Source organism: Rana temporaria, chromosome 4 (assembly GCF_905171775.1).
Source record: "Rana temporaria chromosome 4, aRanTem1.1, whole genome shotgun sequence".
Classification (NCBI taxonomy): domain Eukaryota; kingdom Metazoa; phylum Chordata; class Amphibia; order Anura; family Ranidae; genus Rana; species Rana temporaria.
Window position 1 is genome coordinate 28,413,663 of NC_053492.1, and position 64,578 is coordinate 28,478,240.

Consider the following 64,578-nt stretch of genomic DNA (forward strand, 5'->3'; position numbering starts at 1 on the left):
AGACGCACCTGACCATAAGACGCACCTAGGTTTTAGAGGAGGAAAACAAGAAAAAAATTAAATTCTTAACCAAATGGTGTACCAAAATATTTACCAGTGCCCATGAAATGCAGCCAGACCATTGCCAAAGAAATGCAGCCAGACCATTGCCAAAGAAATGCAGCCAGACCATTGCCAATATTGCAGCCTTACCTGTGCCATCGCTCGGGCTGCTCTACCCTTTCAGCAAGTGTCAGGACATGTCGGGCTGGCTCCTGTGTGTGGCTGGCTGGTTTGCTGGTGTGAATGGGTCACCCTGGGTGGCTGGCTGGCACCCTGGCCCTGCTGTGGGTATGTCGCTGTAGGTGGCTCATAGAAAAGGGGGGCTGATAAAGAGGGGGCACTAACAGACAGAGGGGGAGGTGGGCTGAAAGAGAAGGGGTCTGACTGACAGAGTGGGAGAGCGGCAGACAGAGGTGGGCTGACTGATATACCGTAATGGGAGAGGGGCTAACAGTGACAGAGGGAGCCCTCAGGAGACACAGCACGCCAGGCAGAGAAGCGGTACTCACACGTGCAGGTTGATCACTCACAGACCAACCCCGCCTCCACATTCGCCGCCGGAACCAATCACAGACGCCCATGTCGGCCGCCCGGCCAATCACAGGGCGCTCGTCGCTGGGCTTGTGTCAGTCCACCCCTGCAAGTGCCGCTATATCGAGCCGGCCGACGGGGGCTGCATTTGTGCGGGTGGGGGGCTTTTTCCATAGCCCATAACACAACACTGAGCTGGGGGGAGTTGCTGGCAGTGGTGGGGGCACTGACAGTGGCGGCAGGGGGCAGTGCCTGATGCACATTCGACCTATAAGACGCAGACACATTTTCCACCATATTTTTTGGGGGAAAAAGTGCGTCTTAGGCCCCGCACAGACGAGCGGACTGTCCGCTGAAAACGGTCCGCCGGACCGTTTTCAGCGGACATGTCCGCTCGAGATTTCTGTCTGATGGTTGTACACACCATCAGACAGAAATCAGCGCGGACACGATACGCGGTGACGTGGCCGCGCCGTCGCCGCGACGATGACGCGGCGACATGCGTGGCCCTGGAAGGTCAATGCTTCAGCGGACCAGTTTCAGCGGACACGTTCGGTCGTGTGTACAGGGCCTTATATGGCGAAAAATACGAAACAGTACGGCCGGCGCGGGAGAGCGCCTAATTTAAATGGGACTCGCCACATTTGATTAGGAACGCCTTGCGCCGGCCGGATTTAAGTTACACAGCCGAAAATTTCTAGGTAAGTGCTTTGTGGATCGGGCACTTAGGTAGAAATTTTCCGGCCGTGTAACTTAAATTGAAAAAGTTACGTTGCGCCGGGTTTTTGTGGATCTGGCCCAATGTATCTGGATTACCTTTATTCGAATGGTTACATCAAAACCTTTCCATCTATCCAATCCGAATATGACCTCCCTCACACCAACAATTTCCAATATACACAATTAGTACATTGTCTATATAAACTTGCCCATATTCCCAAACAAGTTAACGCTTCGGCTTGGACCTATTTTTCTTCGCCAACACAACAAAAAAAGGGCATTTCTTTATTCTATCAATTAATGCAACAAAAGCTAATTTTTACTAAAACCACCACCCATCTTCTTTGGGAAAAAGATTTACAATGTTCTTTTACGAATGACCAGTGGCACATGGCCTGTAAGGCCCCGTACACACCATAGAATCCATCCGCAGATAAATCCCAGCAAATGGGTTTCTGCGGATAGATCCTATGGTGTGTACACGCCAGCGGATCTTTTTCCGCGGATAAATCTCCCCTGGGATGGATTCCAGCAGATCGGATATTTGCTGACATGCACAACAAATCCATCTGCTGGAATCCATCCCAACGGATGGATCCGCTGGTCTGTACAGACTCACCGAATCCATCCGTCCGAAGGGATCCCCCGCATGCGTCGTAATGAATTGACGCATGCGTGGAATTCCTTATATGACAGCGTCGCGCACGTCGCCGCGTCATAATCGCGGCGACGGCGCGACACGTCATCGCCAGAGGATTTCGGCGCGGATTTCAATGCGATGGTGTGTACACGCCATCGCATAGAAATCTGCTGAAATCCTCGAGAGGATTTATCCGCGGAAACGGTCCGCTGGACCGTATTCGCGGATAAATTCTCCCGTGTGTATGGGGCCTAAGGCCAATCAATCTGCTACTCATTGCACCTCACTGTGGAAATTATCAACCAAAATCACTTTACGTTGGTATCTTACTCCGGTGATAGTATCCAAATTTGACTCCCGAACCCCTGACACTTGTTGGAGACTTTGCCCAACTCCAGCTTAAAGGGGACATATTCCATGTATTATGGAGTTGTCCTATGCTCACCACCTACTGGGAAGGAATCTTCAATATAATATCTGACTTAACACATACACGAGTGGCACCTGATTCAGCCTTGGCTCTTTTATCATTGGGAATAGAACGGTTTCCATTCAATCTTCGTAGAACGATAACTCATCTACTCTTAGTACTGTAGCTAGATTATCGATTACAAGAAAATGGAAAGATTCCAACCCACCATCTCCCGATGATGCTATCGACCTCTAAAATTTACATAATTCCAATGAAAGAATTTTAGCATCATCTTTGGGTTCTCTTCATAAATACACGATCCATTGAGATCCTTGGAACGTCTGGTGCAAAAACATGACATAATTCTGTTTACTTTATTTTCTCCAATACCTTGTTTACTCCTTGGTTGGGAGTTATAATGGGAGTTAGCTCCCAAACACTATGAATCCCACATTGGATGTACGGGATGGTTATATTCTATATTTTATTCATTTATTTATTTTTATTCAATTTATTTTTCCATTTGATGTTGGAATTTCGACCCTTATCTGCTAATTGATACTGGGAAAATATTCTACCATTTTTATACAGTGACTGCTGTTTTTATTGTACTTAACTAACTTTTATTTGTGTATTAGATGATAAGTATTATATCATCTCTTGCATACTGTACTACAATGTGTAATATCTACTATTGTAATGCCTTTTTTCTTTCTTTGTTTAAAGCGGGAGTTCACCCATTTATTTATTTTTTTACCTTTTCCCCTTAGATTCCTGCTCGTTTTGTCTAGGGGAATCGGCTAGTTGTTTTAAAATATGAGCAGTACTTACCCGTTTTCGAGATGCATCTTCTCCGTCGCTTCCGGGTATGGGTCTTCGGGAGCGGGCGTTCCTTCTTGATTGACAGTCTTCCGAGTGGCTTCCGACGGTCGCATCCATCGCGTCACTCGAAGCCGAACGTCGGTGCGGCTCTATACTGCGCCTGCGCACCGACGTTCGGCTTCTTTCGGAAAATAGTGACGCGATGGATGCGACCGTCGGAAGCCTCTCGGAAGACTGTCAATCAAGAAGGAACGCCCAGTCCCGCAGCCCATACCCGGAAGCGGCGGAGAAGATGCATCTCGTAAACGGTAAGTACAGGTCATATTTTAAAACAACTAGCCGATTCCCCTAGACAAAACGAGCATTCATCTAAGTGGATTATGTTTTCTCTATGGGTGAACCTCCGCTTTAAATTAAAAATGACAATAAAAATATATTGAAAAAAAAAAGGTTTCCCTGTCAGAGCCCGTCCTTACATTTGGCATCCCCATCAGAGTCCCTCCCCCCCCACACACACACATCCACCCTTACATGAGTTGCCCCCCCCCCCTATACTTGCAGATCAAACTGACTACTTCACTACTCACAGCACACATTGCTGTAATTCCCAAGCCAGATAAGGATCATACTGAGTGCGCCAATTTTAGGCCTACCTCTCTACTGAATGTAGACATTGAACTCCTAGCAAAAATCCTCGCAAACAGGCTGAAGCCACTCCTTTCACAAGTGATAGGCCCTGAACAGGTGGGATTCATGCCTGGTCGGGAAGCGGGAGACAACATCTCCAAAGCCTTGAGCTTGATCCATTTTGCCAAACAAACGGGAACCAAGGGCCTTCTCCTGTCCATCAATGCGGAGAAGGCCTTTGATAGAGTCTCATGGGACTATATGATGGCCACTTGCTCACACATAGGACTAGGGGGAAACATGCTCAATTGGATAAGCGCTTTATACACCAACCCAAAAGCTCTGGTTAAAGTAAACAACACTTTCTCCGAACCCATCGAGATCACTAACGGCACCCGCCAAGGATGCCCCTTATCCCCGCTCCTGTTCATCTTGTCCCTGGAACCTTTAATTAGAACAATCAATATCTCACAAGATGTTAGAGGCTTCAAGGTCCACAATAGAGAATTTAAGTTTGCTGCTTACGCAGATGATCTGCTGTTCTTCATCTCCAAACCACACATATCAATGCCCAACATCCTAAACATTTTCAATTCCTTTGGATATATTTCCAATTTCAAAATAAATCATAGCAAGTCCAAAGCAATCAATCTGACCCTCGATGCCAAGGAATATGATTTGCTAAAAAGCAACCATAATTTTAAATGGGAACAAAAAAGCCTCAAATACTTAGGAATAAAACTGACCCCAACAATAGATGGTATCTTCTCTGCAAATTTCTCCCCCTCTTACAATCTATTCTTAAAGACTTACAAAGATGGTCCCCCAAGCTCTTTAGTTGGTTTGGTAGGGCCTCTATACTGAAAATGACGATACTCCCTAGACTGTTATACTACTTTATTGCCCTACCCATTAAGCTACACTCCTCCTTTTTTAATGACAAACAAAACAAAGACAGCGACAAAGTTTCTAAGTTCAAAAATGACATATACAACTGAAAGCATGTACAACCAGAAGGTATGAATGTATAATGTATAAGGAAATTCACGTTGATTGGCAGCTGAAAGGATGTGCACATCAGGAGTGATGTGAAAAAGAGAAACAAATCTGAAAATCCTTCAAAGTAGCGCTACAACAAAGGAGATTATAGGAGTCCCACAATCATATAAAATTAAAGATTTATTAAAAACTTGTGTATGTCTCAAGAGCAACAGTCTCCGGATTGCCAGCTCTATAATGCAAAAGATACAAAGTTCAGTGTGAGCTTTCCGCTTGTTTGTAATCCTCCAAACCAATAAGCACAGAGCAAAGATCACTGAAGCGTTCCTGCACAGCGCAGACCTCTCCCACAGGTAAAGAGTCTCACATGTGATGAACTTACAACAACAGCCGTGGGTACTGTACCGCTCTCTTACCATAACCCGCAGGGATGTATGGGGCATGCAGGTAAACAGATGATCCGTCAGCCGTGGAAGGGAGAACGCTGTCAGACCCCGTGCTCTGTAAGCAGTCGCAGCGCGCGCTCCTCTCAGACGAAACAGGACGTCTCACTGACGCTGAGTAGGGGGGGGGGGCGGTGCTAGCCTCGCAGGATACTGGTGCGGGATAGGGTGGAGGATCGGAGGTATGGCTGATAACAAGCCAAGTGGGCGGGAAGCCAGATGGATATGCAGGCGTTCTGGATCGAAGAATCTGAAGAAATCTGTATAGTGGGCCATACGGGAATGCTACACTGGCTGTAATCTGGAGATGGTTGCTGCCACCAAACTAAGACGACATGTATCGGGACTAAGCCCTTCGTCGACCTTGTACGATGTATTTTGCAACTTTATCATTAATAAACTTTGATTGTGAAAAAAAACCTGAAAAGCAGCTCCCCCTTCATCTCTATCCGGTCATGATAAGTCACATGACAAGGGGAGAGAGGAAGGACAGACTGTCTTCACTCCCCTGAAGTGCCACACTGAGACTGAGGCAAGTTATGCAACCCCTTCCCTGAAATTAACCATTATGCCCAGGGCAGCTGCCCCTCCTCCTGCCCATCCCTTGTCCCTGCCAGGGACTGACAACTCATGGGGCCCCTAGGCAATAAATGATGGGGTCACACAGTATACACACACACACACACACACAAAAAGGTACTGGAGGAGGCGGTGCAGCTATAATCTTGGGATAAAAAAAAAACATTTTACATACTGTCCCTGGTTTTACCAAGGCTGGCAACCCTGATAGGTCCCCCTAGTGGCATGGTGCCCTCGGGCATTGCCCAAATGGTCAGTCTGCCCATGGTCCCAGCCCTGTACCTCACCCACCTAATCCCACAACACCATCCAAAAAAGGTTTTAGACGCACTTCGTAAAAAAACATTAGCCCATGATAAACTGACCCTTTCATGAATCTGGTTATCTGTTAGCTACAACACTTGATTTTGGATAGACAGGAATGCAATAAGTTCACTTGAACCATTCAGCAATACTTGGTATTGTCCTATAAGGAGGAGCCTCTTTCAATGCTCTACATATTTTGCAGTATACTGATTGAAAACCAGTTTTGGAGAGCGTTGGCCGATATCTGAACCTCCAACTAAAATACTTTTGGTATCTCTTCTCATCTTTATCCAAACCCAGAAGATATTCAGCCAGTTCTTGGGGAGATGAAAAGTCGTCAACATGAATAAAAGCATCGGGTGGAATAAAACGCTCATAATTTTTACGTGGAGGACCTATGACGATGGGCACAATTCCTGCCATCAGTGAATTTTTCCAGAACTTTTCCGTGATGTAATCCTCATGTATGGAATTCTCAAAGGCGAGGTAGAACTTATATGTGGCCAGAGTTTGCAAACTCTCGTTCCGCGGAAGAGGCAAGCCGTTTTTTCCATAGATGTCGATTGGAATGTATTTCTTTAACTAATATTGGGTTCTCCTGTACTTTGTATTCCAGTTGCTCACCACCCAGGCCACCAACTTTGACTTTTGGGGGATTGTAAAATTTATTTTTCCATCAACTTTTTCTAGCGCTCCATTCGGAACAGATATATCTGAATCAAGTCGGTAGGACATGGTGAGGTTTATTTTGTTGTCCATGAGCTTTAAATTTGGGCAGTTGGTTGGAGACTCCACACTAAACCAGATCCAGTATTGATTGGATGGTCTTGGCTCTGGAGGTAAAAGCTTTTCTGACTTGTATACATCCCTATGACTAATAACAACAGCGTCTGCTATGGAGTACGCATTTCGGTTCAAGGTGTAGAAACAACCAGAGTTTTCATTTCTTGGACACCTATTTAGAGGAAACTGATAACCTAATGGCCACGTCCAAATGAGGATGGTCAGCAGAGACCTATTGAAGGTCTCCAATATCTCAGTTGGCGTTGGTGGCTTTGTCACAGTCAGTTGATTTGATGTCACCGAGAACTCAGTCACAGAGTCTGTCGTCACCTTTGGCCTGTGTTTTATTTCAACATCTGTGACCGACTGTCTTTCTATATGAAAAGAAGCAAACAAAACGTAGGAAATGGCTCCCAGTAATAACATGCTGAAGTAGACCAAAGTCCATTTTGAGGATAGTTTTAGGAAATCCATATGGAAGTGAAGCGGTTCTTGTATACGAGTTTAACATGCAAGTTCACCTTAATATTTAGCTCTGTTCCTGGGGGACAAAAAAATAAATACATGTAAGTGGCATGTAGAAACATTTATGGCAACATTAAAAGAAATACATCCGAATCTCGGAATAACCAAAAATTCATCTGAATTTACATTTGGACTGAAACAAACTGTGTCTAGCTGGCAGTAAGGAGGAGTAGGAGGATATGGGCCATGCGTCTAGGGAAACGCATCAATCCATCCCAAACCTTGTGCAGCGCCTGTGTACTTTATTGTACCGGTGCTAGTTAAATTTAGATGGAGATCAGAGTGTAGTTAAACTCTGATCCAGATTGTTAGTTGTAAAATAGGGTCTCGGCCTCAGCTTGGCTGTGCTGCAGGCTTATTCTGTTATACTGGGGTGTTCTTCCAGCCCCGGTGCTGCAGGTGGCAGCAGTGGAGTCAAGGCTTGGGTGCTCATTCCCAGCAGCCAATCAGGAGGGCTGCTGTATGACTTCGCTGTGCATTATGGGGAGGGGTATTTATGGGGAAAACGCCATTGGTTCTGGGACTTCGAGTGTGGCACCCACCTTTAGGGTGACCACATCACGGCGCCCCGGTGTTATGGGCTACCTGGCCGGGGCATGCGTGGTTTCCCAGGACCATGTTTGCCCGGAGCATCTGAACAGCGACAGGGACCCAGCGAGCGACTGGGTTCCCACCTTTGAGGATCCCAAGCTGTATTTGCTGTTCGGTGGGGAGTCCGTCTGAGGAGCGCCATTGAGAGGCTGGCGGTCCAAAAGGGCCTCCACAAACCACCGGGAATCGAGGTAGCCAGACACTGAGGGATTGATCACCTGTCAGTCGGTACCTGGGCGACAAGTTGGAAGGAGATCTTGGCGTAACTCATTTAAGGAGGATCATCTCCGTAACCACAAACCAGAGAGGGCCTGTGGCAGAGGTACCTTTTTGATGTTCACCAAGGAGGGTCTGTGGCAGGGACTTTATCCTACAAATGTTCGAGTGACACTCCGGCTGCCAGGTCAGTGAGAGAGGCCTGTTCGGGTACGCTAAACCCACTCACAAAGGAGTGGCTCAGAGAAGTGTTACGTTTGGGAGCAGGACTGTTTCCCTATCATCACGCCTGAATCTGCTGCCCTTTTCTCTTTTTCAACTTTACTTTCCTCACGACAAGTTTACTGTTTTTGCCCGGCTGGGTAATAAAGAGCACAGCAAAGAACACCTGTTGCGGACATTCCTTTACTTCTACTAAATGCAATATGCATCATCCACCCCTATGAATTTGGGAGAGCCATGAGGTAAATGTGCCACCCAAAAAAAACAGCAGCTCCTCCGGGAGTAATGCTACACTTGGGTATTGTACATTGATGGGGTGAAATTGCTGACACTGGATTAGGACTCCTCTTCTGAGGGCAATTTGTTGCAAATGGGCTTTCATACCGAAATGCCTGTGCAAGGACAGGATTTATAAAATAAAGAGGGACCATTTTTGGGTGCCAAAACTTGGTGATTCTGCACCACTTGGTTCTTCAACCATAGGGAGGGTCTGTGGCAGAGACTTAGCCCCAAGTTCCGAGTTACATTCTGGCTGCCAGGCTTGTGAGAGAGGCCTGTCCAGGTGCGCTATACCCATTCCAGCTGGAGTGGCGAAGTAAAGTGTTGTTGGAAGCAGGACTGTTTCCCATCTACATACATCTGAATCTGTTCATCATTTCCGCCATCTATTCACTCTACTGTTTAAGCGTTTTTACCCGGCTGGGTAATAAAAGCACAGAAAAGACACCTGTTCTGAGTGGACATTCCATTTACTACAACTTCCATCACTTCACCCCCCCGCAGCTGTCCATCACATCCCCCCATAGCTCTGTCATTCCATCACATCCCGCCCCCCTTGCAGCTGTGTCCCTCCCTCACATCACAGCTCTGTCATTCCATTACATCCCCCCCACAGGTGTGTCCCTCCCTCACATCACAGCCCCCCACATCACCACCTCCCGTAGCTTTGTCATTCCATCACTTCACCCCCCCCCCCACAGTTGTGTTCCTCCTTCACATCACAGCCCCCCATAGCTCTGTCATTTCATCACATCCCCCCAACAGCTGTGTCCCTCCCTCACATCCCTCCTGTGGGGCAGCACAGTGGTGCAGTGAGTAGCACTTTCGCCTAGCAGCAAAAGGGTCGCTGGTTCAAATCCCGACCACGACACCATCTGCCTGGAGTTTGCATGTTCTCCCTGTGCATGCGTGGGTTTCCTCCGGGTACTCCGGTTTCCTCCCACACTCCAAAGACATGTTGGTAGGTAAATTGGATCTTGTCCAAATTGGCCCAGTATATATATGTATGACTGTGTGTCCCAAGCGTGTCACGATCCTACGGGGTAAAATGACCGCACCAGCCAAGCAGACTCTGGCTGGAAAAAGCGATTCAGTTTGCATGAGTTGCGCTATACAAGTCATTCATTCATTCACATAACCCCCCACATAGCTCTGTCATTCCATCACATTCCCCCCACAGCTGTGTCCCTCCCTCACATCACCACCTCCCATAGCTCTGTCATTCCATCACTTCCCCCCCCCCCCCCCAGCAGCTGTGTCCCTCCTTCACATCACAGCACCCCATAGCTCTGTCATTCCATTACATCTAGGGTTGCCACCTTTTCTGCAAGCCAAACCCGAACACTTTTGCGACACACGGCAATTTTTTTGTAGTACACGCTATAGGATTGTAAAATACCTGGGACACCTTGTGGGTTACTCAAAGAGAGTAGTAATCAGAATAGACGGTGTCAGAAGATCAGTGGATGGTGTCAGTAGGGCAGTTTAACTCAATCCAAAAACCTGAATCAGTTCTACTGAACCCAACACCATACAAACTGTTCACAAAGTGGCACTGTGCATTCTAAAACCCCGCTCAAGCTCCTTTTACAAAAAAAGCCCCAAAAAATTCAAAGCAATCCACAGGCACCCCACAAATAGAGAAGAACATGACAGATAAAATATCAGACAGTACCTGTGCCCCCCCCAATAGAAACCTCCATTACAGCGAGACAAAAAAAACCTTACCTTCCAGGAGCCACTTCAAAGATGTGTGTGAACCTGTTAGGGGGCGTAGTCTGTAATATCATGCTTTCTCCTGCAAAAGCGTCCCAGTCCAGTGGCCCTCCATTCACTGTCTCTGGTGGCGCTGGCGGCTGGGTGGGAGAGAGAGAGCACAGACAGTGCTGTATGACCTAGCTGCAGGACATTAGCCCCACTGGAGCGGGGGAAGAAGGGGGGTGAGCGTTGCTTGGGGGTAGCTGACAGAGGGGGAGTGGGGGTGACAGAGGAGGAGGGGGGTGACAGAGGAAGAGGGGGTGAAAGAGAGGTGTGGGGGTGACAGAGAGGAGGAGGGGGTGGAAGAGAGGTGTGTGGGGTGACAGAGAGGAGGAGGGAGTTGACAGAGAGGAGGAGGGGGGTGACAGAGAGGAGGAGGTGTGTGAAAGAGAGGTGTGTGGGGTGACAGAGAGGAGGAGGGGGTGACAGAGAGGAGGAGGAGGGGGGTGACAGAGAGGAGGAGGAGGAGGGTGACAGAGAGGAGGAGGAGGGGGTGACAGAGAGGAGGTGTGGGTGACAAGAGAGGAGGAGGGGGGTGACAAGAGAGGCGGAGGGGGGTGACAAGAGAGGCGGAGGGGGGTGACCAGAGAGGCGGAGGGGGGTGACCAGAGAGGAGGAGGGGGTGACAGAGAGGAGGAGGGGGGTGACATAGAGGAGGAGGGGGTGACAGAGAGGAGGAGGGGGTAACAGAGGTGTGGGGGTGACAGAGAGGAGGAAGGGGTGACAGAGAGGTGTGTGTGACAGAGAGGAGGAGGGGGGTGACAGAGAGGGTGGATGACAGAGGAGGAGGGGGTGACAGGAGGAGGGGATTACAGGAGGAGGGGGTGGGTTACAGAGAGGAGGGTGACAGAGAGGAGGAGGGTGGTGTGACAGAGAGGAGGAGGGGGGTCGCAGAGAGGGGGTGATAGAGAGAAGGAGGGGGTGACAGAGAGGAGGAGGGGGTGAAAGAGAGGTGTAGGTGACAGAGATGTGGGGGTGATAGAGAGGAGGAGGGGGTGAAAGAGATGAGGAGGGGGTGAAAGAGGGGAGGAGGGGGTGAAAGAGAGGAGAAGGGGGGTGACAGAGAGGAGAAGGGGGTAACAGAGAGGAGAAGGGGGGTGACAGAGAGGAGAATGGGGGTGACAGAGAGAAGAATGGGGGGGTTACAGAGAGGGGGGTGACAGAGAGGAGGAGGGGGGTTACAGAGAGGAGGAGGGGGTGACAGGAGGAGGGGGTGGGTTACAGAGAGGAGGGTGACAGAGAGGAGGAGGGTGGTGTGACAGAGAGGAGGAGGGGGGCCGCAGAGAGGGGGTGATAGAGAGAAGGAGGGGGGTGACAGAGAGGAGGAGGGGGTGAAAGAGAGGTGTGTGTGACAGAGATGTGGGGGTGATAGAGAGGAGGAGGGGGTGAAAGAGAGGAGGAGGGGGTGAAAGAGGGGAGGAGGGGGTGAAAGAGAGGATAAGGGGGGTGACAGAGAGGAGAAGGGGGTGACAGAGAGGAGAAGGGGGGTGACAGAGAGGAGAATGGGGGTGACAGAGAGAAGAATGGGGGGGTTACAGAGAGGGGGTGACAGAGAGGAGGAGGGGGGTTACAGAGAGGAGGAGGGGGGTTACAGAGGGGGGTGACAGAGAGGAGGAGGGGGATTTCATAGAGGCTGAGGGGTGATTGACAGGAAGGGGGCTGACAGAGCAGATGAGAGCGCCCTTAGGACAGTGTTTCCCAACTCCAGTCCTCAAGGCACACCAACAGGTCATGTTTTCAGGCTTTCCATTATTTTGCACAGGTGATTTGATCAGTTTCACTGCCTTAGTAATTACCACAGCCGTTTCATCTGAGGGAAATCCTGAAAACATGACCTGTTGGTGTGCCTTGAGGACTGGAGTTGGGAAACACTGCCTTAGGAGACTCACAGCGTGCGGCAGGACTCGGGAACAAGCAGGCACGATTATCCACAGTCCAGCCCCACCTCCACATGTGACCAGCAGCCTTCACCCGGGCCAATCACAGACCCCCATGTCATGACCCGTTCTGTCAACCAGGGCAACCGCTGGGCTCAGAGAGCGCGGAGCGCGCCGATGTACACACAGTACACCAAATGAGACCGACACTGTGTGACGGTGATAGCAGGCACAGGATGCGCGGCGCCTCTCTCCATATGTTGCGGGCCTGACGGTGGAATGTGTGCCCGGGTTTTCGGCGGGTGGAAACCCGGGCACATGTCTCGAAACCCGGAGTGTCCGGGTCAAAACCGGACAGGTGGCAACCCTAATTACATCCCCCCCAGTTGTGTCCCACCTTCACATCACAGCCCCCCAATAGCTCTGTCATTCCATCACATCCCCCCCCCTGCAGCTGTGTCCCTCCTTCACATCACAGCCCCCCCATAGCTCTGTTATTCCATTAAATCCCCCCCCCAGCTGTGTCCCACCTTCACATCACAGCCCCCCCATAGCTCTGTCATTCCATCACATCCCCCCTGCAGCTGTGTCCCTCCTTCACATCACAGCCCCCTCATAGCTCTGTCATTCCATTACACCCCCCCCCCCCACAGCTGTTTCCCTGCTTTACATCACATCCCCCCCATATCTCTGTCATTCCATCACTTCAACCCTCCCCCCACAGCTGCGTCCCTCCTTCACATCCCCCCATAGCACTGTCATTCCATCACTTCACCCCCCCCCATAGCTCTGTCATTCCATCACATCCCCCCGCACACAGCTGTGTTCCTCCTTCACATTCCAGCCCCCCATAGCGCTGTCACTACATTACATCCCCTCCCACATCACAGCCCCCACCCATAGCTCTGTCAGTCCATCACTTCACCCCCCCCCACAAGCTCTGTCCCTCCTTCACATTACAGGACCTTCCCCCTAAGCTCTGTCCCCCCCCCCCACAGTTCTGCCCCCCCACACATTAGGGGTAGCAGTGACATCTAGGGCTGCCATCTTCACCCAACTTGGCAAATTTGTTTAGATGCCCAAAACCATGGACTGGCCTTCCTTTACCAATCTTCCTATCGGAGCATCCAGACTTAACCCTCCATCCTCAGCATCAACCCCTAAATCACCTGATCAGCGAGTAGAAGACTCTTTTCAAAGTAGTCAGTTCTGCCCAGGGTTGCAATTTGCTCCTCCAGATCTCTAAAGGGAGTTTCTGTTAGGAGTAGAGTTGAGCGGACACCTGGATGTTCGGATTCGAAACCCGAACCCGGACTTTGAAAAAAAAGTTTGGGTTCGGGACCGAACCCGACCCGAACTTTGACCCGAACCCGAACCCCATTGAAGTCAATGGGGACCCGGACTTTTGACTACAAAAATGTCTCTAAAAAACTAAGGGAAAGGGCTGGAGGGCTGCAAATGGCAGCAAAATGTCGGGAAGAGCAAGTACTCTGGAAATAAATGTGGATAGGGAAATAACTTAAAATAACATAAAAAAAAAAAATATATAATGATTTTGACCTAGGAGGACGAGGTCCATACAGTTTTGTTCAAAATGATTCAACCCCCCAATGCTGTAAAGGATTTTAGGGAATTTAGTGTACATTTGTAATTGTATTCAGAATGAAATCCTACAAGGACTTCTTAAAGAACCATATGCAACTAAAATGACATCAATTGGTTTTGTAATACAGTAGTAAATGTTTATTTTGTGAATTCTTCATTTACACAATTATTCAACCCCTTAAAGACTACCACTCTGAAGAACAGAGGTTCATTGAAGTGTTTTCAATCAGGTATTGAAAACAACTGTGGATGTCAGGGAGCAGCAATAAAGCCTAATAAGCACCAGGAAGACAAGAGAAGAGGTGATTACTCTTCACAGGAAGGGCAATGGCTATAAGAAGATTGCAAAGATGTTAAACATACCAAGAGACACCATAGGAAGCATCATTCGCAAATTCAAGGCAAAGGGCACTGTTGAAACGCTACCTGGTCGTGGCAGAAAGAAGATCAGGGCTCGAGTCCTGCGGGAACGCATGGGAACGACGTTCCTATACCTTTTCCACAGCAGGAACGTCGTTCCCATAGTAACCAAGGCGCGTCCGTCCTCCCCTCCCTCAGTCCGCCTATTCCTCCTCCTCCAGCGACCGCCGTAACAAAGTCTCAGGTCTAGTGATGGGGTGCAGTTCACCCTAGCACCTGCAGAGGTAGGGCGCCAAAGTGCCATAATGCTCCCTTCCATCCTCCCTCTCCTTGTTTGTTTCACACACGAGTCGGGCTGTATCTGTTTGTCTTCCTAGCTCATCCCCCACTCGGCCGTCTGTCCAATCCAAATTCCTCCTCCCCTTTGTTTCCGCCCACACTCCAGCCTGCATGGAGCCTCCAGCATGGACTTATATGACTAACCTGAGTTGTAAGGTACGTGAGCTATCTGCAAAACTCCCTCTCCCCCCTGAATTATTATTTCTTTGCCTCTGCTTCTCTCTCATTTCTTCCCCCGTGCAAACTGGGGGGGGGGGGGGGACGTTGCGGTAATTGTGCAGACTGAGGGAGTAATTGTGGGGGATGGGGGGAGTAGTTGTGCAGACTGGGGGATGGGGGGAGTAATTGTGCAGACTGAGGGGATGGGGGGAGTAGTTGTGCAGACTGAGGGGATGGGGGGAGTAGTTGTGCAGACTGGGGGATGGGGGGAGTAGTTGTGCAGACTGAGGGGATGGGGGGAGTAGTTGTGCAGACTGGGGGATGGGGGGAGTAATTGTGCAGACTGAGGGGATGGGGGGAGTAGTTGTGCAGACTGAGGGGATGGGGGGAGTAGTTGTGCAGACTGGGGGATGGGGGGAGTAGTTGTGCAGACTGAGGGGATGGGGGAGTAGTTGTGCAGACTGGGGGATGGGGGGAGTAGTTGTGCAGACTGAGGGGATGGGGGGAGTAGTTGTGCAGACTGGGGGATGGGGGGAGTAGTTGTGCAGACTGAGGGGATGGGGGGAGTAGTTGTGCAGACTGGGGGATGGGGGGAGTAATTGTGCAGACTGAGGGGATGGGGGGAGTAGTTGTGCAGACTGAGGGATGGGGGGAGTAGTTGTGCAGACTGGGGGATGGGGGAGTAGTTGTGCAGACTGAGGGGATGGGGGGAGTAGTTGTGCAGACTGGGGGATGGGGGGGAGTAGTTGTGCAGACTGGGGGATGGGGGGAGTAGTTGTGCAGACTGAGGGGATGGGGGGAGTAGTTGTGCAGACTGAGGGGATGGGGGGAGTAGTTGTGCAGACTGGGGAATGGGGGGAGTAATTGTGCAGACTGGGGAATGGGGGGAGTAGTTGTGCAGACTGGGGGATGGGGGGAGTAATTGTGCAGACTGAGGGGATGGGGGGAGTAATTGTGCAGACGGGGGGATGGGGGGAGTAGTTGTGCAGACGGGGGGATGGGGGGAGTAGTTGTGCAGACTGGGGGATGGGGGGAGTAGTTGTGCAGACTGGGGGATGGGGGGAGTAGTTGTGCAGACTGAGGGGATGGGGGGAGTAATTGTGCAGACTGGGGGATGGGGGGAGTAATTGTGCAGACTGGGGGATGGGGGGAGTAGTTGTGCAGACTGAGGGGATGGGGGGAGTAGTTGTGCAGACTGGGGGATGGGGGGAGTAGTTGTGCAGACTGGGGGATGGGGGGAGTAGTTGTGCAGATTGAGGGGATGGGGGGAGTAATTGTGCAGACTGGGGGATGGGGGGAGTAATTGTGCAGACTGAGGGGATGGGGGGAGTAGTTGTGCAGACTGAGGGGATGGGGGGAGTAGTTGTGCAGACTGAGGGGATGGGGGGAGTAGTTGTGCAGACTGGGGGATGGGGGGAGTAATTGTGCAGATGGGGGGAGTAATTGTGCAGACTGAGGGAAGTTTATTTGTTAAAAAAAATTGTACATAAAACACACACATGCAATTTTTATTTTTTTGAGGCGGGTGGGGAATCTTGGGTGAGTTCCCACACTTTTTTCCCCAGGACTTGACCCCTGAAGAAGATGCTGACTTTGACTGCTGTGCGCTACCTGAAGCGTAGAGTGGAGAAAAGTCCCTGTGTGACTGCTGAGGAACTGAGAAAAGATTTGTCAGATGTGGGTACTGAAGTTTCTGCTCAGACAATACGGCGCACACTGCGTAATGAAGGCCTCCATGCCAGAACTCCCAGGCGCACCCCCTTGCTGTCTCCAAAGAATAAGAAGAGTCGACTGCAGTATGCCAAAAGTCATGTGGACAAACCACACAAGTTTTGGGATTGTGTTCTATGGACTGATGAAACAAAATTAGAACTGTTTGGGCCCATGGATCAACGCTATGTTTGGAGGAGGAAGAACAAGGCCTATGATGAAAAGAACACCTTGCCTACTGTGAAGCATGGCGGGGGGTCAATCATGCTTTGGGGTTGTTTTGCTTCTGCAGGTACAGGGAAGCTTCAGCGTGTGCAAGGTACCATGAATTCTCTTCAGTACCAGGAGATATTGGATGACAATGTGATGCAGTCTGTCACAAACCTGAGGCTTGTGAGACGTTGGACCTTTCAACAGGACAATGATCCCAAGCATACCTCCAAGTCCACTAGAGCATTTTTGCAGATTAAAGGCTGGAACATTTTGGAGAGGCCATCGCAGTCACCAGACTTAAATCCGATTGAGAACCTCTGGTGGGACTTAAAGAAAGCAGTTGCAGTGCGCAAGCCTAAGAATGTGACTGAAGGTGGAAGCGGTGGTGGAGGAGGAGGAGGAGGAGGTAGCCAACACAGCAGGTTTTGGTTTTTAATTGATTTATTTTTTAAATTAGGGTAAGCCCCAAAAGAGTGAGAAAGATCTACCTCATCCCTTTAAACCTGAACACAGAGTAATTACACAGGTTCTGGGGCTAATTTAATGTCGATAAGGAACCAAGTGAGTTTAATTAGCAGCACCTTAATCAGCCAGAGAACCTGTGTAATTAATATGTTTTTGCTTTTAAAGGGATGAGATGGCAACCCTAGAAAGATCAGAAAAAAACAATGGCTGGGTAAGGCCGGCCCGGTGTCTATTCTGCACAAGGTACGGACAACTCCTCTGGGATCCATGCCTGGTTCATTTTAATGAACGTGAGCTTGTCCACATTGGCTCTGGACAGGCGGCTGCGCTTGTCTGTGATAACTCCCCCTGCGGTGCTAAATACACGTTCAGACAATACACTGGCTGCAGGGCAGGCCAGCACCTCCAAGGCGTAAAGGGCAAGCTCAGGCCATGTGCCCAATTTGGAGACCCAGAAGTTTAAGGGGGCATAGCCGTCATTCAGTACGTGTAGGCGTGTGCACACATACTGCTCCACCATGTTGCTGAAATGCTGCCTCCTGCTAAAACGTTCCATATCAGCTGGTGGTGCTGTTTGTTGTGGCGTGCTGACAAAGCTTTTCCACATTTCTGCCATGCTAACCCTGCCTTCTGAGGTGCTGGCGGTGCCCCTGCTGCGTTGGCGACCTCTTCCTCCTCCTCTGCCTTCGCATTCTGCTTCCACTGTGCCCCCGCTGCCAGGTGGGAATTGCACCAGCAGCACGTCTACCAGCGCATCTTGCGTTCACAATCCAGTGAGGGGATTAAGGACGGTACATTGTCCTTGTAACAGGGATCCAGCAGCGTGGCCACCCAGTAATCAGCACCTGTTATAATGTGCGAAACACGCCGGTCGTTACGGAGACACTGCAGCATGTAATTGCTCATGTGTGCCAGCGAAAAGCTGTCCTCTGTGGGAGGTATATCATCTGTGTCCTCTGTATCCCCCCAGCCACGCACCAGTAATGGCCATGAGCTGGTCTGGATGCCATCCTGCTGTGAACATGGTTCCTCCTCCTCCTCCATGTCTTCCTCCTCCTCATCCTCCACCGCGTCATCCTCCAGAACTGTGCCCTTGCTAGACAATTGTGTACCTGGCCTTTGTTGGTGCACGAACCCACCCTCAGAGCCACTTGTGAATGACTGCCCTGAAAGCCTTGGAAATGATCCTGATTCCTCCTCCTCCTCCTCCTCCTCCTCCTCCTGTGCCACATCCTCTTCCATCATCGCCGTAGTGTTTTTTCAAGGAGGCATAGAACTGGGATAGTCACGCTGAGAGCGGCATCATCGGCACTGGCCATGTTGGTGGAGTACTCAAAACAGCGCAACAAGGCACACAGGTCTCGCATGGAGGCCCAGTTATTGGTGGTAAAGTGGTTCTGTTCCACAGAACGACTCACGTGTGCGTGCTGCAGCTGGAACTCCACTATCGCCTGCTGCTGTTTGCACAGTCTTGCCAGCATGTGCAAGGTGGAGTTCCACCTTGTGGGCACATCACATATGAGGCGGTGAGCGGGAAAGCCGAAGTTACTCCTCCCCAGGACTAGAACTGAGCTCCAGCAGTAATCGGCGTGCGATCCTAGTAGTAGGACGTACGGCTCCTGGAGCCAGACAGGCAGGGCTTTCCACCCCCAGCTTCAGCCTCTGCTCCCCCCGGCCTCTGCTTGTCGGCGTTCCTCCGCAGACTTCACCACATAGCTTCCCCCGGCTTAGCCTGACGTCCCCTGGCTTCCCACTTCTTCCCTCCGCCAGGGAAGCCTGCAGGTAAGCCCCTGTTCCCAGGGCCATCCACCAGCACCGTTGGCGGCCGTCCTTTTCAGGACAAGCCGCCGCAAACAAACTCAACATCACGGCTCTCCCCTTCTCCTTCTAGCTCCCAGGCTAGACATCCCCCCACCACCTCCTCGCCTCAATCGCCTGTCTTTTTTTGGCGTCTTCTGGTGTCTTTCCAGACATCCGCGCCGGCCTGTGGAGAGCTGCAGCAGCCGCGATCTAGGAAAGACCGCGGCTTCACCCGCGGCCTAGCGGCGCGTTTGCCTCCCTCCCCCCCGGAATCTCCTCCAAAACGGCCAGAAAACTCCCCCCCATATCCCAGAAGGATACCAGGCTCTCCCAGTCGCCCATCCACTCTTGCTTGGCAGCACCAATCCCAATAGATAGTCCCCAGCCTGGAGCCTGCTGCCTGATCAGTAGCCATCTTGCTACACCCAGCAACAAGGGCACCCTTCATCCCCTCTCCCCCCCTTCTTAATTCACAATTAAAACTTGATCCAGGGCTTTTCCCGATCGCCTCTCTAGGGGTCAGGAAGGATTTTTTTCCCTACCGCAGCATATTGGCACAGCTCGGCCAGGGTTTTTTTTGCCTTCCTCTGGACCAAGTTAGGAGAGAAGATTAACCCAATCTTCCCTCCACCACCTTTAAACCCCCCCCCCCCTGGTGGTCAGCGACCATGGTTAATCTGCAATATTCTGCAGAAACCATTTGGGGCCTGAGGCGTTTTTCCGCAATACTACCAGCCATCACCAAAAAAGCCCTGAGAATTGAACGATTATTGAGAATCGGTCATTGATCGACTGTCAAAAATTTCAGCCATTTACCCCAGACTAAGCACATATTATGTGCTTTGATCAACACAAGATCGGCAGTAAAACACTGACTAGAAATCCACGATTTCATTCTACAATACGATTTAGACTGCCTCTTTATTACAGAGAGCAGGCTCACAGCCGACTGTAACACCATACTGGGAGAACTGGTGCCAGAAAACTATCGTATTATAACCGAAAACAGACTAGGACAAAGAGGGGGAGGCCTGGCGGTGATCCACAAGAATCACCTTGCGATCATTAAACCGGTCCTTCAAAACCCTCTTCCATTCATGGAAACCCTTACTCTGCAACTGCAAACAAATTCCCAGGAGACCGTCCGTATTCTACTCTGCTATAGACCACCTGGCCCAAAATCGCAGCCTCTACCATCATTGACGGATTTCATCTCCACTTACACCCTTAACAGCAAACACCTTTTGCTGCTCGGGGATTTCAACCTCTGGGCCAATTCCTCACAAGACCCCGTTGCCGATGCCTGCATTGACCACCTCGAAGGTTTAGGGCTACAGCAATTAGTATGTGGGCCCACACATACTTCTGTAGATAAATAGAAAAAGACTGTGAAGTCTGAGACTAGGAGAAAATGGACTTTGTAGGCACCAGATTTTTTTTTATAAAAAAATATAAATAATTTTAATTTGAACAGTACATTAGCACAAAAAACACTGAACAATTGCTCAATTTGATAATGAGAAAAAGAAAAACAACACAAAATACAAATAACTCAATTCCTGTCCCTTTCAGAAAGACACCGCTGATAGCCACAGGGCTAGATGTAAAAATACACAATAAGCGCTGGGTGGCGTTGTAGACTTCAAGAGATGGTGCAGGAGGAGTTTGGATAAAAGTGGGGATCAGCTCAACATGTTTCGCGACGTTGTCGCTTCTTCGGGAGCTTCTGGGTGTTTAAAAGACAAAACAGTGTTGTCATTAGAGATGTATATATATCCAAATACAATACAATATTGTTTAAACATTAGGCATATTGTACAGGAATACAAAAAGGCCTCTGAGCATATAAGAAACAGCATTTCGACTGTGGCCATAATACTCACCGAAAAACGGTGTTTAGAAACTTTGAAGAGTGCTCAGCAGCGTCCAGAATTAAATATATGATCAGACCAACTACCTTAGTCAGATGAAATGAGATACCAAGGGTCAAAGCCACACTGACCATGCACCGCCGGGCAGGTTTGAACCAGTTGGGGTATCTAAAAATTGGATAGTAGACAAGAAAAAATAATAATGTGTCCAACACTAGGTGGGACCATAGAAAAATTACAAAAGGGAAGTCAAGGAGAAAGAAAAAAGAAGAAAAAAGGAAAAAAACAGATGAAAAAAGTATATATGAAAAGTATAATATGTATAAAATTTGACTGATATAGCATACCTTAAAAGAGGTATAGGGGCCTAGGCATTCAAAGGACAATTCCAAGAGCTGGAAAAGGGGAACGCCCTTAGATAGAAGATACTGGGACACCAGAAGGTAAAGGGTCCATGTGAATTCCCTCCTAACTGTAACAAGTCCAGAAAATATAAACGGTACAAAGTATATATATAAAAAGAAAGAAAAAATTATAAATATAAAGAAACAAATAAATGATAATATTATTGGTTGCCAGATAGTAAACTAAAAGATTTAATAGGCACTTGGTTTGTAGGAGAAGTAGTTGATATTTCAAAAGGAACCTGACATTAAACAAAAATATAAAAATATAAGCAGTGATTTTTACCTTGATAATAAAGGACTGGATAACAAGTCAATTCACAAAAATTGCCACAAGATGGCAGCGTTGAGCGTTAGGCTGGAGCGAGGAGTGAGGAAACCCCCACAGTGGAACAGCAATCAGCTGTTGAAAATACAAAACCACTCTTAATAGAGGCATGGTGGCAGACAAAAATAAGCAAGGGTAATGAAGGAAAAAGAATTTGTGTACATACCCAATGCTTGACTAGCAGATGGAACGATCTTGGGCAGTGAAATGGTGTATAGGCCCCCTGGACGTCCGTCCTGGCTGGCATTCAACAAAGAGCAACTGCATGCACAGGCTCTTGTTGAATTTAAATACCCCGCGCGGATGACGTCACGCTAATTGACAATCATCCGACAGGCCAGAAAACAATACACTGCGCATGCGCGTGCGCATGCGCACAGAGAGCCGCGATCAGGCTTTCTGAGTGGATGGAAAACAAGTGTATGTATATGGTGTTTCCCAGATGGAAAAAAGAAATGGGAAATTTTTAACACCATATTGAGAGTGCCATCACACATTCTAAAGTCTGGATGAATAACATCTGACCGGATAGTGTGATGGCTTACCTGGCCACTGGTTAATCTGCTCAACGGCGCATGGCACTGTGGTGACAGGTGGTAAGGCAGGCATAAGTCTGAACATATATAGACGCTGGATGAGCAAACAATAAGAAAAAATGATGAAACATTTATATAGAAAGACATGCAAAGTACATGTATAACAGGATTGAATCCATCATAGAGTGGACATATACAGCACAATAAATAATGATCATAGTACTGTTTCTACTTATTAATGACAAATCAATAAGGAAACTGCACAAAATTTGTCACAGAACACACTTTTAAAACCTGGACATTGGGAAGGGGAAATGGGGGTGGTCCAAACCGGGGCCACTTTGGCCACTAGGACAGACTAGCTTAATGCTATAGCTTGATCAGGTCACAAGAGATTTGAGGTCTTAATTAACCGTATTGAAATTATTACATAGAGAGAAGTGAAATCAAAACCATTTAGATATATAATGGTCAGACCTAAAATAATAAAACGAAAACCAAAACAAAAACTAAAATACAACAAAAGAAGAAATAATTATGAATATTATGCAGGTAGACAATCAGCGTTGGAAAACCACCGTTGGTTTGATGGATCGATCTCTAAGTATGGGAGCTGCCATACAGGTCCCTCAAAGGAAGGGCCTGTATGATAGTACCTCATTGATCCCCGGTAATTTAGTGGCGCCCAAGCGCTCTATCCACAGGGTCTCCCTCTGAAGAATAGATTTGTCCCAGTTACCCCCTCGAGGGTCACGCGGGACAACCTCCAAAACAAGAAATTGAATAGAAGATGTGTCAAATTTATGAAATAACCCCAGATGGCGACTTATCGGTGTGAGCATCTTGGCGTATTGCGAATAATAAATGTGATCGTAGATCCTTTTCTTAAATTTACGTAATGTTTTTCCGACATAGTAAGCCCCGCATTTACAGGTCATTAAATAAATGACCCCCTCGGTGTCACAACTGGCCTGAAAGCGAGGTCTAAACGTTTCCCCATTGGGCAAGCTAAATTTGGTGCCAGCTTGCACCCAAGGGCAATAAGCGCAATGGCCGCATTTAGAAATGCCTGGACTTCGATTATGGATCACAGGATTGGTTTTTGCTTGATAAAGGCTTGATGTTAGTTTGTTACCAATTGAGGTATTCTTCCTAAATACTATTTCTGGTCTGTGTTTAACATATTTACCAATGGTGACATCTTCGCTTAGGAGGTGCCAGTGTTTTTCTAGGCAGCTACGTAGTTGATAATGTTGGGACGTGTACTTTGTTATAAATCTAGTGATTTGTTGATCTTTATTGTCTATTTTTTGAGGGTGTATAAGAGAGGGTCTATCTCGATTGAGAGCTTTGTTAAAAGCTTTTCTCAAAAGAGATTTGCTGTACCCTCGCCACACATACTTCTGGTCACACGCTTGATCTTATTTTCAGACAAGATCTAGAAATAAACATTTTGGAAAATGAACCATTGCCATGGACAGATCACCATGCAATTAAATTCATAATCTCCAAAATCCCCCCCTTAACAAAAACATCAAAACCAGTGACAACACACTGGACTAGATGTCAGAAGAAGCTCCATTCGGAACTCTTCAAAACCACATTAAGGGAAAAAATAAAAACAATTCAACCTCATCAAACTGCCTTAGAAACACTAGACGCCATAAACATAGCCCTATTACAGTCAGCCGACTTAATAGCGCCGAAACGCAAAACCTGCATCCGGAAAAACACTTCCAGTTGGTTCAACAACCAGATGTCGTTACTGAAGCAAGAGCGCAGAAGGGCGGAAGCCGCCTGGAAAAGAAGCTCTTCAGAAGAAAACCTCATCATCTACAAAGCAATAACAAGAAAAAACCACAAAGAAATCTTCATAGCCAAGAAAAACTATTTTTACAAGGCTATCAACAGCACCCAAAACCGCCCCCGCAAACTCTTCAAGATGGTCACTTAGACCATGAATCCCGTCTGTCTTGAACCCCCCAATTCAGATACCCAGGAGTTTTGCGATGAATTGTCGGATTACTTCATTAATAAAATTGAGGGAATCCGGGAAAGCATTCAGCAGAACAATAGCCCCGAACCCCCCCCCCCCCCCCGCAATTATTCACATAATACCCACAGAAATTCACCACAATCAGGAAGGTTCACTCTAGAACCCATCTCAATCGATGCCACTAAAAATATCATCGGTTCTCTGCGAAACAGCACAGCGCCAAATGATATCATCCCCACCAAACTGCTGAAGGAATGCGCCGACATCCTGGCACCTCCGATCACGCAGCTCATAAACCAATCTTTCAAGGAAGGCTCAGTGCCGTCCCGGTTGAAAGAAGGCATAATTAAACCCATCTTAAAGAAACCCACCCTAGACCCCAAGAAACCACTTCACCGCCGTCCCATAACAGGCCTAAACGTTCTCTCCAAGGTAATGGAGAAAGTAGTGGTACAACAGTTGCAACAGCATCTAGATACCCATATTCTACTTGATCCATTTCAATCGGGTTTCCGTCCCGGATACGGGACGGAAACAGCATTGCTCAAAATATGGGACGACGCTCTCGAGGCCACAGACGAAGGAGAATCTTGTCTTCTGGTTCTGTTGGACCTAAGCGCAGCCTTCGACACGGTAGACCACAAACTGTTACTAACTCGGCTGGCTGGCGTAGCCAAAGTCGCAGAAGGTGATTTATCTTGGTTCTCCTCTTTTTTGGAAAACCGATCACAAACAGTGAAATTGGGACCTTTCACTTCTGAGAAACGCACGGTATCGTACGGAGTCCCTCAAGGATCGCCTCTGTCGCCGGTGCTGTTTAACATCTATCTTCGTCCTCTTTTTGAAATCATTAGTAGCCAAAAACTACTTTATCACTCTTATGCAGACGACACGCAACTGTACTTCCGCATTTGCAACAAAAAGGATCACCATCTCAATCTAGAGACATGCCTCTATTTGATAGAGAACTGGATGACAAAGAGTTATCTTAAACTCAATGGAGCGAAAACAGAACTTCTCCTGTTTCACGCCAAGCGTTTGAATCAACCTGCAACAACTTGGATACCCCCGCCCATTCTGGGCAAAATCATCACCCCTAGCGCCAAAGTCAAAAGTCTCGGGGTCATCTTCCACTCTCACATGACATTGGACGCACAAATAGGGTCGGTAGTCAGCGGATCTCACCATCTGCTGCGCCTACTTCGCAAACTTACTCCTTTCATTCCCAAAGAAGACATAGCGGCCGTGGTGGGAGCGATTGTAAACTCCAGATTGGACTATGCAAACGCCCTTTACCTCGGTCTCCCAAAGTACCAAAACGCTCGTCTGCAAGTCATTCAAAATACGGCCGCCAGACTAGTGACGGGAAAAAAAACATGGGAATCAATCTCACCTTCACTGAGAACCCTTCATTGGTTGCCAGTAAAAGACAGAATTGCTTTTAAAGCACTCTGTCTAACGCATAGATGTATCCATGGGAACGCTCCCCATTATCTGTGCGAAAAAATAAAAGCTCACAACCCCAATCGCGTTCTGCGATCCACCAACCAAAATTTGCTCCAGATACCGAAAGCCAATTACAAGTCTAAAGGAGAACGAAGATTCGCGGTCCAGGGTCCCAGACTATGGAACGCTTTACCAACCAGCATTCGGTTGGAGGAAAACCATTTAGCATTCAGGAGAAAGATCAAGACGCATCTCTTTTGATATCAAAGGAGACAGGAACAACAAGCGCCCAGAGGCGATTCAGTTCGCATGTGCCGCGCTATATAGGTTTTTCATTCATTCATTCATTCAATCCTCGGTGGTGGAAGGACATGCGCCAAACTACTATCCGCCTCAGGCCCAGCTGCCACTGCATTTACCCAGTGCGCTGTTAGGGAGATATAACGTCCCTGACCGTGCTTACTGGTCCACGTATCCGTAGTTAGGTGGAACTTGGCACAGATGGCGTTGCGAAGTGCACACCTGATTTTGTCCCCCACTTGGTTGTGCAGGGAAGGGATGGCTCGCCTGGAAAAGTAGTGGCGGCTGGGCACGATGTACTGTGGGACAGCCAATGCCATCAGGCTTTTAAAACTCTGCGTCTCCACCAGACGGTATGACAGCATTTCAAAGGCCAGTAATTTTGAAATGCTGGCATTCAGGGCCAGGGATCGCAGGTGGGTAGAGAGGTACTTCCTCTTACGCTCCAGTGTTTGGGAGATGGAGAGCTGAATGCTTCCATGGGACACTGTGGAGATGTTTGGTGACCCAGGTGGTAGTGTTGCTTGCCGGTCCTCTAATTGAGGGTTGGCAAGTGGCACTGTCACTACAGAGGTGGATGAAGAGGCTTTTGAGGCCCGAGACTGATGCAGAAGAGGAAGCAGGAGGAGCCAGAGACCTTTCTTGGTTTTTAAGGTGTCTACTTGTCATCAGCACATTGTGTGAATAACTGCCACGCTAGGGAACTCCTTGGACCTGGCTTTGGTTTGCTCGGTCCCTTGCTGCGTTGGGCAGTAGCAGGCATACTGTCTAGGGGACGGATGCTCTGCTTTGGCACCCTGCTCCCTCTTCTGCTGTGCTGGTGGCTCTGTGCGACCTCCGCCTCCTCCTCCGAACTACATGGGTCACCTGCATGAGGTTGATTCCATGTCGGGTCGAGGACCTCATCGTCCTCCACATCATCTTCCACCCAGTCTTCACCACTGCCCTCCTTGTCGGTCTGCACAATTGCAAAAGCACCAGCAGTTGGCAACTGTGTTTCATCATCATCCAATACGTGCTGTGATGGTCCCCCAAGTACTCATCTTGAAATATAAGTGGTTGGGCATCGGTGCACTCAATCTCTTTCCCTTCTGGGGCTGGGCTAGGTGGATGGCCCTGGGAACACATGCTAACAGACTCATCAAAAAGAAGAAGAGACTGCTGCATGCTTTGGGGTTCAGACTGCTTGGTTGATTTGCAAGGGGGTGAGGTGAAAGACTGATGGTGGACATCGGCTGCAGGCGCCAACTCTGAACTTTCAGCACAAGACTGGTTGGAAAACAATGTGAAGGAACTGGAGGCACTGTCAGCAACCCAATCTACTACCGCCTGTTCTGCTCCTGGCCTCAACATTCGTAGAGCTGGATTAGGCCCGACCAAATACCGCTGCAGGCTCTGTCGGCTACTCGCACCTGAGAAAGGTGTTTCACTTGTGCGTGTAGCTGGCACAGATCGACCACGTCCTCTCCCTGTAACAGGAGCTCCACCAGCAGCACCACGACCGCGGCCACGTCCCTTATTTGACGTTTTTCTCATATTTCTCAAAATATGGATTTAAATACAACAATAGTGTAATATGGTGAAATAGGCAGAGATTCATCTATATATTTCTCTACATATAGCAAGAAGCAGGAACCCAGCCCTAAACAATGTACTGTGCAGACAGTATATCACAGGGGACAGGTAGAGTGCTGGTGAAATAGGCAGAGATTCACCTATATATTTCTCTACCTATAGCAAGAAGCAGGAACCCAGCACTAAACAATGTACTGCACAGACAGTATATCACAGGGGACAGGTAGAGTGCTGGTGAAATAGGCAGAGATTTACCTAGATATTTCTCTACCTATAGCAAGAAGCAGGAACCCAGCACTAAACAATGTACTGCACAGACAGTATATCACAGGGGACAGGTAGAGTGCTGGTGAAATAGGCAAAGATTCACCTAGATATTTCTCTACCTATAGCAAGAAGCAGGAACCCAGCACTAAACAATGTACTGCACAGACAGTATATCACAGGGGACAGGTAGAGTGCTGGTGAAATAGGCAGAGATTCACCTATATATTTCTCTACCTATAGCAAGAAGCAGGAACCCAGCCCTAAACAATGTACTGCACAGACAGTATATCACAGGGGAAAGGTAGAGTGCTGGTGAAATAGGCAGAGATTCACCTATATATTTCTCTACCTATAGCAAGAAGCAGTAACCTAGCCCTAAACAATGTACTGCACAGACAGTATATCACAGGGGACAGGTAGAGTGCTGGTGAAATAGGCAGAGATTCACCTATATATTTCTCTACCTATAGCAAGAAGCAGGAACCTAGCCCTAAACAATGTACTGCACAGACAGTATATCACAGGGGACAGGTGGAGTGCTGGTGAAATATGCAGAGAGTCACCTATAGATCGCTGTCCCTATAGCAAATATCTGGAATCTGTCCCTCAACTATGTACTGGACACACACAGTATATCACAGGTGCACAGGTGGTGGCAGGTGGAGTGCTGTTGAAATATACAGAGTCACCTATAGATTGCTGTCCCTATAGGAAATATCTGGAACCCATCCCTGAACTATGTACTGGACACACACAGTATATCACAGGTGCACAGGTGGTGGCAGGTGCAGTGCTGTTGAAATATACAGAGTAACCTATAGATTGCTGTCCCTATAGGAAATTTCTGGAACCTGTCCCTGAACTATGTACTGGACACACACAGTATATCACAGGTGCACAGGTGGTGGCAGGTGCAGTGCTGTTGAAATATACAGAGTCACCTATAGATTGCTGTCCTTATAGGAAATATCTGGAACCTCTCCCTCAACTATGTACTGGACACACACAGTATATCACAGGTGCACAGGTGGTGGCAGGTGCAGTGCTGTTGAAATATACAGAGTCATCTATAGATTGCTGTCCCTATAGGAAATTTCTGGAACCTGTCCCTGAACTATGTACTGGACACACACAGTATATCACAGGTGCACAGGTGGTGGCAGGTGCAGTGCTGTTGAAATATACAGAGTTACCTATAGATTGCTGTCCCTATAGCTGAACAAAATTCCTAAACTATATGAAGCAGATGTCACAGAAATAAAGAGTGCTTGTTTAGATTTCTGAAGCAGGATACACCTCTCTGACACTGTCCCTCAATAAACAGGAGCCTCTCCCTACCATAGCTACAACAGAGTGACGAGCCATAAACCATAAGATGATGCAGATCTCAAAGAAATAAAGAGTGCTTGTTTAGATTTCTGAAGCAGGATACACCTCTCTGACACTGTCCCTAAGCAGCAGCAGCAGCCCCTCCCTATCATAACTAAAGCAGATCTGTGCTGTGTGCCTCTATCTAATATAGAGGCTGGTCACATGCTGGGTCACATGCTGCACTGGCCAATCACAGCCATGCCATTAGTAAGCATGGCTGTGATGGCTTCCTAGTAACTCTAGTATAACAAATGGCGATTGGCTGCCGTGCATCGCGCCATAAAATAGCCGAACTCCGAACCTGAACCCGAACCCAAATAATTGGAAAAAGTTTGGGTTTAGGAGCAAAAAAAAACAAAGTCCGTACCGAACCCGAACTTTATAGTTCGGGTTCGCTCAACCCTACTTAGGAGTAGAGACTACTCAACAATGTACCATGCAACTAATCCAGATGCAAAGACCAAAGGAGTATCTATTATGATATCTAATAGAGTAGCGTGGGAACATGGGGATGTTCTGACAGATGCAGCAGGAAGATATTTGTTCATTAAAGGAACAATTAGAGGGATTACATTGACATTTGCAACTTACTACGCCCCGAATGTTCAACAAGATATATTTTTTAAAAGAATGTTGGGTGTACTCATGGAGTTTTCTGAGGGACAGCTAATCTTGGGGGGAGATGCGAATATCCCTTTAATACCGAGCGAAGACACTTCAGGGGGAACATCATCAGTACCATCTAAAGTAAGAAAGGGGATTTGATTTCAAAGACAATGATAGAGGCAAGAGTAGTAGACATATGGAGACTATTACATCCGAAGGAAAAATACTTTTCCTACTTCTCTAACCCTCACAGGTCTTACTCACGAATCAACATTTTTTTAATCCCACATAAACAACTACATTTTGTTAAAGAAACTTCAATTGGTATAATTACCTGGTCTGATCATGCACCAACCAAATTCTTGACAGGCTGCGGGCATCCAATGTTTAAAAGTCGCGGTCTCCTCCTGGTCCCTTCCATGATAGGCGTTTTCCAGCAGACACTGTGTCAGTGTTCTGCCAATCACAGACGTTCTCTCATCCTCGGACTCAGTTTCCCAGCAGACACTGTGTTCAGTGTACCGCCAATCATGGATGTCCTCTTGTTCAAGGATGAAAGGACGTCTGTGAAATTCTAGTAAAAATCCATGTATTTCTTGGATGGCTTCCATGTTTAGGTATCCCTTTAAATTGCAAGTCTTGTCTACCATTTCCTTACTGTGAAAGGTTGATCACATATACCAGGGATATGCAATTAGTGGACCTCCAGCTGTTGCAAAACTACAAGTCCCATGAGGCATAGCAATAACCTGACAGTCACAAGCATGACACCCAGAGGTAGAGGCATGATGGGATTTGTAGTTTTGCAACAGCTGGAGGTCTGCTAATTGCATATCCCTGACATATACCCTCAATTTCTACTTTATTAGGTACACCTTGCTAGTATCAGGTTGGACCCCATTTTGCCTTCAGAACTGCCTTAATTCTTCCCACCATTGATTGAACATAGTGATGGAAACATTCCATACAGATTTTAGTTGGTGTGCAGTTGGTGAGCATGAACAGCCAATTTTTGTTGTTGTTAATTCAGCCAACAATTGTCTGATGGAGCATACACACGGTCGGATTATCCGACACAACACGTTCATCAGACAATTATGGACATAAAGTTGGATTGTGTGTACGTGGCTTTAATCTTTTATATTCAACAATGCATTAGCAACAATTTTACGTGCAGGAAAACCAATGAAAAGACTTCTATTATCTCTTTCGATTGACTTCTCCGATGAAGCAATCTCCAGCAGCTCACTTTCATGCCGCGTACACAACGAACGTTATTCATGTCATGGAAAAAAACGAAGTTTTTCTCTACATGATTCCTCTCAAGCCTAACTCAAGCATACACACGATCATGATAAAAAATGCTTGAGCAAAGCGCGGTGACGTATAACACGTACAACGGCACTATTAAGGGGAAGTTCCATTCAAATGGCGCCACCCTTTGGGCTGATTATGCCGATTTTCCTTCTCATTACTTGCTTCTGAGCATGTGCGCGGTCATTAAAGCCTACATACGACCGTTTTTCACAAAGAGAAAAACGAAGACAAGAAAAACGTCAAGAAAAATAGAGCAGGTTCTAAATTTTTAATGCCCATTTTTCTCGTCGGGAAAAAGAGAAAAATGCTCTGGGGCCTACACGCAAGTGCCATGGGCGCCATATGAAGGGGGCGCTGTTGAGTGGCTGGGCAGCAAGACACTTACCAGGGTCTGAGGGTCTCTTTTTCCCTTCTTCCGAGCATAAGCAGGATCTCCTTTTCAGCACCTTTGCTAATGGATAATGGCAGCGCTAACCCTTGCTGCGTTCAGCCACAGCCCTCCCCTGTTCTCCCAGGCTCTCCCATTCCATCTGGTCGGACTGAAAATGCACAAAGGAGGAGGAGGAACATCAGTTTCTCCCTCTCCTCTGTGAAAACTGAGGCCTTAGTTGATGAAGATTTCATCACTTCCAGTATTGGTTCTGCATTTACCTGGGCTTGGGGGACAGAGGAGGGATCAGGGGTCTAATAAACCCCAGATTTCTCCATAAAGAGGTTATGTCACTACCCAAGGTATCACAAGGGATGATAAATATCACTAGTTTTGTTAGCTGTTTTTTGTTAAGGTTATTTGAAAGATGGGTTTCAAATGTTTTGACAGGGCGCAGTTTCAGTGCTTGCCATAGGCGCTATTTTCAAATTAACGACCAATTTAAAAAATGTAATATTTCTCGTCATGAAAAAAGGTCGTGTGCGTCACTCTTGTTTTCCAAAATGTCCAGTCTTACAGGCTTGACAAGAAAGTGAATGTGCAAGATGACACATACAAATACTAAAGGTTGTTGCAATTTCACTGCTCACTATTATGCCTTCCTATTATGGCACCTCAACTGTCACTGCTGTACGCTAAACATTTATTTTTTCTAATTAATGCCTTTCTCAACCGCTTTGTTGATAACGTTGAATATATTTTCAACAGTTGCCTTGTTACAGGGGAAACATATCCAGCAATAATGTAACATGATGCGTAAAATTAATTGGGAAGTTTATTCTGTGTCACTACTTCCATCGGTAGCAATAGCAAACCAGGCATCTTCTGTATTCGCCAATGCATCAGCAATAGGGATGAGCTGAACCCCCCCCCCCCCTTCGGTTCGCACCAGAACCTTCGAACGGACCAAACATTTGCGTGAACATTTAGAACCCCATTGACGTCTATGGGACTCGAACGTTCGAATTCAAAAGTGCTCATTTTAAAGCCTAGTATGCAAGTTATTGTCGGAAAACAGGTTTGAGAACCCGGGTCTTTCCCAAGGGAACATGTATCAATGGAAAAAAAAGTTTTAAAAACTGTAGTTTTTTCTGGAGCAATGATTTTAATGATGCTTAAAGTGAAAAAAATATGGGAAATTCCTTTAAATATCGTACCTGCTGGGTGTCTATAGTATGCCTGTGAAGTGGCACGTGTTTAGAACTGTCCCTGCACAAAATGAGATTACTATAAGAAAAAAGTAATTTAAAACTGCTTGCGGCTTAAATGTAATGTCTGGTTCCTGCAATATGGATGAAAATCATTGAGAAAAATAGCATGGGTTTCCCCCAACTCCCCTCAGGTCATTTCAAGCCCCTTTGGCCCTATATACTTTGAATAGCAGTATATAGGCGATGCAAACAAGACAGGGACTGTAGGTTTGTTGTTAAGTAGAATCTATTTGTAATTGTGAACTGGTACTTTTTTAAAGTGTAGCTCCAGCCATAAAATCTATTTTTAAGCTTTTCTGAAAACATAGAGAAGGGTTATCACCCCTGTAACATTTGTTTGGCTATATGTGTGCATCTGTTCAGAAGATTGCAATTCAATTTCTGTCCCAATGACAAATGTTTTTTTGAAAATTAGTTTTTTTTAGTGAAACAAGGATTGGTGATAAAGCATCAGTGGACAGGAGACCCCCTTTTATAGAAGAGAATTTCCCTTCCTAGGGGTAGATTTCCTCTAACTTCCTGTTGTCTCCTTCTGTTTGCAAGTAGGAGTCGTTTGTAAGTTGGATGTTTGAAAGTAGGGGCCTGCCGTATGTACTCTGCAGAAATTTGGGCCCTAGGTGTTGGTGTTGCCACAACACTGTAAGCCATCACAGTTAGTCTTGGTGGGCGCTGGAACGCTCCCTGCTGTATGAATTGGTAATTACATGCCATTGTTGAACAGTGGTAGAAAAATTGGGCTTTTGGTGCTGGCGCTGGTGCCACAACACTGTAAGTCCTCACAGTTACTCTTGGTGGGCCCATGAATGGGCCCTGCTGTGAAATATTAGATCAAGAATTGTAATTACATGCCCCTGTTGAACAGGGGCAGAAAAATTGGGCCTTTGTTGGTGGTGGTGCTGGTGCCAAGCATGCGGGTCATAGTGCATGCTTGGCCAATCATCAGCCAGCAATGCACTGTGATGCCGCAGTGAATTATGGGCCGTGACACGCCACTCGAATTTGGCGCGAATGGCCCGTAACGTTCGTATTTCGACGAACGGTCGAACATACGATGTTTGAGTCGAACGTGAGTTCGACTCGAACGTGAGTTCCACTCGAACACAAAGCTCATCCCTAATCAGCAACAATGTTATGTGCAGGAAAACCAATCAAAATATTTTTATCTCTTTGGATTGCTTCTTTGGTCAATCCCTTTCACACGTTTGCCAAAATGTCCAGTCTTATGCTGCGTACACATGACTGTTATTCATATCATGCAAAAAAAAGTTTTTCTCAACGTGATTTGTCGTGATTCCTCTCAAGCCTGCCTTGCATACACACTTTTGTGAAAAAAAATTCTCTAACAAAGCGCAGTGACGTACAACTCGTACGACGGCACTATAAAGGGGAAGTTCCATTCCAATGGCGCTACCCTTTGGGTTGCTTTTGCTAATTTTCCCATCTCATAACTTGCTTCTGAGCATGCACGTTTTTTTTCCCCCTCGTAAAAGCGTACACACAAACGTTTTTCACGACATGAAATAGAACGACGTGAAAAACCATGAGAAAAAATAGAGCAGGTTCTTTGGCCCAGATTCTCAAAGGGCTTACGACGGCGCAACGCAATGTACGCCGTCGTAAGTCCTAATCTGGGCCATCGTATCTATGCGACTGATTCTTAGAATCAGTTACGCATAGATAACCATTAGATCCGACAGGCGTAAGGCTCTTACGCTGTCGGATCGTAAATGCAATTTTTTTTTCGCCGCTGGGTGTCGCCTCCGTTGTTTTCCCCGTTGAGTATGCAAATTAGCAAAATACGCGAATTCCCGAACGTACATGCGGTCGACGCAGTGAAGTTATGATGTTTACGTTAGATTTGCGACGCGTAAAGTTGCCCCTGCTATATGAGGGGCAACCAATGTTAAGTATGGCCGTCGTTCCCACGTCAAAATTTTAAAATTTACGTTGTTTGCGTATGTCGTCCGTGAATGGGGCTGGACGCCATTTACGTTCACGTCGAAACCAATGACGTCCTTGCGACATCATTTAGCGCAATGCACGTCGGGAAATTTTAGGGACGGCACATGCGCAGTACGTTCGGCGCGGGAATGCGCCTAATTTAAATGATCCACGCCCCCTACCTGAAAACTACCTGAAGGAGATCCGGGTGTTAAATCTGTTAAGGAGGATTCCGGACCATTATTATCACCATTAGTTTCAACAATTGGAAGGGTCTGTGGCAGAGACTTAACTCCAAGTTCCGAGTGACACTCTGGTTGCCAGGCTGCTGAGAGAGGCGTGTCCGGATGCACTGTACCCACTTTGGCTGGAGTGGTGAAACAAGAAGTTGTCGTTGGAAGCAGGACTGTTTCCCAGCTACATACACCTGAATTTGCTATTCTACATGTAACAGACCTATGTATTCTGCCGGGACATTTATAATCTTCATGCAGGGAGGACTACAAGGAACTGCATGGCTTGTCACAATTGGATGTACCACATTGTATTCTGAGCTCAAAGGGTTAATTGGACAAGGGTCTCTTTCACTGCTGAATGCTAATGTTCCCTTTGCATAGCTAATGAACTCTCTTTTGTGTAGGTAACAGCCTCCTGTGAGGTGTATGCTGATGGGGATTATGTGTGAGTGATAATTGTTTTAAAGGTTAATTGAATTCTATTGTCTGATCAAGCTAAGTTTAGGAGCCAAACCGTCTAGCGACTGATTGGCTCAAGGGAATGTCATTATTTCAAAGTATGTGTATTGAAGCCCCCCTGGGTGGGGGGGAGTGTCATTTGTTTCTGTACAATTTGTAACCAGATATAAGGAGGTAAAATGTGGCATTAAAAGTCAGTCCTGCTTGACTCTGCAAACGTAGCCCGTCTCGTTTCTTGAAAGGGCGTTCGATGGGATATACCGGCGGTACCTGCATATCACAGCTTGCCAGGGAAAAGGACTTCTCCAACGGCTGAGACCCTCTCACTACATGGGTAGCCGTTACATTGGTTGGCAGCAGCGGGATGGTCCTTTTATCCAAAGAGCAAGTGCTGAATGGAGTCGCAGTACGCCAGACTGAAAAGATCCACACTAAAAGATTTATTAGAGAGTCGTGGTAGGAGCGCCAGCAACAGACCACGGAGGAAGCTGATAGCTGATCTGCTGGAGCTGGACGAAATGGATGGATCCATGGAAGGAACTGAGCCCCTTGCACCGGTCAGCGAGGAAGATGTAATTACTGGGATTGTACAGCGGAGATTATCCTTGTATCCAGAAACGTCCGTGGAACTAATCAACCAGCTGTTCCGGGAAGCAAGGGAGGAGATACAAACGAAGAGGGGACAAGAACTGGAACTGGTAAGAGCGAGACAGCCCATTACACATGCAGTTCCTACTCCCCCACCCGCGGCTACAGGAAAGAAAATACAGTTCACTGCATTTAAAGCTTTTGTAGAAAGTGAGGAGGAAATTGATGGATATTTGGCGGATTTTGAGAGGCAGTGCTCACTACACCAGGTACCACCAGACCAATGGGTCACTATTTTGTCGGGGAAATTGTCGGGCAAAGCCAATGAAGCCTTTCAGGCTCTCGCTCCAGAGGATATTTTACAATATAAGCAAGTAAAAAAGGCACTGCTAACCCGATATGCCGTAACGCCAGAAGCCTACCGCCGGCGCTTCCAGGAGTCCAAGAAGATGGCTGTGGACTCCCACATGGAATGGGCCAACCAGTTACAAAGGGTGGCATCCCTTTGGGTCCAAGGGTGCAAGGCCAACACCGGGGAGGAAGTATTGCAGCTTTTCCTAATGGAACATTTCTTCCAAGATCTGACCGCAGACATACAAGACTGGGTACGAGATCGCCGTCCCGCTAACCTAAACGAGGCGGCTCGGCTAGCAGATGAGTATGCGGAGACAAGGAAAGTAAGCCAGGGTACTATGCGGCTGGCTCAGAAGGTAGAACCACGTACTCCAACCGTCACCCCACGCCCAGAGTTTCGGGCTCCAGTCCCACCACGTCCTCAGGGGCCTAGCAACTACCCCTGGGATTCGCCTAGGGTGACGTGCCATCACTGCAGCGACACGGGACATATTGCTCGTTATTGCCCTTTGAGAGCTACAAATAACAATTGGAGACGCACAACACCCAACACAGAGGTCACTCCATCACGTCCCTCTGCGGCCCACTGCCTGGAGACCGAGGGGGGCCCTGAGGAATGTCTGGGAATTTGGTATGAGGCAGACCCAATACAAGCTGCCTCTCCGGATAACCAGCAGCATCACCGTCAGGAGGTACGAGTGAATGGACAAGTAGCACAAGGCCTAAGAGATTCCGGGACTACTATCACTCTGATTCAAAAACATCTGGTAAAGTCAGAGAACGTGTCCACTCGCACAGTTGCCGTCCGGGTCGCAGGGGGAGCTGTATTTCGCGTACCCACCGCCCGGGTGCACTTAGACTGGGGAGCCGGGTCAGGAAAGACCACAGTTGGTATCATGGACAACCTACCTGCCGAGGTGGTGCTGGGCAACGACATGGGCCCTCTGACTTCGGCTTATTTACCTACACCTGCTGCTGCTTGTTCAGTGACCACCCGCGTTGCTGGAATCAACCCGCTTGCTCATGAGAACCGGGTAAGACTACCTTCCCCGACATGTACTGTAGATCCGGCACAATATCACAGTCTAAAATGGGAATGTGACAAGTTGGCCAGTGAGAAAGCAGAGATGCAACGACACTATGTCATGTATTATGAGATGTCCCGTGGCTTGAACATTGAAAAGGACAAACAGGCGGAAATTGTCAAAAGATTAAATGGGATTTGCATCCAGGTGGTGCCGTATCTGTCCCAGGAGCATCAGCAACAGGTTTTGGGAGCCATTGAGAGAGCAAAGCAAGTGACTGTTCCAGAACTGAATTCTATTATTCACCTTCACCATCAGCTACCGACCTGGTAAGTCAACGGGAAGGCCGACGGACTGTCCAGGCAAACGGAACTTTTACCTTAACAGCAGACCGGACATCCCCAAGTTGACCCGAAAAGGATCAATCCGGGTCTGCCGGAGTGTTCCACAAAAGGGGAGTAGTGTAACAGACCTATGTATTCTGCCGGGACATTTATAATCTTCATGCAGGGAGGACTACAAGGAACTGCATGGCTTGTCACAATTGGATGTACCACATTGTATTCTGAGCTCAAAGGGTTAATTGGACAAGGGTCTCTTTCACTGCTGAATGCTAATGTTCCCTTTGCATAGCTAATGAACTCTCTTTTGTGTAGGTAACAGCCTCCTGTGAGGTGTATGCTGATGGGGATTATGTGTGAGTGATAATTGTTTTAAAGGTTAATTGAATTCTATTGTCTGATCAAGCTAAGTTTAGGAGCCAAACCGTCTAGCGACTGATTGGCTCAAGGGAATGTCATTATTTCAAAGTATGTGTATTGAAGCCCCCCCTGGGTCGGGGGGGGAGTGTCATTTGTTTCTGTACAGTTTGTAACCAGATATAAGGAGGTAAAATGTGGCATTAAAAGTCAGTCCTGCTTGACTCTGCAAACGTAGCCCGTCTCGTTTCTTGAAAGGGCGTTCGATGGGATATACCGGCGGTACCTGCATATCGCAGCTTCCCAGGGAAAAGGACTTCTCCAATGGCTGAGACCCTCTCACTACATGGGTAGCCGTTACACTACATTTCTGCTATCTCTATATTCTTCAGTTTTTACCTGGCTGGGTAATAAAAGCACAGAAAAGACACCTGTTGTGTGGACATTCCATTTACCACAACTCCTTTACTACAAGTACCCTAGACGGCAGAGAAACAGAGGTAACATGCCACCCAAAACAAACCAGCAGCTCCTTTGGGGGTAGTGCTACAATAGCAAAAAAGAAAAACATTTTTTTTTTTTTTAATGAAGTAGCTCATACGATGGAAAAATGTTAATGCCATTTTGCCCTGTTGCCAATTTATACTACACAGTTGCAAAATTTTTACAGGTCTTCCTTGTTGGTACCAGTTACTGTACCATCTTTTTCTTGCCCTGTCTAAACTTTTTAACCACTTCCAGGGGAGGGTGAACTAGAATTACTTCGGGCACACGGGTCAGTTAGGGGTCAGACATTAATGGAGAGTGGAATGGGGATAGATGGGGGGAGGGTTATGGCAGGTGACAATAAAAATCCCATGTTGCAAACAGCCATTGGAAATGATAGTGCCATTTGTACTACTATAAATTATATGAAAAACACCAGAGAACAATGTAACAATACATTTAAGTGTTTGTTCACCAATGCCAGAAGTCTGCCAAGCAAAACAGGTGAGTTGGAAGCTCTGGTGCATGAGGAGAGCTATGATGTAATCGGTATTGCTGAAACTTGGCTTCAATCCTCACATGACTGGGCTATTAATATTCCTGGCTATGCTCTCTTTCGGAAAGACATGGTAAAAAGGAAAGGTGGAGGGGTCTGTCTCTTTGTGAGAAGTGACCTCAAAGCAAGCGTGAAAGAGAACCTGGTTGATGGAGAGTGTGATGAGGCTGAAGCATTATGGGTGGAACTGCATACAGATGTGCGTAGTTCAAAGTTAATCATTGGAGTTTGTTATAGACCACCCAATGTTAATGAGGAGGTGGAGACTCAGCTCCTTGCACAGCTGGAAAGGGCTGCAAGGGCTGGGACGGTGATAATAATGGGGGATTTTAACTACCCAGAAATTTACTGGAAAAATGGCATTGCTGGGACAGTTAAAGGACAAAAATTTAAAAACCTATTGCAGGACAACTTTATGGTCCAGTTTATTGAGGCCCCAACTAGGAATGATGCTCTGTTGGACCTGGTAATCTCAAACCATACAAACCTGATTTCTTTTTATGAAAAGGTAAGTAAAACCCTGGACAGAGGGGTGGCTGTGGACGTGATATACTTGGATTTTGCAAAAGCGTTCGATACAGTTCCGCACACACGGCTCATGTGTAAGGTAAGGTCTACAGGATTGGATATATCCGTTTGTAAATGGATAGAAAACTGGCTAAAAGACAGAATTCAGAGAGTAGTGGTTAATGATTCTTACTCTGAATGGTCCAATGTTATCAGTGGTGTACCCCAAGGTTCAGTGCTGGGACCCTTACTTTTTAATATCTTTATAAATGATATTGGGTCTGAGATCAAAAGTAACATTTCTGTCTTTGCAGATGACACCAAGCTATGCAGTGGAATAACGTCCTTACAGGATGTCTCCAATTTACAAGCCGACCTCAATGCTCTGTCTAATTGGGCGACTATGTGGCAGATGAGGTTTAATGTTGATAAATGTAAAGTTATGCACTTGGGGGCTAAGAATATGCATGCATCATACATGCTAGGGGGAGTACAACTGGGGGGGGATCTGTAGTGGAGAAGGATCTGGGGGTTTTAGTTGATCATAAGCTCAATAATGGCATGCAGTGCCAAGCTGCGGTTTCCAAAGCGAGCAAAGTCCTTTCTTGTATTAAGAGAGGTATGGACTCCAGAGACAGAGATATCATTTTGCCCCTGTACAAATCATTAGTAAGACCTCATCTGGAATATACAGTTCAGTTTTGGGCCCCAGTTCTCAAAAAGGATATCGTAGAACTGGAGAAAGTGCAGAGAAGGGCAACCAAACTGATAAGAGGCATGGAGGAGCTGAGCTATGAGGAAAGATTAGAAGAACTGAATTTATTCACTCTTGAGAAGAGGAGAATAAGGGGGGATATGATCAACATGTACAAATATATAAGAGGTCCATACAGTGGAATTGGTGTTGAGTTATTCACTTTACGGTCAACACAGAAGACAAGGGGGCACTCTTTACGTCTAGAGGAAAAGAGATTTCATCTCCAAATACGGAAAGGTTTCTTCACAGTAAGAGCTGTGAAAATGTGGAACAGACTCCCTCCAGACGTGGTTCTGGCCAGCTCAGTAGATTGCTTTAAGAAATGCCTGAATTATTTCCTAAATGTACAGAATATAACTGAGTACTGACATTTATAGGTAAAGTTGATCCGGGGAAAATCCAGGGTAAATTTATTTTTGTGGTTGAACTGGATGGACTTGTGTCTTTTTTCAACCTGACTAACTATGTAACTATGTAACTATGTAATATACACGTTGGCACTTTAAAGGGGAGTTCCAGACTTTTTTTTATGTTTATTAAAAGTCAGCAGCTACAAAAAGTGTAGCTGCTGGCTTTTAATAAACAGACACTTACCTGGTCCACGGTTCCAGCGACGCACCGGCCGTTGCTCCGCTCCTCTACCCCCCCTCTCCAGCCGGCGTCTTAATTCCAAGTGTGGGCATCCGGCTGTGACAGCTTTCGGCTTCACGGCCGGGCGCCCACTGCGCATGCGCGAGCGTCACTGCGCATGCGTGAGCGGCGCTGCGCCATCCGATTGGACAGGCGATTGCTTACAGGGAGGGGCTGCAGTAAGGCGATTAAGCTATTCACATTTCCAGCCCCTCGGCGGAAATAGGAAGTGGGACAGGAAGTCCCACTCCTCCTGAAGCCCCCACTTCCCCCCAAAGAAATTACATGCCAAATGTGGCATGTAAGGGGGCGAAGAGTGGATTAAGCGTAAGTTCCATTTTTGGGTGGAACTCCGCTTTACAGATGGATATCTCTGTTATGGCAGCACCTGCTGGCATAATAACCCAGGTATCCATCTTTTCAATGAGTGGTACGGTTTACGATAATGGTGGTCCCTGCGGCGATCGTGTCCTTCTCCTTCCTGTGTAGGGTAACGATTGAGAGGAAGATGGCCCCCACCCATCTTCATACCATAGCAGGGAGGAAGCAATGCCAAAGGGTTACTTCTACCCATAGCTCTTAAAGGGCCATTTTTTGTCATTTTTCCCAATGACTAATTTTATTTTATTTTTTGTTATTGCATTTTAGTCCAAATATGAGATCTGAGGTCTTTTTGACCCCAAATCTCATTTGGACCTGTCATGCTTTTTCCTATTACAAGGGATGTTTACATTCCTTGTAATAGTAATAAAAGTAACCCAATTGTTTTTTTAAACAGTGTCAAAATCAATAGAATAAAGTAAAATAAATACGATTTTTTTTAAACAGCCCATCCAGACGAGCTTGCATGCAGAAGCGAACGCATACGTTAGCAGTGCCCGCATATGAAAACTGTGTTCAAACCACACATGTAAATCACATTGCTATTTGCCTAGCGTACTTGTTTGTAGCCTTAATACTGAAATTTGCACCTAAAAATCTAATTTAGTAACTTTTGTGAAATGCCAATAAAAACGTGTCTGCGCCAGTAAATTTCAATCTGGTAGGTTGGCAACACTGGCCCTGATTTGTCCTTGAAACAGCGAACAGGGAAACACCGGTGCCCTGGCTGCTGCATGCCGCATCCACAAGCAGTGTAAACCCAGCCTAAGTCACACAGGTAAAACTGTTAAAGCGGAGGTTCACCCATAGAGAACACATTTTCCCCCTAGATGGATGCTCGTTTTGTCTAGGGGAATCGGCTAGTTGTTTTAAAATATAACCTGTACTTACCGTTTACGAGATGCATCTTCTCCGCCGCTTCCGGGTATGGGCTGCGGGACTGGGCGTTCCTTCTTGATTGACAGTCTTCCGAGAGGCTTCCGATGGTCGCATCCATCGCGTCACGATTTTCCGAAAGAAGCCGAACGTCGGTGCGCAGGCGCAGTATAGAGCCGCACCGACGTTCGGCTTCTTTCGGCTACGAGTGACGCGATGGATGCGACCGTCGGAAGCCTCTCGGAAGACTGTCAATCAAGAAGGAACGCACGCTCCCGAAGACAAATACCCGGAAGCCGACGGAGAAGATGCATCTCGAAAACGGTAAGTACGGCTCATATTTTAAAACAAATAGCTGATTCCCCTAGACAAAACGAGCATGAAGCTAAGGGGAAAAGAGAAAAAAAAACTAATTGGGTGAACTCCCGCTTTAACCACTTGCTGACAGCTGCATGCTGATATATGTCGGCAGAATGGCAGTGGTAGGCAAATGTACATACCTGTATGTCCCCTTTAAGAAGCTGTGTGGCGGGTGGGCACCCGCCGCACTCTCCGTGACTGTAAACCGCGGGAGGCGTGAACTTGATGTTCGTGTCATGGAGAGACAGAACAGGGGGGGGGGTGCCTGTGTAAACAAGGCATCTCCCTGTTCTGCCAAGTGACCGGACACTGATGTTCTGCTCCCTGTAATCGGGAGCAGTGATCAGTGTCATGTCACTAGTATCTCAACCCTCACACAGTTAGAATCACTCCCTAGGACACACTTAACCCCTTCCTCAACCCCTACTGGTTAACCCCTTCCCTGCCAGTCACATTTATACAGTAATCAGTGCATTTTTATAGCACTGATCGCTGTATAAATGACAACGGTCTAAAATAGCGCCAAAAGTGTCCGATGTGTCCGCCATTATGTCGCAATCACGATAAAAATCGCAGATCGCCACCATAACTAGTAAAAAAATAATAATAAAAATGCCATAAAACGACCCCCTATTTTTTTTTTTTTTTTTACTTCAATACTTTTTTTTATTGTTTCCATACAAATACAAAGAGAAATTTACAGTTCCGTTTTTTTCCATACTTAGTGCATTTTATGTGCATACAGGAGATTAATTACAAACATTAAAAGTGTCCATTCGTCCCGTTCCCCCCTCCCTCCCCTCCCTCCCTCCTATCTTACTTTAGAGTGCATACACGTTTTTAGTTCTATTCTTTTCCTTAGATTATTACCCATCATTCCTTAATTTAAAGTGAGCGACCTATTTTACATAACCACTGTTCCCATATTGCTTTAAATTTTTTGAGGTTACCCCTTCTAATCCATGTTGCCCTTTCCTTCCCAATTGTGCTATTTATTACATTAAACCATTCCTCTACTGTGGGTGGATTTTGTGCTTGCCATTTTAATGCTATTAGTTTCCTCGCCTGAAATAGGCATCTTACAACAGCTTCTAATGTATCCCTCTGCCCCATTCCCTCCTCAATACATCCTAATAGGCAGACCCTAGCTTCAAGTTCCAGAGTAATACAAGTTGCATTTATAGTGTCCAGAATTCCAACCCAGTACCTATGCAACTTTGGGCATTTCCACATCATGTGGATGAGGTCCCCTGTATCTTGGCATCTGGGACATTTGTCATCCAGCTTCCATCCAAATCCATATCATTTCTTTGGAGTATAATAGACCCTGTGTAGAAGAAATAAATGGGAGACCCGTTGTGACGGGGCTAATGAGACCCTTATCCCTAGTTCCAGTATCCTATCCCATTGGTCATTCGTTAAAGGTCCAATATCCTCCTCCCATCTCTGTTTATTCCTGCTCAACTTCTCTTTTCCTATTAACTGATCACTGATCTGTTCATATAATTCTGAGTCTTAATTAGTCTTTGGAGATGCGTAAGCTTTTGCCAGTTTACCGGCTGTAATTTAAATTGGGCTTGTAGTGCGTGTCTAACCTGTAAATAAGTAAAAAACATAAAGTTTGGAATGCTAAATTCACTGCTTAGCTCTGAAAAGAGTTTTAATGTGCAACCTGTATACAGTTGTGTCACTCTGGTTATCCCCCGTTTCTCCCATTCTTTTAGTTTCCCCATGGCCAAAATTTATTTTAAATTATTGTTATCCCATAATGGGGAGTATTCTGTTAATCCTTTATAGCCCAAAGCTAATTTTGCTGCTTGCCATATTCTCACCACCATCTTTACTGTTGGGTTCTTCACCGAGAAGGAATTGGCTTCTAAGGTCTCTATTACAGATCTATGGGGAGACCCACTTAGTATCATTTTCCCGCTCGCGTTTCCTCCGCCCTCTATACTACACCCCCCCAAATGCTGTAACTGTGCCGCCAAATAATAACTATAAGGATGTGGGACCGCCAACCCTCCTCTGTTTGTTGGTAATTGCAACGTTCGGAGGCTGATCCTTGCTTTACCCTTTTTCCAAATTAGGGTCCTAAAGAGGGTCTCTATCTTTTTAAACCATTGGTTGTCAATCCATACTGGGGAGTTGTGGAGTATATAGAGCAATTGTGGCATCCATATCATTTTGATTAAATTACTGCGGCCGGCCACCGACAGTGGCAAATGTCCCCATATCTCCGCTTTACGTTTGAATTTACCCAGAAGTGGCGCTAGGTTATCATTCACAAACTGTTCTGGGTTACGTGTTACCACAATGCCTAGGTACTCCATCTTCTCCCCAGTTTTTAATTGAGGGATTCCTATTCCATCCGTATTACTTGCCGGGTCCACTAACAAGAGTGTTGACTTTTCCCAGTTTATCACTAGACCCGAGAATCGTCCGAACGCTTCTACTGTTTGAACTGCAGTTTTAAGGGAGGTTGTAGAGTTGCCTAGAAAAAGAAGGATATCGTCCGCATACAGCGCGACTTTTTCCTCCTCTACTCCTCTCTGAAACCCCTGTATTTCCTGTCTTGCTCTAATAGCAATCGCCAAAGGCTCAATTGCCAGGGCAAAGAGGAGGGGGGACAATGGACATCCCTGTCGCGTTCCCCTTTCCAGTTCAAACGACTGTGAAACTTCATTATTTATTTTTATTTTGGCCCTTGGGGAATTATACAGTAGCTTTATCCATTTAATAAAAGATGGACCAAACCCAAACTTCTCCAGAGCGTGCCAGAGATATTCCCACTCCAGACTATCAAAGGCCTTGGTGGCATCCAATGATAGAATAGATCTATCTCCCGCATTCTCCGTTGGAGTCTGTAAGTTTAGGTACAGCCTTCTTATGTTTATACTCGTGGACCGATTTGGAATAAATCCAGATTGGTCTGGATGTATTAATTTCTGTATATATTTGTTTATTCTCGTTGCCAATACCTTAGACAATATTTTTACATCTGAACAAAGCAAAGATATGGGTCTATAGGATGATGTATCTAGTTGATCCTTCCCTTCCTTCTGGAGCACTATAATAATTGCTTCCATCATTGAGAGGGGGTAGCCTTCCTCCTTCTTTCGCCCAATTCAGCGTTTTTAATAATTCAGGGAGCAGCACCTCACCATATTGCTTGTAAATCTCCGCTGGCAGGCCATCTGGCCCTGGGGACTTTTGATTAGAGAGTCCTTTGACTGCCTGTTGTAGTTCCATTAATGTAATTGGGGATTCCATGACATTTCTGTCTTCCTCTGAAAGAGATGGGGTTTCTATTCCTTTAAAAAATTCTTCCATCTGCCCTTTAGCTTCCCCCTTTTTTGAACTATATAAATCTTTATAGTAAGCTCCTACCATCCTAACTGCTGGAACATTAGAGGGTGCCATATTAGTTTTCGCTAGGAGGGCCAAAGTATGGCCCACACTTTCCCCCTCCGAAAAAGCACTCTGCTCCTGAAATAGACGCTTATTTTCAACTTTCTTATTAACCACTAACTTATATTCCTGTTGCTTCTCCAACCATAATTGTTGTTTAGACAATGTTGGATTTTCCACATATTGCTTTTCAGCCTCTAGGACCTCTTCCCTGATTTCAATATACCCCTGAGGAATGCCTTTAGGGCGTCCCACACCACTCCCTCTGGCGCTGTCCCCGTGTTAAAGTCCAGAAATTCCCTCAATCTGATACTAATTTCTTCTGGCTTCCCCATCACTTCTAACCAGAAGGGACTTATTTTCCAATTACTTAGGGGACATTTCTTCCATGTATTTAGTGACAGCACCAGAGGGGAGTGATCAGAAACCCCTCTTGGGTAGTATGATATTTTACTAACTACTTGTAAGCATGCACCATTTCCCAGGGCCATATCTATTCTTGATAATGTGGAATATGTGCTTGAAAAACAGGAATACTGCCGCAGATCTGGGTGTTTCACCCTCCAAATGTCCCACCACCCAACCTCTTTCAGAAATTTATTTAGATGCCCCTCACCTTCCCCTAGGCTCCGTGCCCCTGGTGGAAATCTATCCATCGTTCTATTTAGCACGTTATTTAAGTCTCCAACCACTAATACCGGAATATTTACTTTATTTACCACAAATTCCATCAATTTATATAAAACCTCCATCTTAAAGGGAGGAGGTATATAAATATTGGCCAATACATACGGTACGTTTTCTATCAAACAGTGCAAAAAAATATAGCGGCCCAATTCATCTATTTTTGCCTCCATGCATACAAATGATACGCCAGTTTTTACCACTATGCTCACTCCTCTAGAGTAGGAGGTGTAGACAGAGTGGTACTGGCTTTGATATTTTCTTTTATTAACCAATCTTAACTTTGTTTCTTTAGTCAAATGGGTCTCTTGAATACAAATCACCTCTACCCCATACCACTCCAGGGTAGTGAAAACTGCAGCTTTTTTCACTGGGTCCCCCATCCCCCGGACATTCCAGGAGCCTATATTTATCATTTTAGGTCTCATACCCAACCAAAGATATCAAACTAAAGCAGACCCTTAACATCAGAAGGTAAAAAAAAAAAAAAAAAAATTATATACCATTTTTAAAACTCCCCAGGAAGAGAAAAAAAAGAAAAAAGCATTTAAGTGTATATTCAAATGCAATTCCTTCCCTTGTGCTAAATAAGTGAAACGTGATACTTGTGCTATGATATAATTTAATTTAACCCCCCCCTCCCCCCCTCCTCCCCTCCCCCCCACCCCCCTTCCACCCCTCCCCCCTTGCCTATCAAGGCCAACCCTTAGGGCTATACATGTGACCTCTTCCTTCCATCCTTCCCTTACATTACCCATATCTATTGTGATCCTGCGCAAACACCTCCCCAACACTCGCTCCAAAAAAAAAAGAAAAAGAGGAGAAAAAAAAGAAAAAAGAAAAAGAGGAGAAAAAAAAAAAGAACAAAAAAATTCTCCTTTCTTTTTTTTTTCTTTTCCCCTTCCCTTGTATACAATCTTTTAATATACCTATTAATGTGTGAAAAATATATATTCCTTTTCTTCCCCTCCAGCTTCCCCCTACCCCATTATATATCTATCCATATCCTAACTTCTATTTTTAGTGTTAATTTTTAATATGTGTTTAAAGTGCATTTGCTTTACTATTCTTTTCTTCCTTGGTATTTCAAAACATAATTCCTCCTTATTCCAAACCCCCCCCCCCAAAAAAAAAAAAAAAAAAAAAAAAAAAAAGGGAATCCCCCCCCCCTCATTGCATTCCAAATTTATAACCCTTATTCAGTCTACTCCATAATATCCAGTCAATCAGCTTATAGTTTCCTATGCTTTATTCTGTTCCAGCCACTGTGCTGCTTTTCCTGGTGTATCGAAAAATTGAGGACCCTCTGCTGTCATTATTCTTAAACGTGCTGGATACAATAGCGCATATTTAATTTTGTTCTTTAACAGGTTACGTTTGATAGGCGTAAACTCCGCCCTACGTTTACTGAGTTCTGGAGAAAAATCTGGGAATAATGAAATCCTTGAGCCATTGTAAAAAATGTCCCCCTTCTCTCTTGCTTTTTGCAGTGCTGCTGTTTTATCAGTAAAATTAAGAAACTTCAAGAGTAATGGCCGAGGGTGTCCATCCCTGAGGTGCACTCTGAACGGGACTCTATGGGCCCTTTCTATTGCAAAAAGTGGTGAAAAGGCATCCTCCCCAAAAATGTCTCTAAACCATCCTTCACAGAACTTTATGGGGTCAGTGCCCTCACTATGTTCTGGGAGGCCCACCACCCGAATATTATTTCTGCGTAGCCTGTTTTCAATTTCATCAAGTTTAGATGCCTGCCATCCATTTTGTTCCTTTAATTCTTGCATCTGTTGTTTTAATATATACACCTCATCCTCTACTTGACTCACTCTCTCTTCTACTGATGTAATCCTCTGTACAGTCTTTTGTATTTCCTGGCCCATTATCCCTAATTCTTCCTTTATTTCTTGTATCTGGTTGGTCAAATTATTCAGTGACCCCCTGCATGCATTTATGGCGCTTAATATCTCCTTTAGTGTTGGCTCTTCCTCCCGCCTGGGGTCATCTGCTATATTTGCTAAGGGAACTTCTACCAGAGTTTTTGCTGATGCCATTGCGCCCCCCCCCCCTTGGGGCTCCACCACAGGGTTTTTTTTTACTTTGGGAGCTGATGAACCTTGTCCGCCACTTTTCCTGTCCATTGCTGCCCCTGCTTGATTTTTAACCTGTGTTTGTGAGTGCTGTGCCGCTTTTGCAGGTGATTTTACTAAGGTATGTGTACACTGTTCCAGTTTAGCTGCTGCTACCGCTGCTGCTGCCGCCTGCACGGCCTTCTCTTTATCTTTCGCCGCTCTTGTTATTTGGGGGCACCCACTCTCCTGTTTAGATTGTCCTTTTTTTATAGCTGCTGCCATTGTGACCTATCCAGAGAGAAGTAGGGGTCTTTTAAGTTCTGGAGTGTTTATGGAGGCACAGCAGTTTAGTGAACCTCTCAAAATCTATGTACCCCCTGCTTTCACTGTTGTATTTCACTGGCCCAGATCCTCATATACTCTCCATGACTCACTCATGGACAAGCAGTGAAGAATTGGTAAGTATATAGCGGTAGAAAAATCTGAGCTTTAACTGCCCTTATGGACTACAACTAACAGGCATGCAAAGTGTTCAGTCCAGTAAATGTATCAGCAACAATTTTTTCCCCGTCAGGGGAACTCAAAGCACCCAATCAGCTCAGCGGAACAACCGTGAAGAGGAGAGGTATGGAGAAGAGATACATACAGCTGCTCGCCAGCGCTTTCTTATTCCACCCTCCAATCACCCCATATTGCGCTGCTTCGATCCGTAAGGGGGAAAGAATCCCTATCCCTATGCGGCAGGGGGGGGAGGCTGGAGCAAGACAGTTGGGGTTCACCTGATTTTATCAACAGAGGATTCGAGCCAATATCCTTAATTAAACAACTCTCTCTCTCCTACTTCCTTAGGCTATGAGAGGAAGGGATAAAGTGCAATATGCAATGTGCAGAGTTCAAACTATTGTGCAGATTCTTGTTTATATCTTTGCACGTTTATTTCAATTAATTGCCCCAGTCATTCAAAAGACTCTCTGGTTAATAATCCAAGGAAAGCAAGCCGGCTCCTTAATTTCCCCTTTCACTTTAGTGGGTGATGTTCCATCACTAGTGAGTCACAGTTTTATCTGTGCCCCCACCATAGACATTGTTCATGTGCTTTAAAATGTTTTTCAAGCTGCCCCTGCCAAGGGGGATCTACTCAATTTACTGATCCCAAAAGAGCCATCCCACTGCGCCGCTGTTGCCAGATAATGATGTGTTTAAATATTACTGACCAGATCTCCTCCTTATGGCTCACAAACTGCTCCAACTCTTATTGCAAGAAATCTCTTAGGGGTTACCTCCACCAGTCCAGTCCCCCAGAAGCGCTTCCAGCCTGGCTGCAGCCGTTCCTCACACACCGCCGCTCACCTCTCCACGCTACGCTACGCCGCCGATCACCTGATCTCCCAGCAGAGTGGTCCGGGCGAATCGGCTTCAGGCGCCGCACAAGGGGGGAGGATCCAGCTGGGTCCCAACGACTCCACGATCAGCTGCCACGATGTCAAAGCGGTAAGGCAAGCCGTTTGCTATGCTGTGCTGTGCAGTGTGCGGTTTATGCGGCGCGGTCATTGGAGACAGATTCCCATACAGGGGGGAGGAATTGGAGCGAGGCGGCTAGGGGATCACACGGGCTTCATCGCACCTCACTCCTCACACGCTCGCACCTTCCACATCCGGTCACGCCCCCCGACCCCCTATTTTGTAGATGCTATAACTTTTGTGCAAACCAATCAATATACGCTTGTTGCGATTGTTTTTTTTTACCAAATATATGTAGAAGAATACATATCGACCTAAACTGAGGAAATTTTATTTTTTTATATATATATTGTTGGGGGATATTTATTAAAGCAAAAAGTAAAAATAAATACATTTAATAATTGAGGCTCTTTTTTGGTTTATAGAACAAAAAATAAAAACTGCAGAGGTGATCAAATACCACCAAAAGAAAGCTCTATTTGTGGGAAAAAAAGGATGTAAATTTTATTTGGGTGCAACGTCGCACGATCGCAGTGCCAAATCATAAAAAAATGGCCCGGTCATTGGGCAGCCAATTCTTCCGGGGCTGTAGTGATTAAGCAGGTCACCAATGTAGGGCAGCAGCTATAGAGAACAGCTGCAACCATTGTTTATCCAATCTTCATTCTTAGCCAAGCACCTTCATACAGAAATAATACTGGCCCAGATTCTCGTACAGCGGCGTATCTTTGAGCGGGCGTAACGTATCCTATTTACGTTACGCCTCCGCAATTTAGACGGGCAAGTGCAGTTTTCTCAAAGCACTTGCTCCGTAAGTTGCGGAGGCGTAGCGTAAATAGGCCGGCGTAAGCCCGCCTAATTCAAATGTGGAAGATGTGGGCGTGTGTTATGTAAATGTTATGTGACCCCACGTAAATGATGCTTTTTACGAACGGCGCATGCGCCGTCCGTGGACATATCCCAGTGTGCATTGCTTCAAAGTACGCCGCAAGGACGTATTGGTTTCGACGTGAACGTAAATTACGTCCAGCCTCATTCACGGACGACTTACGCAAACGACGTAAAAGTTTCCAAATTTGACGCGGGAACGACGTCCATACTTAACATTGGTACGCCGCATGTACGCCTCATATAGCAGGGGTAACTTTACGCCGGGAAAAGCCTAACGTTAACGGCGTATCTGTACTGCGTCGGCCGGGCGTAAGTTCGTGAATTCGCGTATCTAGCTGGTTTACATATTTCTAGGCGTAAATCAGTGTACACGCCCCTAGCGACCAGCGTAAATATGCAGTTAAGATAGGACGGCGTAAGAGACTTACGCCGGTCGGATTCTAAGAATCAGGCGCATAGATACGACGGCTCGGACTCAGAGTTACGACGGCGTATCTGGAGATACGCCGGCGTAACTCGTTTGAGAATCTGGGCCCAAGTATTTTGTGCAGTTGTGCTTCGGAAATATTGTTTAAAGTAGAAGTCTGTGCAAAAATCTAAAATCCCTGCATCTACAGACACCAGCATAAGCGTGCACACAGGGTGTGCCAGGTGTGCCCAGGCACACTCTAATCACCCTGTGCAGCACAGATTCCCCCTACTGCCCTGGCTCCCCTCTTTCCCCCATTAGCGCTGCCAGCTTCCCTCGTCTCCTATCGGCTGTTGCTGCTAGGATGTTTTAGGAGTGGGGAAGGGGCCAGTAAATATGTAATTTACCGGCCCCTTCCCTTTCTGAATGAACATTGTGAGTGATTGGTAGTGTGTGTTTGGGCTTTGGGGTGCACACCCTAATGCAATAGGCTGCTCACACCTATGGACACCAGGGATCTAACGCTAACCTCTCTATCCCTGTAAAGAAAATATGAATATACATACTTTTTTTGGAAGCCAGTCTGACCCACTCCGACCCGATCTCCGCAGCAGAAGCTCTGCAGAAGACACAAACAACTGATGTGAAATTAATGGGGCTTCTGTTGTCATCCATCTAAACAGAGAAGCCATGATTGACAGCTCAGCCTGAGGATCCAGTAAGAACGGGTCAGACTGGCTTCTAAAAAAGGCATGTATAATTATCTTTTCTTTACAGGGAGTGTTCCATTCCGTGGGGTCTATACAGTCGATTTTTTGTATTTCAATGTATTTTTATTAAAGAAAAACAAGTTCCAAAGTAGACAGACACATTGGCTGAACTAAGTTAAATTTTTCGGGCCATCAACAGAGATATAGAAAATATGGTCATAACACACATCTTCCAGTTATCACAACAGCAAAACATAAGGGGGCAGATCCACAGAGCGAGTACGCCGGCGTATCTACTGATACGCCGGCGTACTTTCAAATTTCCCGCGTTGTATCTTTGGTTTGAATCGTCAAACCAAGATACAACGGCATCTGGGTTAGATCCGACAGGCGTACGGCTTCGTACGCCTTCGGATCTTAGATGCAATACTTCGGCGTCCGCTGGGTGGAGTTCTCGTTGTTTTCCGCTTCGAGTATGCAAATAAGCTATTTCCGACGATCCACGAACGTACGCATTCTCTTATGTCGTCTCTAGTCGGCTTTTCCCGGCGTATAGTTAAAGCTGCTGTTTTGCGGCGTATAGTTAGACTTGCCATGTTAAGTATGGCCGTCGTTCCCGCGTTTCATTTGAATTTTTTTTTTTTTTTGCGTAAGTCGTCCGTGAATCGGGATGGACGTAATTCACATCTATGTTAAAAAAAATGACGTCCTTGCGACGTCATTTGGGTGTCCTTTTATGAAAGTGCGGTAAAATACCGCATTTCAGTTCTCAGGCATTCTCAGGGGAGATCGCTCTCCTCTGAGTGCCTGTTTATGAAACTTTGTAGATCGGTTCTCATGTTGAGATGAGGAGCGATCTACAAACGGCTGGAAACTCCTGAGAACTGCTTCTCTCACTGTAATCTCGCGTGATGTAGCGGGATCACAGTATGAGGAAGTGAAAAATACACGAATCAGCACACATTGTACACCACATATTAATAAAATAATAAAGTTACATTCCCACCAAACAATATACATTAACCTATTTTTTAAAAAACATTGTTTTTATCAATATTTAAAGCTCATACATGTGCCTATTTAAATGTGAATGGTGTATAGTATATGAATGGAATCCACATATCTAATGCAGCTATACACCATTCATATAAATGAAAAATACATTTATAATCATTAAATATTTTTTTTAATAAAGTATATAAATATAAACCTGTATAACTGTAATAGAACAGTCCATGTGTAAAACATATTTTAGGGTTTACAATTTTTTTGTTACTAATAAATTAGAAATTATATAAAAATGACTTTAATAATAGCATTTTAATGCAGGTAGAATTTATATATATATATATATATATATATATATATATATATGTATATATATGTATATATATATATATGTGTGTGTGTGTGTGTGTGTGTTTATTTTTATACGTATATATCTAAATATATAGATATATACGTATAAAAATAAACACACACACATATATATATATAGAGAGAGAGAGAGAGAGAGAAAGAGAAAGAGAGAGAGAGAGAGAGAGAGAGAGAGAGAGATAAAAACATATACATACACTATAAATTCCTAACCTGCTAATTTTGGGGTGTGTAATAGTGGGGAAGATGTGTTCTGACTGTATGGCTGCTTGTGTGTGAAGCATGAAAGTCAAAAGACTTCCTTCTTCCTCCACAATACTCAGCCAGCTTCACGCTTCTCTCTCTGATTCTCCACCTCTGAGATGGTGAATCAGAAAGTGAGAATTCTGTCAGAGATCGCCAGTGAGGTGCTGAGATCGCACCTTCATAAACTGGCCGTTTCTGTGACCGTCAGTTACAGATTCGCACTGTGCTGAGGTAATCAGTGGAGAACATGTTCTCAGCTGATTACCTCAGTTTCATAAACTGTTCATGACCTGAGATCAGCGGTGAGAGTCTGGATCGCCGCTGATCTCACTTTCATAAAAGGACACCTTAGCGCGATGCACACCGGGAAATTTAGGGACGGCACATGCGCAGTTCATTCGGCGCCGGGACGTGCTTAATTTAAATGAAACGCCCCCTAATCGCCGATTTGAATTCCGCACCTTTACGCCACTTGAGATACACTACGCCGCCGTAACTTACGGCGCTAATTCTTTATGGATTCGATTTAAAGCCAGGTAAGGTACGGCGGCGTAGCGTATCTCGGATACGATGCGCCGGGGCAGGTCTCTGTGGATCTGACCCAAGGAATATAACAGGCCCCATATACAAACATCCATATTGCATAAGAAAATTCTAGAGAAAAGAATGAGAAAAAAAAAAGAGGGGAGAGGGTCATCCCGGAGTTCCCTAGGGAGTCGAAATATAATCGATCCATGGATCCCATATTTTGTTAAATTTCTTTGTATTATTACAAAGCATATGGGAGAGTTTATCGTTAATCATAATCCAGTTGAGTTTACCTTTAACTTGGTCAAGAGGAATTGCTGACTGCTTCCAGTGCCTAGCAATCGTAATTCTCGCCGCCAGCAATATATAGTTCATCAATTTTACAGATTTCTTGGGTGTGTCATCAGGTAGTTTGTGAAAGAGAGCGGCTTCAGGAGAAGGAGAAGTTCCCAGCTGTCCACAACGTCGAAAGCAGTTTGGTGAAGCTGAAGGATGTATCTTAGCTACCCTAGTTGGCACCAGGTACCAACGCAGGAGCGTTTTATAATTGGCCTCTATAAGAGTAGTATTGATGGAGATTTTGGATAACTGATAAGCAATTTTTGCCACTCGATCAAATCAAAGGTAAGGTTCAAATCCCTTTCCCAGTGATCCATATAGGCAAGTTTTGAATCAATTTCAGTAATAGAAGTATAAAACGCAGATATCCGACCTCTCTGCAAGCCTCTACCCTGACAGGATAATTCAAACGTCGTAAGGGGTCTCACCATTAAATTAACTTTAGATCTGACAAATGATGCGATATGGTTGTACCGAAACAATTCGCTAGGAGGCATAAGAAACTCATCTTTAAGTGTTGTATAGGATACATCTGATCTCCCTAAGGAAATCACTGATTCTCAAAAGCCCCTTATTGAGCCACCACTGGAACAGTTGTGGAGTCAAACCAGGCGGAAACTCAGGGTTGCCGAGAATGGGAGCCAACGGCGTGTGAGGGGATGATAAAGAACTGTGGTGGTATGTCCTATCCCATATTGCTAAGGAATGTGACAGAGTAGGGCATAAAATAGGCGGGCGTAAACGACCGGTTAACGCCCGCCGCATGTATATGTACGTCCACAGAATGGCACGTACAGGCATATGGGCGTACATGTACGTCTCTGCCTTTCCGCGGGTCGGGGGTCCGATCGGAACCCCCCCCCCCCGGTACATGCGGCGGTCGGAAACCCACGGGGAGCGATCCGGGACGAGGGCACGGCTATTCGTTTCTAGCCGCCACCTCGCAATCGCTCCCCGGAGCTGAAGAACGGGGAGAGCCGTATGTAAACACGGCTTCCCCGTGCTTCACTGTGGCGGCTGCATCGATCGAGTCATCCCTTTTATAGGGAGACTCGATCGATGACGTCAGACTTACAGCCACACCCCCCTACAGTCGTAAACACACACTAGGGGAACCCTAACTCCTTCATCGCCCCCTGTGGTTAACTCCCAAACTGCAACTGTCATTTTCACAATAAAGAATGCATTTTTTGCTGTGAAAATGACAATGGTCCCAAAAATTTGTCAAAATTGTCCGAAGTGTCCGCCATAATGTCGCAGTCATGAAAAAAATCGCTGATCGCCGCCATTAGTAGTAAAAAAAAAAAAAATAATAAAACTATCCCCTATTTTGTAAACGCTATAAATTTTTCGCAAACCAATCGATAAATGCTTATTGTGATTTTTTTACCAAAAATAGGTAGAAGAATACGTATCGGCCTAAACTGAGGAAAAAAAAATGTATATATGTTTTTGGGGGATATTTATTATAGCAAAAAGTAAAAAATATTGCATTTTTTTCAAAATTGTCGCTCTATTTTTGTTTATAGCGCAAAAAATAAAAACCGCAGAGGTGATAAAATACCACCAAAAAAAAGCTCTATTTGTGGGAAAAAAAGGATGTCAATTTTGTTTGGGAGCCACGTTGCACGACCGCGCAATTGTCAGTTAAAGCAACACAGTGCCGAATCGCAAAAAAATTGTCCGGTCATTGAGCAGCCAATTCTTCCGGGACTGAAGTGATTAAGCAGGTCACCACTGTAGGGCAGCAGCTATAGAGAACAGCTGCAACCATTGTTTATCCAATCTTCATTCTTAGCCAAGCACCTTCATACAGAAATAATACTGTATTTTGTGCAGTTGTGCTTCGGAAATATTGTTTAAAATAGAAGTCTGTGCAAAAATCTAAAACCCCTGCATCTACAGACACCAGCATAGGCATGCACACAGGGTGTGCCAGGTGTGCCCAGGCACACCCTAATCACCCTGTGCAGCACAGATTCCCCCTACTGCCCTGACTCCCATCTTTTCCCCCCGTAGCGCTGCCAGCTTCCCTCCTCTCCTATCAGCTGTTGCTGCTAGGATGTCTGAATGAACATTGTGAGTGATTGGTAGTGTGTGTTTGGGCTTTGGGGTGCACACCCTAATACATACCTTTTTTGGAAGCCAGTCTGACCAACTCCGCAGCAGAAGCTCTGCAGAAGACACAAACAACTGCTGTGAAATGAATGGGACGTGACGTCACCCATAGAGTTACTATGGGGCTTCTGTTGTCATCCATCTAAACCAGTGGTCTCAAAGTACCGGCCCGCGGGAGCTGGCGCCATCTGGTGGTGGCCGTTGGTATTACAAGTTAAGCATTACAAGTTAAACAGCAATTCTAATGTCATTTTACACTATTTTCACTGCCATCTTCTTCCCTCTAATTAGAACCCCCAAACATTATATATATTTTTTATCCTAACACCCTAGAGAATAAAATGGCGATCGTTGCAATACTTTCTGTTACGCCGTATTTGCGCAGCGGTCTTACAAGCGCACTTTTTTGGGAAAAAATTACACTTTTTTTAATTAAAAAATAAGACAACAGTAAAGTTATCCCCATTTTTTTAAATATTATGAAAGATAATGTTACGCCAAGTAAATTCATACCCAACATGTCACGCTTCAAAATTGCGTCCGCTTGTGGAATGCCGACAAACTTTTTTACCCTTTAAAATCTTCATAGGCGACGTTTAAAAAAATCTACAGGTTGCATGTTTTAAGTTACAGAGGAGGTCTAGTGCTAGAATTATTGCTCTCGCTCTACCAATCGCGACGATACCTCACATGTGTGGTTTGAACACCGTTTACATATGCGGGCGCTGCTCGCGTATGTGTTCGCTTCTGCGCGCAAGCTCGTCGGGACGAGGTGCGTTTTCTGGCTCCTAACTTTTTTAGCTGGCTCCTACAGTAGATTCCAAGCAAATTTGTCAAACCCTGACTTACACCAGTGCTGGTGGTAATAATGCGCTCGCTGACACCAGTGCTGGTGGTAATAATGCGCTCGCTGACACCAGTGCTGGGGGTTAATAATGTGTTCGCTGACACCAGTACTGTTGTTTTTGAAGTTTGAAAGGTTGCATGCGGCCCCCCATGGCATATGAAAACTTGTCTTGTGGCCCTCAGGTAATTTGAGTTTGAGACCCCTGATCTAAACAGAGAAGCCATGATTGACGGCTCAGCGTGAGGATCCAGTAAGAACGGGTCAGACTGACTTCCAAAGAAGGCATGTATAATTATCTTTTCTTTACAGGGATAGGTAGGTTAGTGTTCCATTCCCTGGGGTCTATACAGTAGATGCAGACATTTTAGATTTTGCATTGGACTTTAATTTAAATCATACACTTTTTGGGGCCTGGGGTGATTTTTTTTTTTTTTTTTGTACTTTAAAGACATTCAGGCTGCTTGTATCAAACAGTGTGAAGATAAAATCACTTGGGGAAAATGTTATAGCAATTGTCACTACTACTGTCCTTGATGGCTGCTATTTATTCTGTAGCTGGAGAATACAGTTTATTTTGTTTTAACCACTTCAGCCCCAGAAGGATTTACCCCCTACCTGACCAGAGCACTTTTTGCGATACGGCCCTGCGTCGCTTTAACTGACAATTTGCGCGGTCGTGCGACGTTGTACCCAAACAAAATAGATGTCCTTTTTTTCCCACAAATAGAGATTTATTTTGGTGGTACTGTATTTGATTGCCTCTGTGGTTTTTATTTTTTGTGCTATAAACAAAAAAAGAGCGACAATATTTTTCACTTTTGCTATAATAAATATTCCCATCAAAAATATATTTAAAAAACTAAGGGCCTAATCCACAAAAACCCGGCGCAACTTAATTTTTCTTATTTAAGTTACACCGCCGCAAAATCTCTACCTAAGTGCCCGATCCACAAAGCACTTACCTAGAAATTTTGAGCGGTGTAACTTAAATCCGTCCGGCGCAACGCGTTCCTAATTTAATGGGGCGAGTCCCATTTAAATTAGGCGCGCTCCCGCGCCGGACGTACTGCGCATGCTCCCGACGTCATTTTCCCGATGTGCTTTGCGCGGTTTTACGTTGCGCCGGGTTTTGAGAAAAAAAACGAGTTGCGCCGGAAAAAAAAAAATAAAAAAAAAAAAATGACAGCGACGCGGGGTAGAAGGGTCTACTTTTACAAGGTGTAATCAGTTTAGGCCTTGTAAAAGTAGCCCTAATTTTGCGACAGCAAACAAATACTTACGGAGAAAAAACGAAGCGTAAAAGCTTCGCGGATCTCCGTAAGTGCTAATTTGCATACCCGAAGCGGCATTTCGACGAGAAATGCCCCCAGCGGCGGCTGCGGTACTGCATCCTAAGATCCGGCAGTGTAAGTCCCTTACACATGTCGGATCTTCTGCCTATCTATGAGAAACTGATTCTGTGGATCAGCCGCATAGATAGAAACAGGGATACGACGGCGTATCAGTAGATACGCCGGCGTATCCCTTTTGAGGATTAGGCCCTAATTTCTTTCTCAGTTTAGGCCGATCTGTATTCTTTTACATGTTTTCGGTAAAAAAATAAAATAAAAAAATAGCAATAATCGTATATTGATTGGTTTGCACAAAAGTTATAACGTCTATAAAATAGGGGATAGTTTTATGGCATTTTTGTTAACAATTTTTTTTTTTTAACTAGTAATGGCGGCGATCTGCGATTTTTATCGTGACTGCAACATTATGGCGGACACATCGGACACTTTTGACGCTATTTTGCGACCATTGTCATTTATACAGTGATCACTTACTGTGTAAATGACACTGGCGGGGAAGGCGTTAACCATTACGGAGCAAGGGAGGGGTTTACGTGTGTCCTAGGCAGGGCTCGAGTCCTGCGGGAACGCATGGGAACAACATCCCTGCACTTATTTTACAGCAGGAAAGCCGTTCCCTTTGCAGGATTCGAGCAGCCGATCTGCCCGAGCCTGATCCTACATGGGTGCAGTTCACCCAGGCACCACAGTGGTGGGGGCGCTGAAGCACCAGAGTGCTCCCCTCCCTCCTCCTCCTCCTCTCCATGTCAGTTTCCTGTCTAGAGAAACAAGCCACGGCACATGATGGGGAACAAATTCATTGACTGTTGAATGCTGAAGCGTCTGATGGAGGCTGCAGTGCTGGAGCTGATGGAAGGTAGGAGACATGTGTCACCTGAGAAGTGAGTATAATTGCTCTTCTAGGACTGGGTACCCTTTTAAAGCGGGGGTTCACCCAAAAAACACATTTTTAACATTAGATTGAGGCTAATTGTGGGAAGCACAATCGTGTGTTTTTTTTTTTAAATCAATGCAGTACATACCTTTTTAGAGATAGATGTTCTCCGCGGCTTCCGGGTATGATCTTCGGGACTGGGCATTCCTATTTAATTGACAGGCTTCCGACCGTCGCATACAGCGCGTCACGAATTGCCGAAAGAAGCCGAACGTCGGTGCAGGTCTATACGGCGCCTGCGCATCGACGTTCGGCTACTTTCGGGAACTCGTGACGCGCTGTATGCGAGGGTCAGAAGCCTGTCAATCAAATAGGAATGCCCAGTCCCGCAGTCCATACCCGGAAGCGGCAAAGAACATCTATCTCTAAAAAGGTATGTACTGCATTGATTTTTTAAAAAAACACCCGATTGTGCTTCCCACAATTAGCCTCAATCTAATGTTAAAAAATGTTTTTCGGGTGAACCCCCGCTTTAACCACTTAACAACCGCCTTACGTCTACTAACGGCGGCACTTTAAAGATGGATATCTCGGTAACGGCAGCAGCTGCTGCCACAACCGAGGTATCCATCTTTAGTGCCAATGGTCCTGTAAACGATAACGGTGGTCTCCGCAGCAGGATTCGCCGCGAGATTGCCGTTATCGGTGGCGGGAGAGGGCCCCCCCCTCCTGCCGCTCTCCCGCGCCCTCCGCCGCTTACCGAAGCCGTCGGTAGCGGCGGAGGCGATCGGGTCCGTTCGGCACCTGTGTGGGGATGCGACTGAGGGAAAAATCGCCCCCACCCGTCCCCATATCTCTGCTGGGCGGAAGTGACGTCAAAACGTCAGTCCCGCCCAGCGTCTTAAAGCAACATTTTTTTTTCTGTCATTTGAAAAAATGACAGTTTAATTTTTTTTTTAATTTTTTTGCATTTAAGCCTAAATATGAGATGTGAGGTCTTTTTGACCCCAGATCTCATATTTAAGAGGACCTGTCATGCTTTTTTCTATTACAAGGGATGTTTACATTCCTTGTAATAGGAATAAAAGTGATAATTTTTTTTTTATTTTTAGTGTAAAAAATTATAAAAATAAATAAAAATAAATAAGAAAACAAATTTTTTTTTTTTTTAAAACGCCCCGTCCTGACGAGCTCGCGCACAGAAGCGAACGCATACGCGAGTAGCGCCCGCATATGAAAACGTTGTTCAAACCACACAAGTGAGGTACCGCCGCGATCGTTAGAGCGAGAGCAATAATTCTAGCCCTAGACCTACTCTGTAGCTCAAAAAATGCAACCTGTAGAATTTTTTAAACGTCGCCTATCGAGATTTTTAAGGGTAAAAGTTTGACGCCATGCCACGAGCGGGTGCAATTTTTAAGCGTGTCATGTTGGGTATCATTTTACTCGGCGTAACATTATCTTTCACAATATATAAAAAAATTGGGCAAAAATTATTGTTGTCTTATTTTTTTATTTAAAAAATGATTTTTTCCCAAAAAAAGTGCGCTTGTAAGACCGCTGCGCAAATACGGTGTGACAAAAAGTATTGCAATGACTGCCATTTTATTCCCTAGGATGTCTGCTAAAAAAAAATATATAATGTTTGGGGGTTCTGATTAATTTTCTAGCAAAAAAATTGTGATTTTTACATGAAGGAGAGAAGTGCCAAAATAGGCCCGGTTGTCAAGTGGTTAATATGAGGGTCCACTCCCTTGGACCTGTACAGCACCCTGCAGGCATGCCTTAGTGCTGTGGTGTCCAGGATTCCACTACACAGGGTCCAGCACCCGAAGGTTGCATTACAGGCAAAAGCTTGTTGTTGATCCTTTAATCTTCTTTACGAGGCTTGGGTACCATTTATCGTAGCTTTTTGAAATGGATCCGATCTAGAAACGATGTCCCTTCATTCTTAAGAACCTGTGTGGGATTACAGCATGGAAGCTCACAGAGAGCTCAGAAGTGACCATCCACCATTTTAGACACTGGCTAAAAAACTGCAGTACTACCTGTATGTGAGGGGTTATATTTTCCATTGACCTATAGGTGGTGCATAACCCAGGTACTAATGTATATAGCTGCTCTGTGTCCTGTGATGTACGAGGAAAAAAAATTGTATTTTTAAAGGGGAAAAATTCAAAAAACACAAAACGCATCAAAAATGCAACACATGCATTTCTGGTAAAACTTTATTGAAGTCTATTACACTCAAGACACAATCTGCTGAGGGTAAACAAGTACCCGACCCTTTCCAAAAATGCACATGATGAAAAACACATATACAGTATGTGAAAGTGTACCATGTCCATGTTAAATGGACTGTAGTGCGTTTCTGCAAATTGCAAAACACACCAAAAAGCACATCGGTGTAAACGTACGGTTAGTCATGCTAATTGTGCCATACCTAAATCCTGCTAATTAAATAACAAGCCTAAGCCCTGAAGAAGGAGAATCTTTAATGTGTCGTCTTGTTATGAATTAATACAAATACTTTGAACTCGATGCTTTTGTTTTATGCCTTCATTAGACTTCACATAGGATTTATATTGAATTTAAAGTATCTCACAAAAGTAAATACACCCCTCACATTTTTGTAACACTGAAGAAATTACATTTTGCTACAATGTTAAGTAGTGAGTGTGCAGCTTGTATAACAATGTAAAGTTGATGTCCCCTCAAAATAACTCGGCACACAGCCATTAATGTCTAAACCACTGGCAACAAAAGGGAGAACACCCCTAAGTAAAAATGTCCAAATTGGGCCAAATTAGCTATTTTCCCTCTCCAGTGTCATGTGACTCGTTAGTGTTACAAGGTCTCAGATGTGAATGGGGAGCAGGTGTGTTAACCACTTCCCAGCCACCTTTAGCAGAATGACAGCTGGGAAGTGGTTCTGTTATCCTGACTGGGCATCATATGACGTCCAGCAGGATAACATGCTGATGTACGCCCGTGGGGGGCACGCAGAGCCGTGATCGTGAGTGTGTCGTGTCAGTCTGACATGCCCCATCTCCGATCGTGATAAGGAGCCTTCCTCCGTTCACGCTGACAGGGAGAGACAATTGGCGGCTTTCTCTGTCGGGGGGGGGGGTCTGTGCTGATAATCAGCACATTGATTATCAGCACAGCCCCCTCAGATCTGCATATCAGCTACCAACCAGTGCCCAGCAGTGCACCAATAATAAATACTGCCAGTGCCCCCCGCAGTGCCAATCAGAGCCCACTACAGTGACAATTAGTGCCCATTACAGTGCCAATCAGTGCCCAGCAGTAACACCTGTCAGTAACTAATCAGTACTTCATCATCAGTGCTGCCCATCAGTGCCACCTGTCAGTGCCAATCAGTGCCGCTTGTCAGTGCCCATCAGTGCTGCATATCAGTGCCACCTATCAGTGCCTCCTTATCAGTGCCAACTCATCAGTGTCCATCAGTGCCGCCTCATCAATGCTGATCAGTGCCGCCTCATCAGTGCCCGTCAGTGAAGGGGAAAACAAATTTTTATGACAAACTAGGAAAAAAAATTTTTTTATCAAAAATGTTGGTCTTTTTTAGTTGGTTTAGCAAAAAATAAGAACCCCAGTAGTGATCAAATACCACCAAAAGAAATCTCTATTTGTGGGAAGAAAATTATAAAAATGTAGTTTGGGTACAGTGTAGCATGACGGCGCAATTGTCATTTAAATTGTGACAGCGCTGAAAGCTGCAAATTGTGGTAGAAGTGTCATGGTCTGGGACTTCATGGGTGTTGCTGGCACTGTGAAGATACAGTTCATTGAGGGAACCATGAATGCCAACATGTACTGTGACATACTGAAGCAGAGCATGATCCCCTCCCTTCGGAGACTGGGCCACAGGGCAGTATTCCAACATGAGAACGACCCCAAACACACCTCCAAGACGACCACTGCCATGCTAAAGACCAAAGAAGTTGAGTGCACGTGCTCAGCATCATATCCAGAGGTTGTCTTTGGGAAACTGACATATGAGTGCTGCCAGCATTGCTGCATAGGTTGAAGGGGTGGGGGGGGGGTCAACCCGTCAGTACTCAGACCATACGCTGCATACTGTATCAAATTGGTCTGCATAGCTGTCGTCCCAGAAGGAAGCCTCTTCTAAAGATGATGCACAAGAAAGCCTGAAAACAGTTTGCTGAAGACAAGCAGACTAAGGACATGGATTACTGGAACCATGTCCTGTGGTCTGATGGACTGGCCAATCATGTCTATAGACCTAAACCCATTTGTGGGGCATCCTCAATTAGAAGGTGGAGGAGCGCAGATTCTCTAACATCCACCAGCTCCATGATGTCATCATGGAGGAGTGGAAGAGGACTCCAGTGGCAACCTGTGAAGCTCTGGTGAACTCCATGCCCAAGAGGGTTAAGGAAGTGCTGGGAAATTATGGTGGCCACACAAAATATTGACATCCAATTTGGACATTTTCACTTAGGGGTGTACTCACTTTGGTTGCCAGCGGTTTAGACAAAAACAAGAGATATCTATTACCATTTGCCACCAAAATAAAGCCCAATTTGTGCTGAAAAAAACAAGGTATAATCCACCTGGATACACAAATTAGCTGTGTTGATATTTACAGTTTTACTAACACATGCCAAAGTTACAAAATGGTGCTTAGGCATAAGGGGCCTTTCACGCGGACGGATAGAATGGTGCTTTTAGCTGCGGATTTTCTA

At 45.9% G+C, this 64,578-nt stretch overlaps 1 pseudogene; it reads right to left on the reverse strand.

Moving 5' to 3' along the window:
* Positions 1 to 6,001: 6,001 nt before the first annotated feature.
* Positions 6,002 to 52,139, reverse strand: LOC120936055 (annotated as a pseudogene).
* Between the last annotated feature and the right edge of the window lie 12,439 nt (positions 52,140 to 64,578).